This window comes from Camelus ferus, chromosome 12 (genome assembly GCF_009834535.1).
Source record: "Camelus ferus isolate YT-003-E chromosome 12, BCGSAC_Cfer_1.0, whole genome shotgun sequence".
NCBI lineage: Eukaryota > Metazoa > Chordata > Mammalia > Artiodactyla > Camelidae > Camelus > Camelus ferus.
The window spans coordinates 23468153-23540241 of NC_045707.1; the positions used below are offsets into that span (position 1 = coordinate 23468153).

Consider the following 72089-nt stretch of genomic DNA (forward strand, 5'->3'; position numbering starts at 1 on the left):
CAATAGAACCCCTACGCTTACCAGAGTACCTGGCATATTGCAGATGATCAATATGTATTTCTTTATGAGTGAACTTAAGTAGAGTGGCTAAAGGCCTTTTAAGAACAGGATATTTAATATTTAATTGCTGACTATGTTGTTGCAAACAACCCTTTCAGCAAAATGTGATAGACTTGTACAACCAGGTTTAGGGGTGGTGTGAGGGGATAGAGGGGTGGGCAGCACAGGGAAATGTAGCTGCCCCACTCCCCACCCTGCTGGTGCTGTGTAGGAGCAGCAGGAGAGGCTGAGGTCCAGGGGCTCAGGCTGTGGCCGGCAGTGAGTGACAGCTGCTCCTGGTATACAGAAGCCGCTGCAGCTTGAATTCATACAGGAGCTGATGAAAGGAAAATGATCCTGGAGGGAGGTCACCTGGGTGGGTGGGTGGCAGGGACTGATAGCTGGGTTTATATGCAAACCTATAAAGTCCTGTACATATCGTTATAGCTCTTCCTCTGAGATGTTAAAAACCAACCTGAACAGCCACTTCCTTTTCTCTCTTCTGCTGTCATCCCAAGGGGTCTTCCATTCTTTATTGTAGCTGAGCAGCCCCCTTAAAAGGAAGGGTTAGGGAAATCACCCCAGTTCAGTCTACCGTGGGGAAGGCTTGGTGTGTTTATGAAAGCTCGGCTATTTCCTGAGAGCTAGTAAACGTTGTACGCTACTCTCAAATTCCCAGAGGACATTGAAAATCACAGAAAAACGTTTCTGAAAGAGGTAGATGTCAACGAAGTTTTGCAGAACAATTCCTGAACACAAGAGAAAACATACTTAAAATGTCGAGACTGCTAAAGTTAAAGTTTAGTCAGCACGTCCCTAAAAACACTCACCATTTTGCTTGAGGAGAACCGCAGGAGACTTAGGTGGAAGCGGTAATTTGTCCAGCTAATAAACACTTAAGAGCAAGAGTGGTAATCAAAGTTTCTCCCCGAGCAGAGCTCAGGCTAATGGCGTCTGTTTGGACATTCTTCACTCCTGCACCTGCAACCACCTGGGCTGAGCAAAGAAACCGATCTAGCACTTAGCTTTGCCAAGTGTTTGATAGTTCAGCTGAGGAGCTGTGGAATCTCACTGTAAGAGGAGGATAAATTTAAGCCAGTGTCTAACTCTCAACCTTCCGGTTTTCTTTTCCTCATGGTGACCAGATGCTCCCTGCAGGCCAGGGCTTTGGTTCATTATTGTGTCCAATTAACCACAGTTCAGGGGCCACGCCCTCCAGTACAGAAACACTTAAACATTTAGGAAGAGGCCATCGATATACTGCAATAAAAGTATTCTATGCATAAGATTCGGACTTCTAATTATTTATTTATTTTAAAGCTAACGTTTTAAAAAATATATCATAAGCTATCCAGTGAGTGTTAAAGTGCCCGATGATCTCTTAAATCCTATAGGGTTTTATTTTTATAGTCGTACCATTTGTTCAAATCAGGAGCTAAATAAGCTCCACGCATTGTGATTGGTTGATGTGTCTTTCAGCTTCTTCATCCTCAGCGTCCCCCATATCCCTCTCTCTCTGTCTCTGTGTCTCTGCAACTTATTTGTGGAAGAAATGAAATCGTTTGTTCTGTAGATTTCCGCATAGTCTGGATCTTGCTGAGTGCACCCCTGTGACATCTCTCAGTCTATTCCTCTGCTCTTTATAGCCCCATAAATCAGTCATTGGATGGAGGTTTGATCACATTCATGGTTTTCTTTTGGCGAGACTCATTCATGGATGGCGCTTCGCTTCCACCAGGAGGTGTATGATATCCCAGTATCTCTTTTTGTGACGTTAGCAACCACTGGGGATCCCTGACTAGATGCATTATTCGTGAGGTGGACCCTGACTTTTATTTTGAAGTAATTATTAACTCAGAGGAAGTTGCAAAAATAGTACAGAGAGTCACATGTACCCTTCATCCAGCTTCCCTTAGCTGTGTAAGTAACATCTTACATAACCCTAGTTCAGTCTCAAAACTAGGAAACTGACAGCAGCACAACAGTCACACGCTTTTAAGTGCTATGATAAGAACATTTTCCCTTTAAAAGTCTAGTGAAAGGATCAAAATCAAAACTCTTCATGATTTGGTTAATTATATGTGAGTTTCACAATTTTGTTCCAGCTCAAAATACAGGTTTTTCTCTGAAAGTTAATTTATGAGCCTGGGTTAAAAATACATCAAAGCTAGTTTGATTTTGGGCTGAAGACAGGATAGGCACTGTCTGATCCTGTTCCAGGAGATTTATTTGTAATGCAGCGGTACAAATTTGGATTTCGTGTGTTCAGGAAAAAAATGCCAAAGGCCCACTTTCTTTTCGTTAGATGCAAAAGAAACAGTTTTCAGAGGTGAGGTCACCTTCCTTTTTCTTGAAGTTCAGGGAATGCACTTAACGTAACGACTTCATGGAAAAACAGCATAGCACATTGTTAACAGGAATGGCAAATGTTTTTAGTGCTTCCTAATTTACAAAGTGTTTTAGTTAAATAAAGCTACACCTTAATTAGCTTAAGTGTCAGTGGAGGTCATATATCGCTTGGAATCTGGAGCCTTTCTTTTGTGATGGCAAAAGAAAACATGGCAATTTCGACATGTTCACAGTGCTGCTCACAGTAGTTTAAACATCACTATTTGTTGGGGCATTTCTGAAGACTCTCTCATATAATTTGGAAATTTAAAATTATTCTTTAGATTTATAACTTGCAAAAGGTAGGAGGAATTTTAGTGACTATTTCGGCTACCTGTTCACGATATGAAGGACTGAGGCCCAGAGAGTTGAAGTAATTCCCTCAGGGTCACCAGCTAGCCCTTGGCTGGGCCAGCGGGGCCCTGCCTCTGACAGGCTGGGACGCCGGGCAGGTGACGCAGCGTGCGAGGAGGCACAGAGCCCACAGGGAGTGTGCTTCCTTCCGGGTCCTGCCAGGTCACTCTAAGTTCCATGGGGATGGGGGCCAAGTCCTCCCGTTCACTCTTGTATCCCCAGGACTCCCCACTGCGTCCGGCCCGGTGAAGGTGCACATGGCACTCAGGAGTCTAGGATATGTGTCCAGCCCAGGATTTGTGTGTAGAAAGTGACGGGGGATGAGACTGAAAAGCCTGGCAGAAACAGATCACACACTTTGTTCACCATGTTTTTTTTTTTTAAATGAAGTACAGTCAATTACAATGTGTCAATCTCTGGTGCACAGTACAATGTCCCACATACATACATATATTCATTTTCATATTTTTTCCATTAAAGGTTATTACAAGATATTGAACACAATTCCCTGTGCTACACAAAAGAAACTTTAAAAAAATGTATTTTTATATATAGTAGCTAACATTTGTAAATCTCAAACTCCCAGGTTTATCCCCTCCCACCCCCTTTCCCTATAACTGTAAGATTGTTTACTAAGTCTGCGAGTCCCTTTCTGTTTTGTAGATGAGTTCATAGTGTCCTTCACCATGTTAAATAAAGAGTTTGGGCTTTGTGTTGGTGAATGACAGCCCTGAAGAACTGTAGTATAACATAATCAAACGACCATTTTAGAAAGCTCATTCGGCAGCAGTGAAGGATGCCCAGCTGGAGGCCGATGAGGCTGGAGCAGACACACTGCAGAGAGAGCCATCGTGGGAGGAACAGAGCAACGCCAAGGACCTGAACTAAGGCCGTGACAGGGAGCGTGGAATTTACAGTTGCATTTGAAAGATGCTCAGTGGGTAGAGTTGGTCAAACAGGGGCTCGCTGCAGAGGGGAGGCTGCAAGGAGTGAGAGCTGACGCCCATGGCGCTGGTAAAGGTGCGGTGGTTGATGGTGTTATATTTGCTACTATAAGGAAGGCAGGCTTGCTGGGGGAGGATGGGGAGGTGAACTCTGGTGATGATGGCCGTAGGTCTCGAGCTCAGGAGAGACGTGCCAGACCCTCACGGAAGAGACAGTATAGTGGAAATTCACAAATCTAACTTAATGCTTTAAAAAAGTATTTTGTCTACACAATATGTGTGTTAAGGCCAGTGTGTTTCTGGCCTTAACGAGAAACTCATTTTGCGGTTCCTTTGCTGTAGTGGTTAAAATAAAAGTGCTCCTATGATGTGTCTCTCTCCTGATGCTTTGTCTACACTGGTTTGGAGGAGTGGTTGAAGCTGCACAGAGAGGACAGAGGGTGACACCTCCTGCCGCACACACTGAACAAGGTGCGGTGCGGCTCAGCGGGCGGGCAGCGAGCGACAGACTGCCCGGCGCCAGTCAAGTCTCTCCTTCCCGTTTTCATCTCCGAGCTTTCCCACCCCCTCCCCAAGTCTGTCTTCCAGTCTCATATACTACTTCCCACGAGAGCAGTTCTGGAAAATATCATTTTCTCTGTCTCATTACGTTTCCACCCTTTTAAAGCTGGATGCTGATTTGATTAAATTCAGCTATTTTTACTTCTCCCTGACCAAATTATAAGCCCTTTGTGGGGAGGAAGTTCACTTACTCATCTTTTCTGGAACCCAGCTCCCAGTTTAGCTCCTAGTTCGGCTCTTAATAAATGGAGTTGAAATAAAAACTATTTTCTAGTTTTAAGTTTGTAATTTTTAAAATAAAATAAAGAAGTTTCTGTACGAATTATTATAAGGACTTTTATAAAAGAAACAAGTGCCCTACTCTTTCTCATTTGTTTCATTCAGAAAATTTTCTTGCATTATAGAGTGCTTAGAATACAGACATATTTTTTATAAAAGCTATTTTTTGAACTATACCATCTATTTTTCCAGAGATCTCTGGATTTGTTAGCATATTTGATTTTATACTCATGGCTTTTAAAATGAAGGATGATTGCATCTGAGGTAGACTGAATTTATACAAAAGTGCCTTGATCTCCCATGGGTGTTGGCAAGGGTGAGTATAAGAAAACGCCTTTACTGCTGGGAAGGCTGTGGAGAAAAGGGAGCCCTCCTACACTGCTGGTGGGAATGCAGTTTGGTGCAGCCAGTATGGAAAGCAGTAGAGAGATTCCTTAAAAAAACTGAAAATTGAATTACCATATGATCCAGTAATGCCACTCCTGGGCATATATCTGAAGAAAACATTAATTCAAAAAGATACATGCACCCCAGTGTTCATAATAACACTATTCATGATAGCCAAGACATGGAAGCAATCTAAATGTCCATCAATGTATGACTGGATAAAGAAGTTGTGGTGTATATATATACAGTGGAATACTACTCAGCCATAGAAAAGAATGAGATAATGCCATTTGTAGCAACATGGATAGACCTAGAGATTATCATAGAAGTGAAGTAAGTCAGAGAAAGACAAATATCATATGATGTTGCTTATATGTGGAATCTAAAAAAAAAAAAAAAAAAAAAGAAAAGACAAGTTTTATTTATAAACCTGAAACAGATTCATGAACATAGAAAACAAACTGTGCTTACCAGAGGGGAAGGGGTAGGGAGGGATAGATTAGGAGTTTGAGATTCACAGATACACATTACTATATATAAAACAGATAAACAGCAATGACCTATGGTATAGCCCAGGGAACTATATTCACTTTCTTGTAATGAGCTGTAATGAAAAGGAATCTGAAAAAAATATCTTTGTGTGTATATGTATAACTGAATTGCTCTGCTGTACACATGAAACTAACACTGTAAATCGACTACACTTCAATAAAACATAAGAATTAAACAACGGAAAAAAAAAGATACGGCAGTGGGCAAACACAGCACCTTATCTGAGTGATTTTGTTTTCTTCCCAGGAGCCAGAAATTGATTGGGATGATAAAGTTCCTTTTTTTTTTTTAACCCTTTGAATAAATAGACACCTTCTTCTAGCTTGTATTCTCTTTCAGTGTTCAGTTCTCTCACTTACACAGCTTTTATTTTTTTATGAAAAGTAAATTTTTAAAGAAGTAATCCATAAATTATTCTAGGCTTTTAAGAATTCAGACAATACAGAAGTAAGTGCCAGAGCAACTGAAGTCCTTTTAAATGCACCCTCTTCCCGAACCACCTCTTCCTCAGCAGTGACCGCTCTGAAGCAGCTTGATATAGAGTTTTCACACGCTTTTCTGCGTGTTTACACACCTATATATGCACCAAAACAAGTTGAATTTCTTATTTTTTTAACGTAAGTCAGACTGTTACATGTATTATTTTGCAGTCTGCTGTTCTTTTCGAATTTAGATCTTTACATTTATTTTATGTCACTACATATCGATCTACCTAATTCTATTTGACATTTTCTCATTGCTAGGGAACGTGGGTGGTAGACACCACAGTTATGCATGCTTTGCTGGTAGCTCCTTGATTTTGCCCCAGTCGAGGGCAGGTATCCCTTGGCCTAAGGGAAGGTACACCCTCTTTCCAGCTAGTCATGGTCCCCTTTGCAGATATTTACTTCCTGCCCCTTGCTCACAAGCTGCAGTGAGCATGTGACACAGTCTGGACTATGAGATGTAAGAAGTTGGCGGAAAGACTTCTGGGAAATCTCTTTTTTCCTTGATTAAAGAGCAAAAACATCACCAGGAGGTTTAGCTCCACCCTGGCCACTCTTCTCACATCCTCAGCTTTCTGCCTTTGAAGACAACTGCGATTTCCGGAGCTTGAAATCGTCTTGCGACCACAAGGCCACAGGCATTAAGAATGGAAAGCCAACCTGCCAAATTTACTAGTTCATTTTTCTGTCTAACAACCAACCTTGAAATCTCAGTGGATTACCACCATAAACATTTATTTCCTTGCTCACAGGTGTGTGAGCTCTCTCTGGCTCTGCTAGGCTCACGTGAGATTGGCTGGGCTTGGCTAGATTTTGGTCTGTTCTAGTATTTCCTTGTTTTTCTTACATCAGCGGCTCTCTAAGGTAGTTATCTGTCTCACAATGGATCACAGAAGTGCAAGAGAGTGAGTAGAAACACTAGGTACTTCTTATGACCTTGGCTTAGAAGTAGCACACACACGGTTACTTCCACCCACATTCAGTTGGCATGTGGCAAGGCCAAGGCCAACATCAGCCTATCCTAGCACACTGCAGGGTTACTATACTGCAGAGGAAGGGAGTGAAGAGCCAAGAACAATAATCCAGTCAACACACAAAGTGGAGGGGCTGGAGGATGAATGGGCGCTGGGCCCTCGGTGACCACGTGGAGCAAACACTGGCATGAGTTGTACTCGGAATTTGTCATGTGGTAAAAACGAACCTCTATTTATTTAAGGCACAATTTTTGCTTGAGGTTGAAGACACTCCAAAATGATAAAATGCAGTTGTGTTCGAAATAAACTATTTCTTCACTGATGGGCATTTAAGTTGTTTCCAGTTTCCCATTATTACAAATAATGCTGCAGTGAGCATTTTATATACAACATGACCAAAATGTGTGTGTATTCCTATCAGATAGGTTCTTAGATATGGACTTGCTAAGCAGAAGAGTATTTACATTTAAAATTTTGATAGATAATATCAAATTGCCCTCCGCAAGACTTTGTCAGTTCATTCTTTATACCCTTTCCACTCTTGCTATTACCACATTTTAAAAAATGCTTCCAATTGGAGTTCTGTCTCACTTGCATTGATTAGTGAAGGTGTCTTTTCACATATTTATTGGCCATTTGTGTTGCTTACTGTGTGATCTGCGCATTCTTACCCTTGCTCGTTTTTCTATTGTGTTTTCATTTTCTCTTGGTAATTGGTAGAGGAGCATTTCAGTTTGTGCTTTTAATTTTGTCTGTTTTACACATGTCATAGATATTTTCTCTGTCATTTATTTGTCTTTTCTTCTTTAAAATTTTTTAAATTAAATATTGCCGAGATATAAAACAGCATAGATGAAATATGTTTAAACCCCAAAGAATGACAATCGAATGAACTCCCAGGAATTCATGATCCAGTTAAAGAATTTGTGCTTCCTCACCGTCTGCGAAGTCCCCTGTGTGTCCCTCTGGTTCCATCCCCTTCTCTCCACATCCAGAGTAATCACAACCCTGAATTCTGAGTTTCTCATTCCCTTGTTTTTCTTTATGGTTTTATTCACATATATCTGTGTCCACAAATAATATTCTATTTAGTTTACATGTCTCTAAATTTTACATGAGTGGAATCAATATTTTAATTACTCTTTGATGACTTCTTACCTTCAACGTGTTTCTAAGGTTCATCCACTTTTCTGCACGAAGCTGTAGTTCATGGCGGCACGGAATTCCATTACATGAAACAGCATAATTGATTTATCTGTTCCTCTGCTACTGCGCATCTGAGTTAGTTCTGGTTTTCCCCCCAGCACACAGTTGTGCTCTGAACATTCTTGTATGTGTTACTTGGTGCCCATCCGCAAGACTTTCTCTAGTTTCTCTAGGAATGAAGCTGAGAAGTCCAAGGTCATGTACACCTTTCAGATGAACCAGGCAATGCCAAAGTGACTTTTACCAGTTTACACTCCTACCAGCAGATATAGCTGTTTCTGTTGCTCCAGATCCTTGCCAACACTTGATAATATAATTGTTAAATTTTTCCAAACCTGGCAGGAGTGAAGCCATGTCTGTTGGCGCTAATTTGCATTTTCCTAATTACAAAAGAGATTGGCATCTTCTCCTTTGCTTATTGAGCATTCGTGTCTTCCTCTTCCATGAAGCCTCTGTTCATATCTTTGCCCATCTTTCTACTGGAGTGTTTGTCTTTTTCTTATTTATTTGTAATCATTCTCTATATAGTCTAGACATGAGCATATTGTCATTTTGTCAGCTCCTTACTCCGTGCCTTGCCTTTTCACTTTCTTAATGATATCTTTTGGTGAAAAAAAGTCCTTAATTTTAATGTAGTCAGATGTCTCCATCTTTATGGTTAGTTGTGTGTGTGTGTGTGTGTACTTTAAGAAACCCTTCCTACCCTAAAGTCACAAAGGCAATCTTTGAGACTTTCACCTAAACATTTTATGACTTAGCCTTTTACATTTACCTTTTTAATCCACATAGAACTGAGTTTTGTGTGAGTGGTGAGATTCCATACCCCCTTTCTAATATGGATAACGAATCGTGGCAGCATAACCAATCGAAGTCCAGCTTCCTCCCACTGCCCTGCAATGACCTCTGCCAGAAGTCACAGGCCAGACACATGGCACTGTTTCTGGGGTTCTGCTCTGTTCTAGTGGTGTGTTTATCTATTCCAGTGCAAATACCACTGATGTATTAATTCATACAGCTTTCTACGTGACTTACGTCTTCCGCCTTAACCTTTATGGGCTGTTTTCTCTTTCATGTGTATTTTAGAATCAGCTTGTCAAGACTCATAAGACTCTCCAGAGTTTTTGATGGACTTGAGTCTATAAATTGAGGAAGAACTGACATCTTTATGATGCTTCTTTGTATAAATTAACATGGTCTCAGTTTATCTCATTAAGCATTTTTAATGTCTATTAATAATAAAGTTTATAATTTTTTCTCATAAAGATCTTTTGGTATACGTATTCCTAGGTTCTCCACATTTTTTAAATGCCATAAGTGATACGTTTTTTAAAAAGTACACTTTTTAACTCTTTGCTGTTGGTTTAGAAGGACAATTGGTTTTATAATCAGGTCCCATGTTAAGCTCTACTATTTATTTATTTTTTTAAACTTTTTTTATTGAGTTATAGTCATTTTACAATGTTGTATCAAACTCCAGTAAGCTCTACTATTTATTAAAAAAATCTATTGATTTTTTTCAGAGAGGTTTTGATGTAGATAATATATCACATACATATAGAGTTTTGTTTCTTCCTTTCCAGTACTTAAATTCATTTATTTCTTTTTCTTGCCTTATTTCACTGGCTTAGATCTCCCACTGTATCTCACTTTACCCCCTTTGCTTTTTAACGTCTGTTTTGTATTTTCAATTTCCTTGTCTCTCTGTTCTACAATCTGGCTAATTTCTTCAGCATTCTAGACCATTTCAGGAATTGTCTTTTCAGGAAGTCTAATCACATAATAAACTTGTTCATTGAATTTTAAATTTCGATTATGATATTTTTCATCTCTAAGGATTCTATTAAAATTTTCTAAAGTCTTAATCCTTTTTCATTTATTTATTTTTGAATGCAGAACACTTCTTTATTATAGCAAGATGTAAGACAAATATAACTTTAAGTGGTCATAACCACACCAGGCATTACCGTGACTGGTGGTGTTAGCTTGCTCAAATTTGAGGGAATAATTATATATAATTCTTGAAATTCGCTGACCATCTTCATAAAAACATTATGAAGTTTGAACTGGGAAGACTGAGTATGGTATTGAAATGCACGCACATGTTTTTGTTAAGATTTATAAATTTTCTTGTTCCTGACTTTATTTGCAATCTTGACATTTTCATACATCTTAAGTGGGTTAACCAAACTTTAGGACCTTTTATTACTAAGAGAACTAGCACAATTCTGATTGCCAGTGGCAACATCCTTAAAAGTTAATGAATAATGATTGATAGGTCAACAACAGGTTCTTGACCCAATTCCTTCTTCCTTTAGAGCAAAGTAAACTTTTACCTGAGTGTAAATATTCTTCAAGCAACTTCTTTAAAAGCATTCTAAAAAACCAAACAACCTAGTCAAAAAATGGGCAGAAGACCCAAGTAGACACTTCTCCAAAGACATATAGATGGCCAACAGGCACCTGAAAAGATGCTCAGCATCACCAATTACTAGAGAAATGCAAATCAAAACTATAATGAGGTATCACCTTACACGGGTCAGAATGGTCGTCATCAAAAAGTCTACAAATAGTGTGCCAACTGTAGATTCATTAGTTGTAACAAATCTGCCACTCTGGTGAGGGCTGCTGGTGATGGGGGGCTATGTACATGTGGGTGCAGAGGGTGTATGAGAAATCTCTGTACCTTCCTCTAAATTTTGCTGTGAACCTAAGACTGCTGTAAAAAATAAAGTCTATTTTTTGTTTTCATATTCTTTTTCATTAAAGGTCATTATAAAGTCTATTTTTAAAAAAGTCAACAAATAAATGCTGGAGAGGGTGTGAAGGAAAGGGAACCCTCCTACTTTGTTGGTGGGAATGCAGATTGGAGCAGCCACTATAAACAATCGGATGGAGTTTCCTTAAACAACTAAAAATGGAGTTATATGATCTAGCAATCCCACTCTTAGGCATATATCTGGAAAAGATGAAAGCTCTAATTTGAAAAGATACATACATCCCTATGTTCACTGAAGGATTATTTACAATAGCCAAGACATGGGAGCAAACCAAATGTCCATCAAGAGATGACTGGATAAAGAAGATGTGGTATATATACACAATGGAATATTACTCAGCCATAAAAAATAATGAAATAATGCCGTTTGTAGCAACATGGATGGACCTAGAGATGATCATACTAAGTTAAGTAAGTTAGAGAAAGACAAATATCATATAATATCACTTATATGGAATCTAAAAGAAATGATACAAATGAATTTATTTACAAAACAGAAATAGACTCACAGACATAGAAAACAGACATGTTTACCAAAGGGGAAAGGGGTGGGAGGATAAATTTGGCATTTGGGACCAACAGATACACACTGCAACAAGGACCCACCTGTACAGCACAGGGTACTCAACACCCTGCAACAACCTACAATGGAAAAGAATCTGAAAAAGCATGGATACAAAAATACACACACACACACACACACACACACGAATCACCCCACTATACACCTGAAACATTTAAAATAAGCCATAACTCAATTAAAAAAAAAAAGGAGCACTCTCAACAGCCATTTCCATGTTAATAGTCGGATGAGGATTGTAGCCTTCAATCTGAAAAGCCTTCAGCCTTGAAGTCATCAATTTTCTCAGCTTTTTCAAAGGATCTTGAGCTTCGAGAAAGGGCTTAGGTTCTTGCTGAAGCTGCATTTCAGCAGCTCAGTGTGATTCAGGTAAATGTATGCATCTCCTGAAGTGCGTACAAAGTCGCCTGTGATGTGTGTGATCATGTAGGTGTAAGGTGTAGCGGCGATGTTGAAGGGCACACCCAGGCCCCTGTGTCCAGACCAGTGGTACAGCCGGCAGGACAGCTCACCTCCTAGAACTGGCAAAGGGCATGGCCCGGGGGGAGGGCCAGGAGAGGAAGATCTTTGGGATTCCAAGCACACAGGATGATTCTTCTGTCGTCAAGGTTGGTTTTGATCATGTCAGCCACCGTTTACAGTTGGTCTACTCCCTGACCCGAATTAATCTGAATCCATATCTTCGTATTCGGATCCCAAATGCCTCCTACACTGGGCCTAAATCCCCTTCCCTGGTGGAGAATCCCAGGCTGTCGGAGAAGTCTCGGGACCCATTGGCATCCCAGGAAGACAGCTCCTCAATGTTTGTGAATTTCGTGATAAACCACAGCAACTCCTCCCAAACACTTTTCCAGAAACCACGTTTGGTTGTCACCAGGGGAAACTCATCTCTCAGGCTGTAGCGCGCCTGCGTGCGGAACACCAGCAGGGTGCGGGTGCGGGTGTGGGTGGAGGGGCGGATGCGCTCATCCTCCCGGACGCCGCAGCCGAGGGTGCGCTCCCTGTGCTCTGGTCCTGCAGCTCCCCGGGGGGCGCGGCGCCGGGCGGGGCGCGGCTGCGGGGACCCCACGGCCGCGGGCGAGGCGGCCCAGCCCTTTCCGGGAGCCCTGTTTCCCGCCACCGCTCCGGACACTCCGCCTTTTCCTGTGACCCCTGAAGTCTTTCTTCTCAGGCACAGTTTCAACCCCCGTTTTCTTTCTTAAACACAGTAAACACACTTGCAGATTTAGTCCAGTATCTGCAGTTGATAGGTTAGTTTCTGTCGTCTGCCGTTCCTGCTGGCTCTCATTCACGGTGAGTTAAATCCTTCCGTGGTTCGGGCTTTTTGACTCTGAGTTCGTATTTTTTTGTACTTTATGCACGAGAATTTTTGAGGCCCATGTGAAAGGTGGGTTCTTTGAGGATTTTCATTTGTTTCTGCTGGATGTCTGGGGCACCACCAGTGTGGGACCCTCCTATCCTCAAGTACCTGTTTTAGGTTTCTCAGTCTACTGAGGTGTTATGAATTTGGGCTACAAACTTTTGAAAGAATCAGCTTGTGTTGAGAATTCTCAAGGGAGATTTTTTTCCTGTCCATCTGGAGTCACGTGGGAGGACCGAGCTCAGCTCTCAGATCAAGTGATGGGGAATGATGCAGACACGTGGTTACTCCGCATCTGAGTTTGGTGAGCAGGGATACAGGAGTTTAGATCTCACTAGACATTTCAGAAACTTTCTTCCCTTTTTTTCAGATGTAAGTTGGGGAACTTTTCTGCCTTGAGAACTGATCAAGGCTATTATAAATGGTAGGTTAGATCCAAGGCAATTTGTTTAATGCTGTCATTATATAAGTTGCTGATCTTTCTTCTGTCGTTTAAGTTCATGCTACTTTTGAATGTCATTATTGAAATTGCTTCAGGTTGTATATATGAATGCATGTATTAGATACGTATGTGTGTGTATTACTTGCGGATGGTATCCATTCTGCCCTCCTATATTTCTTTCTTAATTGCAATTACAACCTAATAAGACAGATCACCTGGAACCAGTTTCCATCAACCTTTCTCTGGTTCCTTCATTCGAAAAATACTTGAGTGCCTCCCTTGAGCCCGGTGCTGTGCTATGTGCTCATTCAAATTTGTTTAGGTCAGTGAATACTGTGCACTCTATATTTGCTAGATACTACCTGGATGAATAATGCGCACTCCCGGGACCCAAGAAAATCAGTTTAGTTAGAGAGAAAAATTTAAATTTTAGGACAAATCATTTGGCAGTTTTGCATCGATCGACACAAAATATGGGCACAGCTTCTTTAACTAGCTGCTTGTGAAAACTGCATTTTGTATAATTATGGGTTCTCCTTAATCCAAGTGAATGAGGACAAAGTTACTTTTTTGCACTTTTTTCTATTTTACCTCTTTCTGAAACACACTGGGGTCTAACGTCTCCTTTCCCTTTAGCATTTAGCAAGTAAGACATAAGTATGATTTCCAACATGCATAAATGACCCGTGTCATAAACGAAGGAATTTTATCTTGTGTCCTCATAGTGGGGAGTGTTGTGGATGGTGATATTTTCCAAGATCCTATAAGGATTTGACAGGACACAAAGCAACAAGGCCCAGGTATTGGCTGGACAGCCCAGGTTTATTTTAAATATAGGAAAATACCACCAATAAAAAATAAGTGGGGAGAACTGTTTGAATTATAGAAAGTTTTTTTTTTTTTTTAAAGGATTGCAGTGTTCTTATTTTCAGAGATACTGAGTAATGTGAATGAGGCAACCTGATACTGCCTGCTACCACTTCTAAGGAAATCCGCTGGAGCGACTGAGATAGAACTATGAGTAGTTCATCACTTATTTGTTTTAAAAAAGGGTGCTTCCGAGTAATAACAACAACAACAGTAACAATAATAACACCACCACCGAGTGTTTATTGTGTGCTAGGAACTTTCCTAAGTGTGTTGCCAACTCTAATCTTTATGACAGTCTACTATGAAGTGTGTATTATTATGGTCTCCATTTTTCAGATAAGAAAACTGAGGCACAGTACTTTGTCCAGATCACGACAGTGGTGAGAGAAGATTCAAACCCAGGAGGACTGACTCTAGAGTCCATGGTCCTAAGCTTTAACTGCTTCCAGTTTGCCTTTTAATTACAACAGTGTGAACATTCGCACTTGCCATCTTGTTTTCCATCATATTTTTATATTATTACTTCACTTAGCAAATCTTTTTTTATATAGATTGTAAAAATGCCACCCAAGACATTGCCCAATGCATTAAAAGTTAAGATTAGTGGAGTCCAAATTTACAGATTGCAAGGTCGGCTGTTTTTATGGATGGTGGTTTACGTTCTGAAATACTTACACTGTATGCATGTATAAAAAGTACTATTACAGAAGCAGAGAGAGAGAGCCTCACATGCACCAAAACTCCACAGCGATTAAGGGGGTAATGCACAGTGATGTCTGATCTTCTTAGGGAACAGACTGTTCTCTTCTAGTCTTTGAATGTTCACGCTGATATTTAGAGCAGGGTGTCCGCATTAACCGGTTCCATTAGATGGTGGTCTGCAGTTATGCTTCTGTTGTGCCTCTGTCCTCCCTGGGGAAGAGAAAGATGATGGATTCGGCATAAAGCTGGACCTCACTGTATAAGTAAGTCGCCTGACTGCTGTGCACATTAGGGTAACTTTCATGATACATAGAGGTAACACAATGGAAATCACAGTTTAGAAACCCAATTTATCTTGCTGTGAATAGAATTGCCTCCAATCCTGACGACAATTAGTTTTGTTCCATAACGCTGTAATAGAAATGTGACATTGAAAAACTACTTGCAATCTACTAAAGCACTCATCGATCACAAGTTCATGCCACAGAGGGAAAAATGTTAATTCCACTTACTTGAAAAAACATAAAGCGTTTTTTTTTTTTACAAAGAGCGGCCACAAGGTCAGGGTGCGACTGCTGAGGTGATGAAGTGAAGGCTTCCCCGAAACTTTGAGTTGCTTATACATTCTATTAAAGCTGCAAAATTCTGCTGATTCTTGTTTCTCAAAACCACCGGGGTTGCGGCTCAGTCCCATTATGGATGAGGCGGGGAGTGATGCCAGCTGTTAATGTTTCCTGGAACTGCACTGCCGCTGACGCTCTTGGCTGGCCTTGGGTTTCCTCCTTGGCTCCAGCATCCTCTTCCTCTTCTCCCAACAATGCCTGTCAAATCGGTTCAGTACTGACACTGTTGTGTGGAAAAGCCCCATCCATATTGCACCTCACATTCACGGTGCAAATAAAAAGCCCCCTGCTCTGCAGTACTCTAGAAATTTAAAAAAAACCCTGAAATATGGGTAACTTATTTTTCCCATCATCAAGCGCATTAAAAAAAAATCTAGCTTGATAAGATGGGACTCAGATATCTTGCAACTCAACTGTACGTATTTATGAATTTGAGTTTCCTCATGGGTACATGGGGGATGATAGCTACCATGTGTGGTTATTGTGGAGTTAAACGTTAGCTGTGCAGGGTGCTGGCTGTCATTACTAGGCGACGTGAGAGTTGGTTCCCACCTCCAAGGAGCTTGTTCTGGAAGGAGAGAGAAAGCGTGTGCAGAAAAATCTATGCTTCAAGGCAGAAGGGGTGATGGCCGTGAAGGAGCCTCGGGGTGCCTTGCTGCAGGTGCTATGGAGATGGACTATGGGCTGTGATTCGGCGACAACCTCCTGACCGGTCTCCCTGACCCCTGTCTTACCCCCTGCCAGTCTGCTCTTCAGAAAACAGCCAACACGTCCTTTCTTAAATGCAAATATGATCACGCTTAAAATCATTGTTATTATTAGGAGCTGGCTCACACGACAGTAGAGGCTAAGAAGTCCCGGGATCTGCATTCGTCAGGCTGCGGATCCAGGAGGACCAGGGCTGTAGTTTCCAGCTGAATCCAAAGGCTGAGAACCAGCATAGGCGATGGTGTGAGTTCCAGTGCGAGGCCAGGAAAAGACCAGCCTCCCCGCTCAAAATGTCAGGCAAGTGGAATTCTCTTGTTCTCAGCCTTTTGATGCTCATGTTGTCCCACTTCTGGCCAGTAACAGTTCCCTTCAGGTGGGTTTCAGTGACTTTTTTGACAAGTCCCTGTGAACTTTGATGGTTTCCTTCCTCTCTAGAGCAACAGAGGGCTCCAAGCTCATCTTGTACTGTCTCCTGCCCTCGGCCTGGAAATCAGCTCTTTCTCCAAGGAGGCCCAGCTCCTTTTGGTGGCTGGTCACATTTGAGTCCCACATCTGATCACAGGGTGCTCATGACTGGACTGTTACGGCTTCCGGGACTTCTGGGTAGACGAGAGCTATGAAATGTGCATTGAAAAACCCTATGAGTCCATTCTGAAATTTCCAATTCAAATTTGACTTTGTTGAGTTTTTATTTAAAAAATTCCACATTTGGCCCTTTTCTGAAAAGTCTCCATTCTTAATAACAACATACTCTTCTACAGCGTCATCATACTACATATATGAATAGTTAAACATAACTGTACCAATATTACTATGAGCAATTAGACGACTGAATAAAGGTTAAGGTGGTTTTTTTTTTTTGTCCTTAGAAAACATCTCATTAAATAAGTGTGGCCAAATACTGTGTTTTAAAGCCGTTTGAATAATTTCTTTTCTCCATGTGGTAAATTATCTTTTCTAGTGACTTATGTAGCACCATTAATGAGTCTTCATTAAACTTGAATTCTAATAGACTTAGTTCCTAGGGGGAGGGGCACTGAAGATTAGAGTTGCATTCTAAATCAATTAGTCAGAGCAACAAAAACACGGAAAGATCTGTTGTATAAACATGTGGTCACATAACAGATTCTCTCTTCCTGAGGCTGTCAGGGAGTGCAGAGCAGCAGATGGAGAATTTTCCTGCCAGTGTGAGTCATTTAGCTTCCTAGTTAACATCAAGCTTCTGCAGGTTTCTTAATACACAGCGAACCATAGGTAAGACCAGATTTCCTATCACCTGCTGGTTCCTAGGTCATGTTGGTGGGAGCATGTCATGAACAAAGGGCCAGGAATGTGGTGGGGTTAGAAGCAAAGAAGGCAGTTGCTTTTCAGGGGCATTGAAAGCAGGGATGAAGCCAGTGCCTGATGATTTTACTGCTTCGGTGGTTTACCTTCGAGTACAGCTGGGGCAGGAAGAGTGAGAGAAGGCAGATTAATTTTAGGGAAAAGAGATGGTAAGAAAGGAAGGAGGGGCAGGAAGATAAAAATTACAGTAGCTCTTCTTGTACCAGACAGACACTGTGCTAAGCAATTTAATTAATTTAAATAGTTCTCAGAACTCAAATCACTTCCACAGTATTTCTTTAGAATGGACTGGAGGGTGTGTATTACTAACACCATTTTAGTAAAACATTTTACCCTCTTATTGGGTTTTGTATAATATAGTGATCTGCTGAATTAAACATTTTCGTAGACTAAATGCACACTTTGGGTTGAGGCTGAGACAAAGTCTCTCCCTCAGTGTTTTTGTAGAGACATAATTAGGAAGATCAGTATTATAATCATTTTCATTTTATTTTCCCAAGCCCCTAGCCTAGCCCCAGGCTCATAATACGTGCTCAATAAATGCTTGTTGAATGATTGAATTGCTCAATTACTTTTCAGATCCTCCCAACCCCAAGATGGAAGGGGAAACTAAAAATATACTCATGAAAATTTAATGCAGGCATACAATTAGATAAGGAAATATATTGATTGGAAATGCTGTAAATGTTGAAATAAGCATGTACTCTCTACTAAAGTAAAAGGAAATATCTAAAAAATCTGGGATAATATAATAAGCTTTCAGTGCTATAAAAGGAAAATCTTGGAAATCATCCAAATTCTCATTTTGTAGCTAAGAAACCTTTGATCAGATAGGATTGTGACTTTTGCAGGGCCACACCCCTGTTAGGGACACAGTCAGCTGGACCTAGTTTCTGACTCCTCCTCCATTCCGGCACATACTCCACCCTGACATCACACCCAGTGCCCAGCCAAGGACAGAGAGGAGGGACTGACTTCCATGTTCACTGAACTCCATATAATTAGTTTTAGAATCCTGGGAGAAATCAGGCCATTTCCTGTGATGAGAATTAACTCCATAAGTCATGCATTTCAGAAAATAAATGAGAAAATTCAGCAGATAAAAATAAGCCTGTTTAAACTGAGAACCAGATACAGAATAGTCTCTCAGTAGACCAGATAGATCCTGCCATAGTAGAGACATTTTTGCAACGATAACGTAAAACTATTGGATGTCTGGGAGAGAGTTAGTCTTCCATCCTGCCAAGAGGCTGAATAGAATGACTGGTTCTATTTCCAGTTTCCCTCATTTTCATTATCTGTGTTTGGGGTGGACGATCACAAACTTAATTATTTCTGTTTGGAGTAAAGGTGGAGGACAAAACTAATGATGTCATCAGAGGAAGCACGCAGAGAGTATATAACATCCTGGAGATCAGTCAGCTGGAAATTTTGCTAGCACATCACTCCTAGGGCGGTGAGCTCGGTGGGCTCTGAGAGCAGCAGTGAGTTGTGCCAGCTGCCCACTGAGGGTGACAGTTTAAAAACAATGGACTGAAAAATGTCATAAATTTGAAAAACAATGAACTGCCTGGTGTCAGGGTTTAGAGATTGATGGGACTGGTGCCTGGAAAGCCAGAAAGGAGTGTAGAAATTCACACCATTTAAACATTCAGAATGTCCCTTGCTGTGATTCATTTAGAGCCATATAGATATACATGCGTATCTACGTATGCGTGTATGTATACGTACACACACATACATTATTTATATTGTTTTCTGTCTGTGTTTAAAATGCTCAGGAGCTGAAACTTGTTTGGAAACGTTCAGTCGAGCGAAATGGTTCCTTTTGCAATATGCAGTTAGTATTCATGGCTCAGGCTTTAACTTTCTTTTCTCTTTCTCCCTATGTCATTAAAGGTGAAGGGCAAGCGGGAGGGAGAGGGTTTTGCTTATTCTGGTGTGCTCCCAGCAGTGCTGCCGCGCACAGCCGCGAAGGCTCTGCCTTGCACAGCACAGACTGCGATGCGAATGGTGCCCCCACCCCTCAAAGGGGTGCATGGGGCTGCTGGTCTAATGTAGTCAGAGGGGGGTTTGGGTTTGGAAGTGGATCAGTTCACTATTGCTGCTCAATACCCCAAACTTTGTGGTTTAAACCCAAAGCCATTTATTGTAGTTCATGAATTTGTTGGTTCCACTGGTCTTGACTCTGGTCTGCCATGCATCTAGGTGACCAGCTGGTGAGTAGTAGCTGGTGGGTCCCGGGTGACCTTGACAGACACGGCTCCCCTCTGCTTCATTGTTTCTCACAATCCTCCAGCAGGTCATCTCAGGTTTGTTCTCATGTTAGTGGCAGCTAATGTACAAGTGTTTTTCAAGCTTTGGCTCAGTCCAATTTGTTGCTTTCCCATTTGCCAAAGCAAATAACTTGGCCAAGTCCAGAGTCAATGTGAGAAGGCAGTTACCAAAGAATGTGGATACAGGGAGGTGTGAAAAGTTGGGACTCTTAAAACTCTCAAGGCAATCAGTCTAACTGAGTCAGCAAACAAAAGGCTATCATGAATGCTGACGGTCATTGTTGTTCAAGTCCGCCTTGTTTTACTTTGGAGTTTGCATTTAGTCATTTATTTATCCATCCAACATTTATTAGGGAACTGTCACGTTTAGACATTGTTCTAGAGGCTGGAACAAACTTTGTGCTTAAAATGGTTACCTGGTGGGACAGGATTTTCTTTGTCCCTGCCACCTTCTGTTTCTTTTCTAATCTTAGGTATGAAGGGGGTCTTTTGTAAATCGGAATAAAGAGGTAGAGATTTTGTTAACGTAGCAATAAATCAAAAGTTTGCTCTTTTGTCAAGAGATGTCGATGTTAACTGAGGAAGATTTGAAGGTCCTGAAGCATCTTTACACAGGAATATCGCCCCTCTTGGGTGGAGCTGGGACTTGGAAAAGAGGGAAGTGAGGTAGAAGAGAACTGAAGAGATGAGGTGGTGCAGGGAGAGTGGGAAGGGAGGGAAATACAGAGGGAGAACTTTAGATACTTATCTGAGGTGGACTGAATTAACTGAAGGATGACATTATGGGAAAGCAAAGGCGTTTTGCGTCTTCCTCTGGTACGTTTGCATAATTGGCAAATGCTTTTCCGTGGTGTGTTGTCTTAATGTGACCTCCCAGACCCTACGGGGCAACTGAGGCACTTTGTTATGTGGGGCTATTGAAGAGCCACCCCGTTAGCTTGCTCTGTTCTTCCCCTCACATCCCCTCACACCTGCCCAGGCTCCTCTTCATCCTTACCGTGTGTCAGTCACCGTCAGCTTCCTTTGGCTTTAGGAGACTCCCCCTTCAGCTGGACCTCAGTTATTAGTCATTTTAATTTTGCCTTCTGTAGAGTTCTAGAATTCTCATCGTCTTCGATCTTTATTCTTTAACAACATTCCCACAACCTAGCTCCCAGCAGATGACCTTGATTCTGATTTCATTCATTCATAGGACATTAAGGCAGCCCCAGTGATCGGGCGAAGCAGGGTGGCTGCAAACAGTACTACGCAAATGATAGTAACAATTGAGTGCTTATTGCTGTAAGCACTCAGTTAGCGTGCCTGTAGTGATGTTTTATACACACTCAAGCTCACAATGGCGACCTGATTATCCTCACTATAGATGAGAAAATGGAAGCGCAGAGAGGTGACATAACTTGCTGAAATAACAGAACTGGTGGCAGAGCTGGAATTTGAATCCAAGTGGTCAGGCACAGGGGCACGAGGTAAATAAGGGCCATTCCTGACCGCAGGGAGTGACCGCACATTCACTTTCTCTTTTCATCTGTTATCACAGTCTCTCACTGTTTCAAACATTGCCTTCCTTCCTTCATTCTTAAGAAAAGTTCCTTGACTTTTCTAAGTTTACCATTTACATGATGTTTTAATTCCTGTCTCTACTGCTTGCCCTCCCTCCTGCCCTCACCTCCAGCGAGACCTCGCTCTTCGTCGTCTTGGCTTTTCCTTCTGTCTTCTGTCACTTCGTCTCTGCTGGCTGTCCTCTAACGAACTGTCCTCTAACTTGTTGTTTTCTTGAATCACAAGACGAAAAAAATCGTACCTTTAATAACCTACCTTTAATGGGTTGTGCCTTTCATGTGCCTTTGATGGGATCTGCTCTCCTGGGGTCTCTGAAGTGCACATCAGAACAGACCATCTTTCCCCGGTCGTGCTCAGCCTTCCCGTCTCTGGGAGGACTTCCCTGCTGCCCTGATTGTGTCTTCCTGTCTCCACAACTGGATTTTACTCCTGTTCTTACCTATTGTGGGCGTTGCCCGGTGTTCTGCCCTGTGAACTCGCCTCTAATCTTTTTACTTTCTCTCGCAGTGATAAAGCAGCCATGTAATTTATTGCACCAGAATGGGACACTGTTGTCTGGGACAGATGCCAAGCTGGGTGGGATGCCAGGATGGTAGGAATAAAGCAGGAATGCACCCGTTCCCCAGGCTCTCTCAGTCCCACATTTTCAACCCCTTACTGGTGGTCTCTGTGTATGTTCGGGGCTTTAAGCTCCGCATATCCCAAATCACAGTCTTCATACTTTCCCTTTTTTTCCTAACCAGCTATTCCTGATTTCCTTACTTTTGCCATCATGCAATGACTGAGACCTGAAAACTTGGATCATTTCAAAGTCCTCTATGGACATCTCATTCCCCAGCCTTTCCTTTTAAGCTTTTTGGGTAGCTTCTCCCTTGTCCCAGCTGTTCTTGCTGCCTCGGGCAGCAGTAATATTAAACAGTTGCTGCTGATTGTTTTTGAACAACGCCTCAAGGGGAAACAAGTTTTTGCTGAGTGAACTCTGAGTCAGGTCAGATAAAGGTGAGCCGTGGAAGTGGGGGATTTCAGGGAGCTGCCAGATAGGTTAAATAGTGGGAGGGGGCTTTTGAGGAACCCTTGATCCATTCCGCCCCTTCCAGTGGTTGCTAGAGTGCTGGTTTTCATGGCTATTGTGAACACGAGGCTGCAGGTTTTCAAGATTACAGCAGAGCTTGGGAGACGGGGATGGGAATGTGGCAAGTTAAACAAAACTTCCTGTTTCTAATGGAGATTCAGCTACTTTTTTGAATAAACTCTCCTTGGATTGTAACAGGCTTTCGGCTAATTTCTAGAGTTCTGAAAAAAGATGTGTTTTGGCGATTTTTGTTAGTATTCTTACTGCTTTTATGGGCGGAGTGGATTTTGGGGGTTCCTTACTCAGAAGTCAGAATCCCTTCATGGAATGCTTAGAGCTTCAGTTTCCACTTAATGAAATCCTATTAATAAATTCTGAATTTTTAAACCTTTCCCTGACCATAGGGAAAGAGATTTTTTTTCTTTTTAAAATTTCTACAGTATATTGCATATATCACTTATTCTATTGTCATGAAAATTTGGTGTTCATACAAATAACTTCCAGAGATCAGGGTTCAGGACGGCTGGAGAAAGACTAAAGGATCTGCATTTTAAACAAGTCCTAGGGAACTGGAGTGCTCATAAGCTCATGGGCCAAATTTGATTAAGAAACATTGATCTAAATGGTATTCATACTACTTATCATATACCAATATATATTACATATATATTTATTATTTTATTTTACTTTTTGCATGTCTATATTTCTCTAGTAAAATAAAAACTCTTTGTCTACAGGAACAGTGTCTTGTACCCTCTGAATCCTCAAAGGATTCAATATTATAGGCGACCTTTGAAAAGTTTGCTGATGAATCGATAAGTAAGAGCACTGTTTTCATGAGCAAGAAGTTGTTAATTCCAAACTAGGACCGACCACATAAAACTTCGGGAATTTGGAAACTCACCTGGTAAATTGAAAATTGCCAGCAATTGCTTTCTTAATTAAGGAAGCAGTTAATTTTTAGAGATCTGAACTTGGAAAAAGTACTTCAATCGCTTTCCCAAATTATTTTCTTGAAAAATGCTAAGTACTCAAACTCTAGCAAAATACATACATGAGAAAACTTTGATCTTAGGTGCTTTGAGAGAAAGGAGGGGAAACACTGAACTGCAAAAAGATGTATGTCCTGCTAGTTATTCATTTCTTTTTCTCTCAAGATGAGGTTTTAGGTGAAGTGTCAGCAGTTCTGTCATCATTCATCTTTTTAGTCTCAAAGCTGATAATTTACAGACTTTCTCTGCCATATGGCCGTGTGCCTCTTGTGCATAAAGTAGGCACAGGTTGCCGGGACTGGTGAGGCTGGCTCGGACGCAGATGGCAAAGTTATCCCTGGTCTCAGATTGTCTCTGTGATCCTGTGGTGATTTCTTGGTTGGTAAGTTAACATTCTCTTGTCCAGAGAATCTATGAGATTTAAAGGAGTCTCGTGAGAGACCAAGGTGCTGTAGGATGTTAGACCATAAGGGCAGCACTCCAGTTCCCTGCTGGAGTGCAACAGATTCAGTTGTGAGCACCGCAAGTCTCCAGTAGCATTCAGTCAGCTGTCTTGCCTTACATGAAAGGAGCTCGTTAGAAACTGGTTAGGTGACCACAGGTTCTCTCTCTCTGTGCATTGCGTAGAGAGATATTTGTTTTGGCTTATTTAAGAAGATAGCAGTGAAAACATACCAAAGTGTTTCTGAGTTGTATGTATACCAGACGTGTTTATTAGAAACAGTGGATTTCCATATCAGCATTCAGGACACAGAGGGGGACATCATAGGGAGTGTATATGTGTGTGTGTGTGTGTGTGTGTGTGTATTTATTCAAAGTTTTATTTAGGTGTAATTGATACATAAAAAACTGCACACTTTGGAAATGTGTAGTATGATGTCTTGACATATAATTATACCAAGTAAACCATCACTGCAGTCAAGGTAATGAGCATAGTCACCTCCCCTAAAATTTCCCCATGCTCCTTTGTAATCTTTCTCAACCATTCCTTCCCTTCCTGTCCTCTCTCCTCTGGAAGGCACCGATCTGCTTTCTGTCACTATAGATTAGTTTGCATTTTCTAGAATTTTACACAAATGGAATAATACAGGGTACACTGTTTTTTTTTGTCTGAATCCTTTCATTCAGTGTAATTATTTTGAGATTCATTCATGTTATAAAGTTTATCAGTAATTCATTCTTTTTACTGCTGAGTACTCCACTGTGTAGATGTACTATAGTTTGTTTATCCATTCACCTTGCCGATGGACATTTGGATTGTGTTCCAGTCTTCAGCTATTACAAATAAAGCTTCTAAGAACATGCATGTACAAGTATTTATGCTCTTTTATTTCTCTTGGGTAAATATGCTGGGGTAAATGGCAGGATCATGTGTACATATATGTTTAACTTTTTAAGAAAACAGTTGACAATTCCTTAAATGGTTGTGCCATTTTACATTCCCAGCAGTGTAAGGGAGTTCCGGTTCCTCCATCTTCTTGTGAACACTTCATACTGTCTGCCTTTAAAATTTTAGCCGCTCAGTAGGTAATATAGGTAATAGGTACTACATCGAGTTATCTTTTCATGTGTTCATTTGCCATCTGTATATCTTTGGTGAAGTGCCTCCTCAAATATTTAGCTCATCAAAGAAATGGATTGTTTTCTTACAGCTGAGTTTTGAGAGTTCTTTATGTATTCCAGATACACGTCTTTTTATCCATCAGCTGCTTTGCAAATACTTCTCCCCAGCCTGTGCCTTTTATTCTCTCTACAGGATCTTTTGAAAAACAGAAATTTTAACTTTTTGTGAAATCAGTTTATTTTGCTTTTGATTTTAAAAAATATTTTTGTTAGGCAAAGAATTCTAGGTTGACAGTGTTCTTCTTTTAGTATGACTTCTTGTTCATATTATTTCCAAAGAGAAATCTGCTGTCATCTTTGTTCCCCTCTATGCTGTATGTCTTTTTTCTCTAACTTTAAGATTTCTTTCTTTATCACCATTTTTGAGCAGTTTGATTATAATGTGCCTTCATAAGGTTTCCCTTATACTTGCTCTTTTAAAAATTGATATAAGTGATATGTAACATTTAATTAGTTTCATGTGTACACCATAATGATCTGATATATGTATATACTGTGAAATGATCACCACAGGAAGTTTAGTTAATATCCATCACTACACATATTTCTTATATTTGGGATTCCTTGAGCTTCTTGGAATTGTGAGTATTTCGTTTTCATCAGATTTGAAAAAAATTGGTTCAGTATTTCCTTAAATTTTTTTTTCTGTAACCTGTGCCCATTTGTGGGATCCCACCCGATGCCTTCCTGCAGCTCACTGATGCTTAGTTAGTTCATTTGAAAACACTCACTTTTCTCTGTATGTTTTATTTTGGATAGTTTGTATTCAGTTGTTTTTAAGTTTACTGAATCGTTTCTTCTGAAATGTGTAACTTGCCATTAACTCCATGCCAGTGTATTTTTCATCTCAGACACTGTCATATGCATCTATAGAAATTCCATTTGGATCTTTTTATATTGCCGTATCTCTAGTTAACATTTTAAACATATGAAATACAGTTATAAAAGCTGTTTTAATGTCTTGTCTGCCAATTCTAACATCTGTGTCAGTTCTGATTTGCTTTCCCCCCTCATTTTTGGTTGTATCTTTCTGGTTCTTTGCATGTCTGGTAATTTTCTGTTTGGATATAAGACACTGAATTTTACCTTGTTACATGCTGGACATTTTTGGATTCCTATTAATATTTTTGAGCTTTGTTCACGGGCCCAGTTGTGTTACTTGAAAACATTTGACCTTTTTGGGTCTTGCTTTTAAGGTTGACTTTGAGAGCAGAGCAGCATTTAGTCTAGGGCTGATTATTCCCCATTGTTGATGCAAGTCACTTCTCCGTGTTCTCCGCCTGGTGCCCCAAGAATCACGAGTCTCTGCACGCTGGGTGGTGGGAACAGCTGGGCATCACGGCCTTTGACCCTTCAGGCGGTCTTGCCGGGGCCTCCCAGGTAGTTTCTTCACACACGCGCACTCGTCAGTACTCGGCCACACACTTGGGGGAGACCCTCTTCAGATACCTGCAGTTGTCTCGGTGCGTCTCTCCCCGCTCCAGCATCCTGTCTTGTGGACTCCAGCTGTCTTGGTCTTCCCATACTCCCAGATCTATCTCGTTGTCTCAGGTTGTCGGCTGGGCTCTGCCAGGGTTCCCCTCCCTGCGTCGTGTCATGGGACTCTCTGAGGGCAGTAGGCTAGAGTGGTTGCAGCATTCACCTCGTCCGTTTTGTCTTTCAGGGACCCCTGTTCTTTGCTTCCTATGTCCTCTGTCTCGAAAACTATTATTTCATGTGCTTGTCAATGTTTTGGTTAAGTGGGAAGGTATATCTTTTAACCAATCTTGGCCAGCAGTGTGAGTCTCTGGGAGTGTTTTAAACACCAGCTTGCTCCATTAGAACTGTGACCAAGCCTGAAGACCAAGTTACATGTGGTTCCTAAATAGACCTTTTCTTCTCTCAAAAAATACTCGATTAATTTGTTACTTTTATCATTTGACATCCCTGGTTATTCTGATAGATACTGCCCTCACGAACTCAATGCTCTTTTATCTGGGTGCAAATAGAGTGGATTCTAGCTTTAATTGAAAAGATGTTATTGTGATCATTCTGAGAAGGAGAAAACCGCTCTCTTTGTGGAAGAACATCAATGCTTCAGTTCTATTTAATATGTGGGAGTGAAAGTCTGTTCAGTGTACTGGCCTGACTTGAAAGATTTCACCTGTCATTAGATGGTGGGCAATTATCCACGTGTTTAACCAAGCTCCAGATTTGTCTGACTTTGTCTCTCTTCCCTGTGATATTTCTCTCTGTTTCTGAGATGATAGCTGTTGCATGAAAAAAATTTGTTTTGTTGCCAAATACTTGTGCATCTCAGTGTAAATCAGGTACATTTACTGCAGAGCTTCTTGGAGCCTTGCTGTGCTGATACGCATGTGGTTGTCCACGCGGGTGTACAGGCTGAGGCCTTTTCCAAACTTGTTTGACTATCAGACCGTATGTTCTTGGAGCATCTCTTGTGGTAGGTGCTCTACACAGTACATGTTAGGAAATGCTGTGTTAGAGAGACATGAAAACCTGGAGTTTTAGATTGCTCTCTGGAACATGCCACCAAAAGCCTTTCAAGTCAAGATCCAGGAAATTTCCTTTTCCTCCTTATTTCCTTTTCCATTTTCCTTCTCTAATCCTTCAAGTCCTTGCAAAACAGAAATTCTGAATCAAGCACTCGATAGGTACCGTTAATGAGGTATATTTAGGGGGAGTGGGGTGGGAAGGGACAGACTGGGAGTTCAGAATTTGTAGATACTGACGGGCATATGTAGAATAGATAAACAAGATTATACTGTACAGCACAGGGAAATGTATACAAGATCTTGTGGTAGCTCACAGAGAAAAAAATGTGACAATGAGTATATGTTTATGTATGCATGTTTATATATATATGTTCGTGTATAACTGAAAAATTGTGCTCTACACTGGAATTTGACACAACATTATAAAAAGACTATAACTCAATAAAAACTGTTTTTTAAAAAAAAGAGGTATAGTTAAAGGGAGGAAAGAGAAGTTACTTGTTTGGTCTGGGCCTCAGTTTACTTATGTGTGAAGCAAGAAGGTTGGATTATGATTGTTAATATCTCTTCCTCCTCTTTAATTCTGTGCGTTTTTGATTCAGGAAGGATGATCCCTGACCCCGACGTACTGACTGTCCAGCTGGGGGTGCAAGGCTGATGCCAGTGACACAACTAGCGAGCCGTTCAGAATGGCACATCTCTCTAAGCCAAGGTGTGTGGTGCAGGTTGGAGGCGCTCGACAAGTGCAGAGAGGGGAAACCGGTGAGGCCGGAACATGTCTAACTCACTGTTGTTTTTTCCTGCTACGTTAGGCACTCAACAGAGCCTCCACAACAATGATTTAACAAGAGTGTATTTGGCTGTAGAGATGTAAGATGCATTTACTATGTGTAAAGACTTTATCCCACGTCTGCTTAAGCTCACCTAATAACAGTGCTGCAATGTATGGTTAATGGGAACAGCTCTGTCGATAGAAGCATATGATACTTGTTAAACAATCATTAGGCCACTCATGCTTTCTGTGGAACCTGAAGGCTTGAACTAAGAGGTGTTCTAAGCTGAAGGTGTGAACAGGACCCTAGAATGTTAGCGCTGGAAGAGCCCTGGGGGGGCACCAAGGTAAGGGGTCAGCAAGCTTTTTCTGTAGGGGGCCAGACAGTAAGTATTGTATTGTATTGTATTCATTTATTTATTTACATTTTTTATTGAGTTACAGTCATTTTACAATGTTGTGTCAAATTCCAGTGTAGAGCACAATTTTTCAGTTATACATGAACGTACACATATTCATTATCACATTGTTTTTTTTTGTCGCTGTGAGCTACCACAAGATCTTGTATATATTTCCCTGTGCTATACAGTATAATCTTGTTTATCTGTTCTGCATTTTGAACTCCCAGTCTGTCCCTTCCCACCCCCTGCCTCCTTGGCAACCACAAGTTTGTATTCTATGTCTATGAGTCTGTTTATGTTTTGTATTTATGTTCCTTTTATTTTAGACTCCACACATGAGCGATCTCATAAGGTATTTTTCTTTCTCTTTCTGGCTTACTTCACTGGATAGTAAGTATTTTAGAGTTTGCAGGCTGTTAGATCACTGCTGCAACCGTTCAGCTGGGCCACTGTAGTGCAAAAATAGCCATAGACAATCTGTAAATAATTGGGCATGGCTGAGTTTCAATAAAACTTTACAGACAGAAACAGGAAGCCTGTGGGCTAGGGTTGCTGAAACTTGATCTGGATGAAGACTAGAGTAGTTTAGGGTTTGATCAAGATCACAAGAGATGTGGACTGAATTGTGTCCCACAAGTCATATGCTGAAGCCCTTACCGCTGTGTGATGATATTTGGAGATAAGGACTGCAGGGAAGTAATTAAGGTCAGATGAGGTCATGGGATGGGTCCCTGATGCAATCAATTCGTGTCCTTATAAGAAGAGGCATCAGAGAGCATGCTTTCTTTCTCTTTCTCTCGCCACCATGTGAGGAGCCCGCAAAGAAGCAGTTGTGAAATAACAGAAAATACAGTTGTCTCCGCCCCTTGTTCCTGGCGCAGAGCTTCTAAAGTGCCTTGCAATTTCCCTGGGTGACGGGTGGTGGGAGCATCTTTTGTTCTAAGGAGGCTGCTCTTGGTGAGTGGGCTCCGGGATGGGGGCTGGCCACCAGAAAGACCAAGCCATGATTTGAAGCTTGTAACTTTCAGCCCCATCCCTCATTCTCCAGAGAGAGGAGAGGGACTGGAAATTGAGTTAATATTGATCATGCCTTTGTGATGAAGCCTCCATAAAAATCCCCAAAGTACAGGGTTCAGAGAGAGGTTGGTGAACATATTGACATGCAGGGAGGGTGGCACACCCCAACCTTTCCGGGACAGACCCTTCCAGATCTCAGCTATGTATCTCTTCATCTGACTGTTCAGTTGTACCCCTTAAAATATTACTCGTAATAAATTGACAGTAGTAAGTAAACTGTTTTTTGGGTTCTGTGAACCACTCTAGCAAATTCTCAAACCTGAGGAGGGGTTCACGGGAGCCTCTGGATTACAGTCACTTCTGGCAGAGGTTGTGGATAACCTGGGGACCTGCTACTTGATTGACATCTGAGGTGGGAGGCGGTCTCGTGGGACTGAGTCTTCATCCCATGGGGTCTGTGTTAACTCTCATCAGTGTCAGAATTGGATGGAGTTGAATTGAACTGTCGGACACTCAGCTGGTATCAGAGAATTGGTTGGAGGAAGGGAAGAACCCCACACATCCGGTGTATGCAGCGTTTTGAATGTGAGAGGAAAGGAAAAGACAGTGAATTTCCTTGACAGTGGTCACCTGCAGGCCAGGAAGAGAGCTCTCCCCAGAGCCTCACCGGGCTGGCAACCTGGTCTTGGACCTCCAGCCTCCAGAACTCTGGGGAAATAAATCTCGGCGGTTTCAACCCCCCGGTCTGCAGTGTTTTGTATGTCCCGTGCAATATTTGGGATGTACGTATACTAAAAAATGATATCTTATTTATCTGAGATCCAGATTTGTTTGTCTTGCATTTGTATCTGCGAACTCTGGCCACCCTACTCAAGAGGCCACGCTTTCCATTTCATCCAGAACTTGCTTTGAATGATGAAAGCTGGCGATAGCATTCCGAGAAATGTAAGACACCAAAGAACTCTGCTGTGTCCTTTTTCACTTGTGTTACTGCCCTGTGTTGGCCAGCTACTTACGCTGAGAATGGTGACGTAAAAGGGAAGAGAAAAATCAGGCAACCTAAAGTCCCCGTCTTTTTCAGTCCTTTCTTACTGGTCAGTTGGCCTCATGTAGAGTTGCTAGAATGTGCACGTATCAAGAAGTGAAATAAAAACACTGGGATTAATTTTGTGCAGTGTTCCCACTGTTTCATAAGAGCTAAATAACTGTACAGCTACGAGAAAATAAAATAGGGAAACCCAAGAAGGTTTTCCTAAGGAAGTGATTTCTTATGGGGAGATCTGAAAAATGAGTAAGCATTAACCAGGTGAAGGAAAGGTATGGGGTGTAAAAACATGGGCAGAGACCTTGAGATGAGAGGAAGCGTGATGATTTGAGGAACTTATAGGGGCCTGGATGGCTGGAGCACAGATATGCAAAGAGCCTGGAACAAGTAATATGGCCTGGCCACTCAGAACCTCGCAGGCTGGACTAGCGGTTGTCCTGGCATATTGAGAAGCCCTGCAGAGCTTTAAGGGCCTTTCAGGTTATTCAGGCTGCAGTGCATTTCAGGAGAACAAAAATGACTGTGAGAAGGCCAGTTAAGAGACGCTTGCTGTATGATGGTGGTTTAAATCCAAGCTCTCAGTGGTGGCCGAGCTGGAGAGGAGTAGATGGAGGTGAGGGAGTCTTAGGAGGACTTGGTAAGGGTTGAATATGGGAGTGAGGGAGTGCGTGGTGTTGGCTAATCCCCACACGCCTGGCCTGTGGAACTGGAGAGGTTGGGCCTGTGGGTCCTTGGGCGGGAGACTCTAGAAGAGAGCTGGGTTTCAGAGGACAGGTGGGAGTGGGTTGTGACTGAGTTTGAGGCGCCCATGGAGGTATTGGCTAGGCAGCTGGGTATGCGGGCCTTGGGTAGGCTTTTCCCTGACCACAATGAACATTTGTGATACCTTCCAAAGGGAAAGTGAAAGTATTTTGGATGAAAAATGAATGCAGAAAGACTGACTTGCCTGTCTGTGCTTCATGATCGCGGGCAGACTCCCTGGAGCTGCGTCCGATGGAAATCCCAGCACTGGGAGCGGCTTGAAGGGAAAGGATGCAGACCAGGATCCTCCCTCCTGAGTTTCATAGATGAGATGGGAGCTTCTTCAGACAGTGATGCCACAGCCTCTGGTCTCTTCCCATCCACATTTACAATGAAATCTGAGCTGCCTTCTTAGAAGATCTTGCATGATTCGGCCTCAGTCCCCCTCTCTAATGTCATCTGACCCCCCTCTCCCTAGATTCTAGCCGAGTTGGCTCCCTGCTTTTTCATCTCTCAAACCAAACTTCCTCTGCCCCAGGCCTATTTGAACTGGCACTTCTCTTCTTCACCTCCCTTATTCTCTTAACAGCAGCTCCTTCCCTGCATGAGATTCCAGCTTAACTTCCTCCTCCACGGGGGACCCTGTCCCTGTTCACCCACCCTAAGTGCTTGCCCCCATCACCTTCTATTCCACTACCCTGTTTTATTTTCTTCATCGATCTCACACTCGCTGAAATTGGGTTTATGTATTTACTCACCTATTTCTCCCTATCGAGTGAAGTTTCACGAGAAGGGCAGCTGGGTCTGTCCTGTTCAGAGCCGCCACACCAGCCCCTGTCACAGAGCCTGTTAAGTGGCGGTGCTGAGCACGCTTCTGTGTAGCGGATGAATTCTGTCAGGCGCTGGGAAGACACAGATACTGAGCAGGAATCCAAATCTTGAGGGCTGCAAGTGTCAGACTTTGGAGGAATGTTGGTGCGTTGGAGAAGGGTAGGGTGTGGGGCGCAAGTTCTGTGCGGAGATCCTAAGGTCAAATAGCTCTGAAAAGTCCGCTGGAGACCCTCCTAGCCCTCCTCAGCCTCGCCGACCTACTGTGTTAACCCAAATCCCCTTGGATGCAATGAAACCGTGTGCACGGTGCCCCCAGCCCCCTGAGCAGCGTGGCTCGGAGGCTGCTGTCTGGTGCGCCCGGGCGCTGCTGCCGCCGGCAGGTAAGCTGTACATAGAAACACTATACACACCCTCTTTGAGAAAGAAAATAAAAAATCAAAGGCATGAGTCCCCTTTAAGAAGGAAGTCCTCTTTAATTAAAGGAAAACTAGGGAACAATTCACCTGGTCCTAAAATTGCTTAGATCCTATTAAGTTGGGTTTATGATCTAATAAAGCAGACTGAAGGGCTGTGGGTAGACGAACAATCAACCGAGATGAAGGTTTTTGAGAAAGATGAAAATTGATGAAGTCCTCTGTTCTCTCCCAGAAGGGGACAGATTTCTTCACTGGAGTTTTCTTCTGTGCAATTTAAAGAGATAGGGACTGTCTTGCTGTTAAATTGTCTTGTTACAAGACTAACTCCTGTGCTTGTAAAGCCTGTCTTGATCATTGCAGAAAACCGCAACACACGGTCAGGTGAGGGAAAAATGATAGGTCAGAACTACTACCCGCTTACTCATTGCAAATGCAACTGAGCCTAGAATGAACTTTTCTAGCAACAATGTTGAGAATGAAGCCTCCAAATGAAGAGTTAGTCATAATCTGAATCCTGAATGGCATCAGTCGGTGACAGCCCTCTGCACTGGTCCCTGGTATTCCGCTGCTGCCATCTCCAGGGTCACACCTCGGTGGTACTGGGACGGTCACTGCCAATGTCTGCCTCTCTGATCCGTTAACTCATCTCCATATGTGCTTAAATCCCTGATCAACCCTCTTCTGATGGAGATATTCTTTAAAAAATACCACTTTTTCTGAACAGAAAGTTCCTTTTATATACTTAAAAAAATACAGAAAAATATAAAAATCCCTGTATCATGTCACTAGGGGGAGAAAGGTTAATATTTTGGGATTTTTTTTTACCTGAGCTAAGTTGTTTTATTTTTAGAAAATTTGTCTCACAATATATTATTTCCTGTTTTTTCACTTAATGTTATATCATGAACATTTCCTCACCACATAAACTTTTTTTTGTGTGTGAAGATGATTTTAATGGTCCCCCAAATATTCCATTGTGTAGATTACTAGTGGAACTTTTAGACAGGTGGATTGTTCCCAACCTCCTCCCTCTCTCTCTCTTTCCCTCCTTCCCTTCCTTGAGTTTTGTCAACCTCACTTAAGCTGTTATTTTTTTTTTTTCCCAAGATGGCAGATTGAGTTATAAATTGAAGCCATAACCTAACAATCTTAAGTAGCATTCCACATTTAATTAAAGGCAATTTATTCATTAGTAGTCACAGAAAAATGAAAAAAATGTGGAGCTGGGGAAGGACACTTGAGTAAGTACTGCCAAATTCCAAACTTTCGCTTCCCGTGACGGTAGGGTGTAGTTTTAAGACCAACACTGCACAGAGGAAGGTTTTACTGTCATACAGACTAGTTACCATCCAGGCTACAAACTGCGTCTTGCTCTCTCACCTCAAAGGAGATGCGTTTACAGAAGCATCTTCGGCTACACCTTCAAATCTGAGTTGCTCTGGACATTTGTCTCCTTTGCTGCCAGGCAGAGACGCCTGGCATGGGTTTCTGCTCCACCCCTCTGGCTGTGTGATTCTGTTCCTTTTAACACGTTATATTCTGCACCAAGTTCAGTTCATCCAGGAGATTCTTTGCTGCCTTGTATTCTTTATCATGCTGCCATTTGGGGCAAGAATCCTTCAAGACTACGAGCGATCTTTTTCTAATGGACATCAGACCGATAGTGGGGCGAGTCATGCTACCTTTTCCCAACCCGTCAAACCCTCATGTGCTTGATCGGAGCTCGCTTCGCTCTTCCAGCCAAGCGGGTTGCTACCTGCTGGATTTATCAGCTGATTCTCCCGGAAGTGACCCACGTTCCTTTAGTTGCGGAGATGAGCACCAGAACGTTGCGGTGGCAGAGAAGGTCACTGCAGTGACAATGCAGATGTCTTTGAGTAGAAAACACGCTAAACCCAGTGCAAAGCACGTGAGGTCCTGGATTCCAGGTTTAGGATGAAGCTGGGAGAAATTCTCAGAGTTCCCTCATGAAGAGCTTTTCTCCCATGTTCAGGAAGAGGTGATGAAGGATCAGATGTGATAGACCCTTGGTCTTCTTTACTCCTTTCTCAGAGAGAGCTGTGTTCTTCGGAGGAGCTGCAGTAGCAAAGGCAGAAAGCGCCACGTGGGACAAAATAGTGAGCCGGCAGCGAGCAGCCTCGGGACACTGGTGGTCCGGACAGGAGAACTAGTCAGCTGTGGTGCTGAGGGGATGGCTGCTAATTTTTTTTTAATCCGATGATTTTTATGAACATTTTTGTTGGGTTAGAGCTCTAGAAGTATTTGGGAAGACATAAAAGCTCAATTATTTTTGGTATGAAAACTCAGCTTCTTTTTCTCTTTCTTTTTGAACCCTGTTGGTGGAGGTCAGACAATCAGTCCTCGGGAAGAGGCTTAGAGGGTGGCCAGGGTTCGCAGAGCCTGTGAGGCTGGCCCTGGGGGTCCAGGCTGCTTCTCCGCGGCAGCTGAGGCCTCTGCTTGCAGCTGATGTTTCCCTTTAGAAAACATTGTGCCTTCTGCAAGATTTCAGGTCTCCTTTCTCAATGCTGCTATGAGTTCAGAAAGAGGCGGTGTCAGCAGGGTGGAAGCAGGTGCTTGGGGCCGCAGCGGGAGCGAGCAGGACAGGACTGTGTGTGCAGGAACAGGTGGTAGGCATCCTCACGGGCCTGGGTTGCATACTGGCGGAAGTCCTGGCTGACCATGTCATTATTCATGACAACAGTTTTAGGTGGTTAATTATTTATGACGTCTTTTCCCCTTAGTGGATGTAATGGAACAAGGATCTTCATACCAGAGCTGTACAAATGCCGTCCTTCTGCCTTACGGGATGGAAGGCACTTTGGCCACTTAAAGATAATTGCTATCGTTAAATATTGATAGAGTAGGTTTTTTTTTTTTTTTTTTTTAAGTTTCTAGAAGTAAAAATGAAGAGAACAAATCTGAGAAACATAATCAATGTGCCCTGGACTTTTTGTCCAATGAGACCCAGACCTCAAGGAGGAAGAAAATTATTTGGAAGGCGGATGCCTTCCTTTTTGTCTTTTAATAACAGCCTCCCAGGTGCTAATTATTGCCTGAGATGTGAAATCAAGGAGGCATTTTACAAGGCACAATGTAAGAAAGAAGTAGCACTTAAAAATATCACTCCAGAGTGTAACTGCGTCTTCTCTAACCGAGGGCATGCTGCCCAGAAAAGAGTGTGGAGGGAAAGTGTGTTGGCTTTGGCAGCGGAAACAAGGCTAGTCAGAAGAAGGCAGAGGTCTCTGACATCACCATGCAGGGTCGAGCCTGAGGCCTGCACAGCCAACACAGTGGCAGGCCCTGGTCAGACTGAAAGCAAAGGAAGTTGTGAGCAGGGGTGGACCTTGACTATAGCAGTAGAAGGAACAGAGAAGTCAAACTCCAGAGCTCTTTCCTGCAGGGCCTTGGCCTCCCTGGAGAAAGACACACCCTCTACCCTCTTCTGGCTGTCCCAGGTTAATCTGGATGGTTTTTATTTTTATAAAAATAAAATGAATTTACTCATTCACTTCTTCCCAAAAAGGGTTTGAAGAAGTTAATGGAACACCAAGGGTGAAAATAACTTACACATGGGTAGTGTGGGGTCTCACGCAGGAGACTGTGCACTGGGATGAGGGGTTTGCCTTGTTGCCATAGTGATGGCATGCTATGGTGGCAGGGGGGAGCTGTTTAACAGAAGATTGTTGTGTGTGTGTGTGTGTGTGTGTGTGTAGGTGTAGGGGTGGCTCACTGTGATCTCCTATTGCTGGGTCAGTCTGCAACCACTGTTCAAGGCTCCACAGATATGGAGGGGATGTGTGTTTCATTTAGGACCAACAGGATGGGGAAGTTTAAAGGCCTCCTTTGACATTTAAATGCCCTTGGAGCTCCCCAGTCTGGTTAGGAATGTTTGAGCCGATGAATGTCAGAGCTCTTTGGCACTGGCAGCTGGAACCACACACACACACACACACACACACACACACACACACACACACACACACACACACACACACACGTCTTCCCTTCCTCTGACTGTGTTGAGTCAGTGTGGCCCTTGGAGTCCCCGGCTGGCACTCTGGGGGCATCTCTCCATTGCTTTTGTCACTGGCAGTGTTGGGATTTTTTGGGACATCTTTTTCCAGCTTTCAGATTTTACTCAGGTATATCTTAATGAGATAGGACCCAGCAGAGAGAAAGGAAATCTTGTATTGGGATTGAAAATAATAATAGCATTTGAAATAAATTGAGTATCTTAGAATTGGATGCTGGCGCAGGAGACCTTAGGACTGTGAGGGGTGATACGATGAGTTCACATGCCTCACACAGGTGTGCGGAGCAAATGGGGTTTCTTTGTTTCCTAAACGTGATGTGCTCTTCCTGAGCAGACCGCACGCAGCTGGGTGGGGTAGGTAGTGGGAGGTGTGGAAATTAACTTTAAACTTGTCAATTTATGCTATCCCTGTGCTTTAGGTTTAAATAGTCTCTCTTGGATGGCTAAGTCCCCTTTGGGTACATGTTCAGTCTTTTAGAGGCCCACCCCTCTGCCCCCCACCGACTCTAAGGTGGTACCTAGATAGACGTGTGACCTCGTGCTAGCAGGGGAGAGGTGGGGGTTTCGGACCCACGCAGTGTCCTTTCGCTGCTCACCATCGTGGCTGATCTGCTCTGTTCCCGGGGCTACTGTTGGAGAGGAGCCTGCCTGGTCATCTGGAGCTCCAGCCCCCAGTACTGGGTTCACGCTTCTGCTTCTGATCGTGAAGTCCTTGACTGCTTTCGACCATTCTGTCCTAACTGCAGCTCTTTGCAGGTCCCCTCTGGTCTCTGAATCCCTGTTCCAGAGCAGATGGGAAGTCCTAGATCTCTTGCAGGCCTTGCCCAGGCCCTGGGAAGTCAGAAGCACCGCCAGGGTGCCTCCCTCCCTTGGAGCCACACTTTGGTCCCACGCTGCTTACGATGAAGCCCCTCCCCTAGCCTCACAGGCCCCCCAGGCAACGCCCAGGAAAGCACACCAAATCACAAATTCCACCAAAAGCTCCTGTGCTTCCCCATATCTGTCTGTCTGGGTGTTTCTGTCACGCCCTTTACTCCCAGAGTTCCACCTTAGAGGGCACCGTGAAGTCACGGACATTTGATCTCTCCTCCCGTGTTCCACTGGGATTTGGAAGCAGAAGGCTTTCCATTTTCTCTTCCTGTCTGGAAGGGCCTTCCTCGACATCATATTCTCCATCCTGGGACGGCACTGACTTTCCCCTCCCATCGCACCATAATAACGGAGTGGCCGCCAGGGCACGTGAACCACACATCAGTAACAGTTTCGCAAACATTTTCCCAGCTACGTGCCTCTCAGGAGAGGGCGGGGAGCCCCTTTCATCCTCCCCATCGTTGTGGGGGTTTTCTGCTGTGACAGCTGTTGGGAATGGGAGAGGAGTGGTCACTGGTCAAATGCTATTTATGGTTTTACTATTTAAATGTTAAAATCATGAATGTGGGAACTGGAAACCTTTTTGCCTTTGCAAATTGAGCATCCACAGTTCTTGTGTTAGAATCTGCTGTTAACTTTCCTTATTTTCAGAACTTGGGATGCTGTGAAGTTCCCGGAGAAAAATCACAGTTTGGCTGGAAACGTTCATACTTGCTTTCAACACATTCACAGAACATCCACAGGAAATAATTGCAAGTTCACACAATATGCTCTGTGGGTGTGATTCAGATCAGCACTCCAGAGCACAGAATGAAGGCTCCCAGCCAGTTATGCAAAGAAACATTATAATAATGTTAAAAGGACCCAGTATGACTGAGGAGAGTGGAAAAGAATTAGATACTGAGGCACAGGTTTTATCTTTTTGGGGATCAAAAGCTGCTGGGCCCCCAGGGAATGTGCGCTTTTGTTGAGAAGTGCTCTTAGGGTTTTAAGGGTTTGATCATGTTAGTGTTGTTTGCTGAATCCTGGCCATAATAAAATTTAATTTTGGAGGGAGTAATAGCAGGGGGTAAGAACACTGAAGGAGCACAGAATGGGGCTTACTCTTTACAAGAAAAAAAGTGCTGAAGACTTGACACTCGACTCTTGCCAAATGGGGCAGAAAGTATCTTTGTGCAGCCAGTCTGTGTCCTGAGCATCCTCTGAGTACTGAACCTTGATCTAAACACTGTGAGGGCTGAGCAGGAGAATGCAAGATGGGACTCTAACCTGAAGGTTCATAGAAGCTATTCTTGGAGGTGTTACTGGACGATGCTTGGCTTCCCTTTCTTGAGTGCAGTAAAGCCAGTCTGCTGACACTGGGCAGTGGTGAAGGAAAGTGCAGCGTTTACTGCAGGGCGCCAAGCAAGGAGTCCAGGTAGCTAGTGCTCAAAAGTCCCGAACCCCCGATGGCTTTCAGTGAAAGATGTTTAAAGACAGGTACTAACTATTATATATAAAATAGACAAACAACAAGTTTATGCTGTATAGCACAGTGAACCATATTCAATATCTTGTAGTAACTTATGGGGAAAAAAGAATGTGAAAATGAATATATGTATGTTCCTGTATGACTGGAGCACTGTGCTATACACCAGAAACTGACACAGCATTGTAAACTGACTGTACTTAAAAAAAAACCAAAAAAGACAGGGTGAGGGAGGGGGTCTGTGGGGTGTGTGATCAGCTCCTGGACGTTCTTCCAATTGGTGGGTGGTGAGGTCATCGGGAGCCAACGTCATCAGTCTTCTTGGTTCCAAATGGTCTGGGGTCCGTGTGCTTGTGGTCAACGTGCAGTTAACGTCTTCCGCCTGGTGGGGTTTCAGTGTCTGCAAAACAGCTCAAAGGACATGGCTCAGAATATTATCTGTAGCCCTTGAGGAGGCACTAAAGTTCCTTGACTTTGTTTAATGGCTAAGCTATTATTATTCTGTCTTGCTTGGCTGTCTTCCTTTCTTCCTGCACCTTCTCATGTCTCTGACTAAATGTACTCTTTGAAACTCACGTAAGGCCTAGGGGGCTAAAGTTTTTCTACACACAAGAGGCAGGTGGAGGACATGGGGCAGAGGGCCCGCTCCGGGAAGGCCCCATAGGGTCCTGCTCAGCCACAGAGGTAGAGCATGCTTACATGGAAGGACGACTTCACAAAACTAAATCAGGGGGTGCCCAGCCCCCAAAACAGACATCTGAAAATCTGAATCTGGAAGACCAAAACTGTGCACATGAACCACCTGTATGTATGTATGACTGATGATCACATATGGGATGAAGGTGTACATACATGGTTCAGTTCAGCAGTAATTATAGCTTGTGTCTGTGTTGTACTCGACAGTTTTCAGAACATTTTCACATAATTTTATTTTCACATTTTCCATGACTTCATTTATTGACCCATTTTTCTAGGAGGCAGCTGTCAAGCGATTATGAGCGCTATTTTAGATGATTGTTACAGCGTAGAATCACCACTGCTGTTCTCCACCACTGGAACCATGCCGAACACGTGGTGGACTCTCAATTTTTTTTTTTTTAAGAGATTTAGAACAGCAACCTTTTATCATCTCACACAGCTTCTGGGTGAGATGCCTCCTGCCAGAGCGGCCAGCTCCTTCCAGCGTGAGCGGCGCCAGAGAGAGCTGTGATTAATTGTGGAATAAATTAATCATAGGATTAAAGGACCTTCAGAGGCATCCTGGGTCCTCCTTCAACTCAGGCAGCCTCCTTCGCTGGCAGTGTTTACACATTTTCGGTGACAGCGAGCCCAGTGGCCTCACCTGAGCGGCCCGTCCCATTGCCAGTGGTGAAGTCCGCCACCTCACTGGACGCGGTGCCAGGTGATCGTCCGCCGCAGCTGCTCCCTCTTGTCAGGTCCTTCTGATGGTAAGAAAGTTCGTTCTCACGTTGAGTGGAAATCCGCCTCTAACCAGCTTCCTTGGATTGTGTTCATTTTCTTCTCCCAAGCGTTAGACGGGGTGCCCATCAGGACACTTCTGAGAAAAATGAAGGGTTTTGAAAGTGAAAGGAGATACAACTAATTAAAATGCACAGCTTTTTTGAAGGTTTTTCTAATTAATGGGCAAACTGGGCAAATTTTTTTTTTGCATTGTACATCAACTTCATTAAAACTTTTTCAAGTTCAATGACTGTAACCATGTGTATAAATTTAAAAATTGGTGAACCTTTTACCATTATGCTTATATTTTTGCTGGTGGAATAGCGCAGGTTATTTGGACATAATTATAAATTCTGTTGTGCCATAGCCAGTGCCAAGGCATTTCTTCTTCATATGTTGTACCTGTTTCTCTTTTTCCCCTGTTGTTTGTTTGCCGCTGGGAAGTACATCAGGCTCCTCAGAACAGCCATCGACACGGCAGGATTAGAACACATGGACTTTGATCAAGGTTTTCTTTCCAGCTGTTCTTTCCATGGGCTCCTTAATTTAGTTAAGAATATTGCTTTGACCATGACACTGCACTAAAAAAATTAAGTTTACCCTAGAGAAATTTTAGTTTTCACTGTTGAACATGAGATAGGTAGAAGTATTGACAATATTAGAGCTATTTTTGGAATTAACTAATTTTCTCTTTGAAGCTTCAGTGCTGGCACTGATATAAAACGGACACTTTTTATTTCTGCTCATGGAGTCAATCCATAAAGCTTTCTCTTTACTTTTGCTATATGCACAGAAACATTTGGAATATAAAGTAAGTGAAATTAATTTACAAGGACAGTCGTTTGATCTAAATAAAAAGTCGTGCCTCACAGGGTGGCATATGAATACATCTTTCTGCAGCTGAAAGTGTTAAATCTTTATCTTTGGGCGCAGTCTTTTGAAAATAACTTTTGAAGGAAATGCTAATGCTTTTCAGAGATTTGTGCCTTTAGGTTTGCATGTGGTCAGTGATACCACTATACCCCCATGGGGGCTGGTAGCAGTTAACATTCCTGAAAGATATAAATTTAGCCCTTACTATTTTATTAATAAGCACTTAAAAATCATTGCTGCCAGAAGGCTTATTACAAAATAAAAAAGCATTCCCAGATAGTAAAACTCGATGCGATCAATGACAAAGTCACTCTAGTGAGAGCGTTCACACCCCTTTCTGTGTTGCACTCTACGGTGGAACTCTCCAGAGTCTGCTTTAATTTCCCACATTTCCACTCACTGGTGAACTGGGGGCCTGGCCTCTATGTGCCTCCAGACACCTCAGGGGCCAGTCCACCAAGTCGCCAGTAGAGGGAGGCAGTGCTGAATCCATCTTGCACACCTGCCATGGGAAGGAGTTTCTCCCTAGTGTGTGTGTGTGTGAGTATCTTTTGTCCTGTGGGTGAGTGAGCACCCTGCATGATGTTCTTGAAAGAGGGGTACTGGTTACATTGCCTCTGGAAAGGGTTGGGAAAAGAGCGATGGGTTGTTAATCATATTACAGTCGGAAACCTCCTGTTAAAGTTAGATCTCTGCTCACCGCTTATGGGTCTTACACAAAGCTAAGAGAATTGCGCAGAAGCTGCGAGTACCGAGTGGAAGTGTGCCAAACCCATCTGAGTTACCCTGGCGCAGTGTCAATGAAAATACTTCCAATGGGACGAGGGCTAACCTGGCCCTGAATCAACAGACATAAGCCAGCACCGCCCCAGGGACAATAAGTTATGCTCACTCTGGTTAGGGAGAAGGAACCACTTTTCTTCACCGTGGCTTAGCCCGTCGCACGTTTGAAGCTTCCCTCTTTGCCGCAAATTGACTCCTTCTCTAAGCTGAGCCCCCACAGTTCCCCGCTCTGTTCGCCCTATGAAGGGGACGCCCTCTGGGTGAAGGGTGGGACTGCTCAGCGTTCTGACTTCTACTTCATGTCTGATGAGCTGACCAACCACTTGTTTCCACCTATATGGCTCAGCTCCTCTGGCCCTGCCCTTGGGCAACATGGGCTTTGTGGGGTTTATATCAAAAGAGAGTCCAGGGACAAGATAGGCAGCATTTCACACTCCCAGTTCTGCCCAGGGAACAGACTGTGTTTCTTCGTGTCCCCCCCCCCCCCACCCCAACTCATTTTACCTGTCCTGTCCTGTCTTCTCTGCCAGCCTCCCCTTGCTGCCAGCTCCTTCGGGAGCTCTGCTTCTGGGTCAGCCCTAAGTTATGTGAAAGTCACGGAGAGGATGATGAGTTGGCCCTTCCTGCCCCATCACAGTGGTCTAGCTCACCTGCATTCTCCCTTTAGTCTCGGCACGGACATGCTCACTACACCTGCAGTTTTTACAGAACTTGTGCGTACATCACCCATCACTGTGCACGAGCACCTTTTTCATAGTAGAGGAGGAGGAACACATTATTCTGGAGACAGAATTGAACTTAGTCCTCAGACGTAAGACTCTCAGTCTGCTGCTAATTTCCACAAAACATGCTGCGTGCCCTTGTAGAACTGCTGATTGCCCTTTAATTTAGATGCCTGTTGTATACAGCATCCCGCATGAGGAACACACTCTCTTGTCTCCTAGAGAGCCTCCCTACATCTCCTTTGCCTACCTCCTGTGTGCTCATTACGTGTCCATGTTGCTCCAGGCAGAGGGGTGAACACACTGGAAGGAGACACCAAGGAGGTGAGCACAAGACTGGACAACTTTACAAATGACCCATTAGGGCAGAAGACTGGGGATGGTGGTGTAAGTGATTCCTGTCTCAGTCTTCACCCATAAAAACGGTGCGGAATTTAGATTTGCTAATGGTATCACAGTATGCTGTTGCTAGTCAGAATCTTTGCAAACCCATGTTTCCAACCCTTTCATTTTTCAGAAGAGAAACCAGAAGTGATGAGATGTGTCAGTCTGGGAAAAGGATGTGGGTCTTGACTCTGTTCATCACAGTGTCTTCTTATTCACGGGTACTTGGCGTAGTAAGAGTTGGGGGACAGAAGAGAAAAGAGCAGGAATGTTGGAAAGAGCATTTGTCTGGGAGTCAGGGAATTTCTGTTCCAGTCCCAGTTCTGCCATCAAATACCTGCATGATTTTAGGAAGTCAGTTTCCCTCTTTAAGGTCAATATCCTTACTTATGAATGGATAATGTCTAGTGTCTCTTCCAGCTCTAAAGTCTCCCTGCGTGGTTGCTTTCCTTCTAGCATTTACTGAGACTTACTGTGAGCTAGGTCCTCTGCTAAACACATAATTATATTTAACGTGTAGACGATTCTGAGGTACATTCTGTTATTATCCCATTTTACAGATGAGGAATCTGGAAAACAGAGGTTAAATTGCCCAAGTTTCCAGAGCCAGTAAGTGGGAGAGTTTGGAAGATAAATGTATGTGTGTGTCTATATATGTGTGTGTATCTGTGTGTGTGTGTGTGTGTGTGTGTACCAGTAAACGAGTTGCTGAATCTACAATATTCACCGGGGCACCAAGGAGAGTGTTGAGTAATAAAGGCCGAGAAACATTGAATTGAGTCCTAGGAGCAAATAGAAGACACAGGTTTTGGATAAATGTGCTGACCACTGATGCCAGTGGAAGTCTTCGGTCAGACTGTTGAAAACGAAAGCCTTTTCTTCTTGAGCAACCAGGCGCAGGCTGCATGGTTCTTAATTCATTGATCTCAAAGCACTTACCAATCATCCCAGCTTCATCCAATGCCTTTGTTCGCTGTCATTTGCAATCACATTTCCCTGATTGCCTCCTCAAGTAAAATATTTTTCTCCACTCTCATAAAAGAGAGGCTAAAAATAACAGGCAATATTATAATAGGCAATTTGTCATCAGAAAATTGATTTAAGATCTATTATGACAGGCAAGCAAAAGCGAAATTTTAATGAAGGCTTTTGAACAACACTTTTTCCTCTTTGATTCCTCAACAGACTGATAGTTTGTCATTTTTAAAATGGCTTATATTTTGCAGTGTTGTTATGCTGGGTATGTCGTTATATATTTTCTCCTGTGAGGGGAGGTCTCAAATAGCACATACTCTAGGTTTCCACCCACCAAGGGAAAATGCATATAGCATCACTTTTTTTATTTTTTCACTTTGTTTTGATGGAGGTACTGGGAATTGATCCTGGACCTCGTGCATGCTAAGTACATGCTCTGCCACCGAGTTATACCCACCCCCCAGCATTACTTCTTGAAGTGTGTGGTTTTTGTAAAGCTCAAACTTCTTTTTCTTTATTACTGAATAATTTACATATAGTGAAATGCACAGATCTTAAGTTCAACAACTTCTGATAAATATATACACCTGGGTCATCATCATCTCAACTGAGAAATGAAACGTTTTTTTATTATCCTCGAAAGTTTCCACGTTCCACTTTTTCGTCAAACCCTCCCACCCAAGACAACCACTGTAGACATGGGTTTTTTTTTTCTTTTGCTTATTGCTCAACTTCATGTAAATGGATTAACTAGTCAACATATTGTTTTGAGATTGCATGTATTCATAGCTTTTTCCTTTTTACTGCCGGATAATATTCGTATCCCATTGCATGAATGTACCACAATTCGTTTATTTACTTACTTGTTGGCAGATGTTTGGGTTGTTTCCAGTTTTTGAGTGTTACAAATAAAGGTGGGGCAAATATTCATGTGAAAGTGTTTGTATGGCCATATGTGTTCATCACTCTTGGGTATAAGCCTGGGAGTGACATTGCTGGGTCAGAGAGTGTTTATGTATTTAATGGTCCTCAAACTTTCGCATCTCGGTCCTACCTAAAAAAATAGTCTGAGAGATTTGTTAATATAATAGGTATCATCGGGGTAAACCCAACGAAGGAGAGTGGCCCAAGCTGTAGTAGGAAGCATTAGGTCAGCAACATACACGGCCATGTCATCACCTGCACGAGAGCCGGATAAATTATCTCCCTGAGGCAATCCTGGAGCTTAAACACACATTGCTTGATAATAGCAGGACCTTCATTTACTCCTTCATTGACCAAGTCTTTTTTAAGTTCTTGTTGTATGTCAAGGGCTTTTCTAAAAGCTGGGGAAACAGGAGTCAGTAAGATTTGATTCTTGCCTTCATGGCACTCACAGTCTTGTTGGAGAGACACGTGCACACACGTGTGACACCTTGCAGGGTGCTGAGTCTTATTACAGAGTCGTGCACAGGTACCTGAGAAGCGGCGCAGAACCCCCTGGTAGGTTTGGGCGAGGTCTCCCAGAGATGGCGATGCTGGATTGACCTGAGGACAGGTTGGAGTTCACTAGATGGGCCTTAGGGTAAAAACCCTTTATCCTTCTTCTCCTGACCTCAGAAGCACTGAGGCGTAGGGTGGAGGAGGTGCAAAGGTGGGAAGATGGGAGAGAGCGGGCACAGGTTTTCTCATTAAACCCCTGTGACCGACACTGGCCCAGGTGAGAGTGAAGTAGGTTCCCTGTGGTGGGCGGACGTGGCAGGAGATTTCTTTCAGGGATTTCAATGCTGCGGAATCTGTACGGTGCCAACTCTGGTGAGGACAATTTCAGGGGCCACCACTCTCCCCTTAGGGCCACTCTCTGGGTTTGGGGATCTCTGGCTGGGCTCATCGACCATGATGCTGGAAGGGATGTTGGCCTGAGGTTTTCTAATGCTCCAGTGTTTTTTCGTTGCTTTGATTTGTTAGTTAATTCATCATCCCAGTTTTATTGAGATGTAATTGATACTGTTTCCAGTTTTATAGTTGAAGAAACTGACTTGCCCAGTGTCACGCTATTGAGCTGGCAGTGGTGTGCATGTCTCTGCGGCCAGCAGTCTGCACCAAAAGCAACAGTGACAAAGGCACATGACTAGGTCTGCGGCACCTCTGGAGACTGAGAGAAGGCAGGAGCGGGGCCACATCTGATCGCCAGTACTTAGGAGAAGCTTGAGGAGGGGAATCTGACGGGGACCCACACGGGCATCAGCGTCAGCACCACACAGGACCGTGCTCCATGTGGGCACGTGGGCTGTAAAGCCAGACTCTTGCTCTGAGCCAGAGGGTGAGGAGAGGTAACCCTTTGGCATCCTCAACACTCTTTTGTCTGGCTCACAGACTTCATCTCCAAATAGCGAACCCATCTCTGGAGACCTGACCCTGCCAGGCTCCACACTGTTCCAGCTTCCCCCACCCAGCTGGTCCCAGGCAGTCTTTGCTGCGTTTCCTGGGGTGGTGACCTTAAGCCTTCCTAGTGGCTAGACTGTTTTCCTGAGCTTACATTCTGTGGGGGTGACAACATTGGGAAGACAGGTGGAGACCACGTGAAGGTAGATACGGAGGAAAGAAGAGGCCATGCGTTTACAAACCTAGACCTGCAAGGTGCATTTGAGAACCTGGTTTGCTTTCTGTTTGCTCAGCATCTATAATGCTCTCTTCCCTCGTCCTTCATTCTCTGCCGCCCCAGTGAGGTACAACAACAGAGTTATATAGAAAACTGAACTATACCAGTGGATTAAACAAGATAGAAGCTGGTTGGTCTTTCTGGTACAGCCTGGTTGGATGGATCAGGGATGTGTCAGTCTGCAGTGTCAGAGACCCAGACTCCGTCCGTCTTTCTGCTTGACCGTGGGTGACCACAGCCACGTGGTCCAGCATGCAGCCTGGGGCTCTAGCTTGCAGGGGAAAGGGGTAAAGAAGAGGCAGAGCGTGCACCCAGGAGGATGACTGAAGGAAAACGACCGCGTGACACAGCCGTCTGCCTCCCTGGTGGCCCTGCTGTAGTCCACGCCCACACCTGACTGCAAGGGAGGCTGGGAAACAGTACGTATTCCAGGTAGCCAAGCATCTAGTTGAAAATTGGGAGTCCTTCTAGCCATCTCTGCACACGCATGTTATCTTACTCTGTCCTTACAGTGACTCAGTCCGGTGGGCGTTGTTGACCCCTTTTGACAAAGAGACGTGAACAGCAGCAAGCTACACGGGTGGAGGTGCAGCACCAGACCCCAGGCTGCCTGGTGGCTAACACTGTGTCTCAGTGTGTTACACCGCCCCCAGTGCTCAGCAAGTGCTTCACGTGTAGCAAGTTCTCCTTAATGACAGTTATTTCTATTTCTGCAACCATACATGATATAAAATAGGGCTCTGCTCTTTCTTTGGGTTTTTTTAGGCCTCCTTTGAGTCCCCAGGGTCCAGCTTTCTGTAGTGTGTACCCTTTCTTGTCCTGCAGGATGATTTCAGCCCTGTGAATAGATCATTTCTCTCCCACGGAAAAGAGTCTGCTTAAATATTTGAATTGGTTGGATCCGCATTGCTTTCCAGAGTGAATCAAGCCAATGGTGTATGAAGGGCAGTGGGCAGTGGATACACCCAATTCTTAATAGTTGGGTGGGTTTTCTCATTTTGGTCTTGTTAGTCAAGTCAGTGCACTACAATTTAATCAGGAGAGAGGGGAGCAGTCAGTTAAATGGCTTCTTTCCCAGCCGCCAGCATTTCTCTTCTGCACTGGACCATTGCTGGATGAGAGAGTTTCTGTTTCTCTGCCTGAGGTAGCCAGTGTGCAGTGGCTTAATTGATTTGTATGAGTTCCATTTCTACGGGGCCAAAGGTTATGAGATCGTATTAGGAAAGGGGTTCATATAGGTGGTTGAATTATTTAATTAACTGACTGATTAACTCGTGTGAATCTGGCCCTAGAGCTGGCTCACAACCTTTGAGTGCTATGTGAACTGCATTAGCTCCTTATTTTGCTTTTAAAAATCGCCTTGTCCTGTGCCTGAGGATGTACCATGGACACCAAATTAAATATCCATTCTCTGCAATTAAAAAGCATTATCTTAAACTTGTTAATCTTCCTATAGCTGAGGTGGGAAGCCCCATAAAAATAAAAAAAGCAGGACCCCTAGGCAGGGCCGCTGCTCTCCTCCCAGCACCCTCCGGTTCCCTGGCCCAGAGGCTCTATCTCACTTTTAGCCTCTAAAGCGGCTAACTTATACCTAGAATTCTATTGGTTCCCTGAGCTCACTTCTGATTGGTTATTTCCTTCACTCTTGATTGGTTATTACTCTCACTCCTGATTGGTTATTACTCTCACTTCTGATTGGTCCATTTATAGTACTTCATTTGCATGGAGCTCACTCCTGATTGGGCTATTTCTACAAAGCTTGTTCTTGGTTGGTCAACTTCTGTTGTACTTTATTTGCATATGATGTTGCAAAGTGTAAAAGTGGCAGCCTATAAAAGGCCCGTGTAAACCTACAGCAGGGTCCAGAGCTTGAAGTGTTAACTCTTTTGGGCCTGCTCCCGTAGTAAACCTGAGTTCTCCAAGTCTCCCAGTGCTGCTTGGTTTCTTGCCCGGATTCAGGTTGCTGTCGCAACTGAGCTGAAACACCTTGTTCCGCTACATAGCCAGGTAGCTATCATCTGACTAAAAGAAAGCTCTTGGAGTCTACATATATTTAAAGTCATTTTATTATGATCGTAACATTTTTCTCACCATAAGAGTTTCCTCTCCTCTTTATTTCCTCTTTAGTTCTTACCAAAGAAAATACAAATCCAGAGTGTTTTGTGCAAAAAAGGTACATGAACATGCAAACTGGAATATTTATTAAATTGAGTAATTTATCTCTACACCCCTAAACCCTTTGCCAAGAAGTGTATTATTTCCAAACCTCAAAGAGTAAAACTGCTTCTGAAAGCCTTGGTTATTGCTTTCCCCAGAGACAGTGGGAGATGTTAAAACAAGAGCGTGGTCTCTGTGAGAGGGGGTGTAGGTGGTGCTTGGGACCTGGCTGTTGGCACTACCCTGTCTGCCTTTGAATCTCACTTTTCCACTTGCCAGCTATGTCACCTTAGGCAATTTACTTAATTTCTCTGTTTCAAATCACTATCTGTGAATTAGGGCTGACAGTAATACCTAATGTGTAGGCTTTTGAGGATTAAAAATAAACATGTATTATATTTGGACAGTGCCTGGCACGCAGTGAGTGTTATGCTATGCTGTAGCGTAAGTGCATACTGTAATCATCTGGTCTTTTTCTCTGAAGCATGGTTTTTGCTTGACAAGAACATTAGTAGGAGACACACAGCATCCCCAGGATGGCTTGACAGACACACAGCCCCACTCCAAATGGCCTGATGCAGTCACTGGTCGGGCCATTTATCTCTCAGGACGGCTCGGAGCTCACATGAGTTGAGGCCAGAGTGGAGTGATCATGAGTCGGGGCTTTGGAGTCAGACAGGTGAGGGGTTAAATGTTGGCTCTGACCCTTGTAAGTGGGGTGACCTTGGGCATCGCTGCAGAGCCATGGCTTCTGCACCTGTGGAGGATCGCTGGGTAGGGATTATAAGAGGCCAAGTGTGGAAAGCACTGTGCACGGTCCTGGTTGGTCCATGGTACGTGTTCAAGAAACGTCAGTTAGTTTTAAATCATTGTGACTAAATCCTGGAGGGAGACAGTTAAAAAGATAAGACCAGGAAGGGCAGAGCAGCATTTTCTACATTTATGCCGCTATTTTCCCAGGGTGGAAGGGTAAGAAAAATCCTTTGCTGAAAAAATGTCTCAAAAAGCTGCTAATGTTAATGGCACGTTGACTAGTTGAATCCAGTTACTCAGGCTAGGTGGGAAACCCTTTAACAAATTAGACCAAATTGCAGCTGAAGTGTGAGAGTGGGAACATCCCGTTCACAGCGCGCATGGAAGTTCCCCCGTGGGGCTGTGTCTGTGCACATGCGATTAAGGAGCCTGCAGCCTTTTAAGTCACCATTTTGATGGAATTTTTAAACTTTTCAAACAGTTGTTTTTCTGCCATGTTACAAGCGAAGGTACAAATTAAGCTATATACACATTTAAATGCAAAAATCACTATTGTTGATAATTTGCCTCCAGTTTTGTACAATACCATTGTAACTGGTGAGGTAGGAACATCATTGTGTGAGCAGTGTTGAGTACAGCTGCCCTGTGGCTGTAACGATCGCTGTTTGCTATTATAGTCGCCTTATATTTTGGATAACATGTCTGATCAATAAATATTTACTGCATTTTATAAGCAAAGGAGCATGATAAATTCAGAAAGAAACTTAAAGCAAAATCTTAAAAACTTGTCTTATATAAGCGGCTATTTGTTTTAACCCAGTTCAAATAATGCCCAGAAAGTAAAAGAAATTCTCTCTGATGGGACATGATGTGGAGAGTGCTGGGGAAAGTAATTGAGCTTGCAGCAGCCCAGGAACAAAGCCCTGGCCCTCCCCTCTCCCTCTGCTTCCCTGAGTACCATCCTGTCCTGGCCCAGAAGGCGCACCAGCTTTGTGCAGAAACCACCTGTTCGCTCTCCGTGGCTCCGTGTGGACTGCTGGTCATTTGAGACAGAAGTTAGTGCCAAGATTTTGTTCAATCCATCTAGGCTGTTCAATAAATGTCCACTAATGAGCAGATTTTTATTATTAAAGAGTTCCCGGCTTTCAATGTTGACTTCATTGTAAATCTTTTTATTTTTGAAAATATTTAGATAAAAACTATGAAAAACAGGTTAACAAGGTTTATGGTGAAAAAATTAAAAATATTATAAACATAAAAATGTAAATAAGGCTGAGAATCACAAATTGCTTTGTAAATACTGCTAATATCATGGTGTATAGCTTATTATAAGGCCTTTAAGAAACATATCATCTGGGAACTAAATACACTTGGAATGGAACCATGTTATTTTAAATGAAAGGGGCTGAGGGGGTGGTGGGTATGGCTCAGTGATGGAGCACGTGCTTAGCATGTACAGAGCCCTGGGTTCAATCCCCAGGACCTCCACTAAAAAAAAAAAATGCAAAGTGCTGAAATGGAACACTCAAGATTCACTCCAGTTACTCTCCAGTTCAGCCTCTTCTGTTCTCCAGTACCCTTTTCTTCACCCCGCTTTGTACATGGTGCTTTCCCTACCTCACTGTCTCCCACTCAAACATTTTAAGTTTAAATCAGATGTGTTATCATGGCACAATAGGAATAATAATAATAGTTCCCATTTATTGTTAGCCATCCATACACTGAGCGCCATGTTGGTCTCCTAACCTTCCATCCTCACAACTGCTTTATGAGGCACTCACCCTCCTTTCACAGATTAAAAAAAAAAAAAGATGAAATGTCAGGGAATTGATTATCTTGCCCAGCGTTGCATGTTAAGTGGCAGACTGGGAGAATCAAGCTCGCATCTGACACTCAAGGCCTTCTTCCGTCTGGACCATGCTTCTTTTAAGCAACACTGCACCCTGGCTCCACAGGTCTCTTCACTGTTCTCCACACTCTCCGTCAGGAGCCTGGGCACCACCGCTACAGTCCAGGAGAGCCAGTTAAGTCCCGTCTCACTTATCCATCCTTTCATTCACTTAATCTTCATCGCATGCCTCAGTATGCCGGGCACCGTGCGAGGTGCTGCTGTGGATCCTTTCCCCGCCTTTGCTGACTGCTTCCTGATTATTAGGCCTTTTGCTTGGTATATTGTCTCTGCAGTTACATTATAAACCAATGGTTTACGACTAGCGGTGGGAAGCTTTAGGGAACATTTGAAAATGTGTGACATCTTTGTTATTACAATGACTGTATATAATGACTGTGATGTATACTTTTTTAAAACATTTTTTAATTGAGTTACAGTCATTTTACAATGTTGTGTCAAATTCCAGTGTAGAGCACAATTTTTCAGTTATACATGAACGTACATACATTCATTGTCACATTTTTTTTTTGGCGCTGTGAGCTACCACAAGATCTTGTATGTACTTCCCTGTGCTCTACAGTATAATCTTGTTTATCTATTCTACATTTTGAAATCCCAGTCTGTCCCTCCCCACCCCCTGACCCCTTGGCAACCACAAGTTTGTATTCTATGTCTATGAGTCTGTTTGTTTTGTATTTATGTGTTTTTTTTTGTTTTTTAGATTCCACATATGAGCAATCTCATATGGTATTTTTCTTTCTCTTTCTGGCTTACTTCACTTAGAATGACATTCTGCAGGAGCATCCATGTTGCTACAAATGGTGTTATGTTGTCGGTTTTTATGGCTGAATAGTACTCCATTGTATAAATATACCACGTCTTCTTTAGACTGTGATGTATACTATAATGAGATGCCATGGTATTTAGTGCTCGGACGCCTGAGGTATTCGGTGTTGCACAGTGTATGGGAATGTCCTGCATGTTGAAGAATTGTCCCACCCAAAGTGACAGTAGTGCCCTCCTCCAGAAGCACTGGAGCACATGGATCTAAGGACAAAGATCTTTCTTTTAATAAACCCTCTGTATCCTTATCAAGCCTGGTATCCTACTTATTGAAAGCACTGATTTTCTGTCATGACGATGTTCTCTTGATTAACCAGAAAGTTTAAGCGAGATTTTCAGAGAGAGAGAGATTCGTTCATAGAGACATGGAGTGTGATGATTTCTAAGATTGATTTAGATGGAAGAAAATTCTGTTTTCTGAAGCAAATTGGAAGCTTCTTCCCCACTCACGTGTGAAAACTTGAGATTATAGGAAAACAGAAACTTCCTTCCTTGACTCATGAAACATTCTCCCTAAAGAAGGTGGTAGAAGTTCACTGCTGATACTGAGGCTGTGTTTACTTGTTTTGTAGTCACCAGGCCATGAGCCAAGGCCACAACCCCTTCAAGATCCATTGGTTTTCAGCAGACCAACAAGATGCTTGGATAAGTGGTATCTGAGAGAAACAGTCTCCTCACCTGTAGTAGACATTTATCATTTTTGTTTGGTTGCCCAGTATCTATGTTTCCTTCTTATTCTTGGGGAATCCTTGATCAGGTGCAGTCTTGGTGGGAGGCAGGATTTCCGTGTCACCACCTCTTAGCTGCCAGGACATGAGCACGGATTTAGGCCCGGACGATCAGGTACTGTGGCATGGACCTTGCTCTCATGAGAGTGGCTCAGAGGTGAAGGGTTGGCTGGAATCTCTTCACGGCAGCAGGAAGCGATGCCTGCTGTTGACGGTGGCAGTGCTCTGCCACAGGGGTGGCAGTGGCCGGCTGGCTTTTCTTACTTGGGGATGAGGTCTCTTCTGCTTCCTGGGTGTCTTAGTCTGTTCAGGTTGCTGCAGCAAAATACCAGTGACTAGGTGGTCTGTAAACGATCGAAACAGCTCTCACAGTTCTGGAAGCTGGAAGTCTGAGGTCAGGGCGCCAGGTTGGATGAGGGCCCGCTTCTGGGTTGCAGACTCCTTGTACCCTCACATGGTGGAAGAGCTAGGGACCTACGGGATCACTTTTACAAGAGCAGTCATCCAGTTCAGGAGGGCTCCACCCTCATGACTAGTCACCTCCCAAAGCTCCCGCCTCCTGTCACCATCACGCTGGGCATTAGGGCTTCAGCATATGAAGTTTGGGGGGACACAAGCATTCAAACCGTAACAATGGGTTATTGTGGCAGAGACGCCCAGACTCCTCAATATATTGTCTCTGCTTTTTCCTTTACAAAGAAGACTCCCTACATCCCAGTTTTAACTTGGCACTGAGCTGCCTAGCTAGGGACAAGATTTCTCTGGCTTCCCTTGCAGCCAGGGGTGACCACGTGACTAATTTTGAGTGGCAGTATGTGGGAGTGATGTGCACAACTTTCAGGTCACACCCAAAAGGAAGCTGTTTACTCTTTATTCCCTCGTTCTCCGTTCGTTGGCTGGAGCCTGGATGTGATGTTGGTGATGCAACCTTGCAGATGAAGACAACATCTTAGAGAATGGAAAGCCGAGGGGGAAGAAGCCTGGGTGGAATAGAACAGCCTACACTCCTCGTTCCCCTCTATCTGCATAGGGAAGAAGCAAATGTTCTGTCTTGGTTAAGTCACTGTTGTCCGGCCTCTGTTAAGGAGGCAAGATCCTTATCCTGTTTAGCAGAGTGACTACCCAGGTTTTGAGCCTAGTCTTCCAACCTCCTGTTGTTCCACAGGCCCTCTGAAATGACTTTCCAACAGATTCCCTTTTGTTTAGAGTTGTCAGAATCTACTTCTGTTTCTTGCAACTGTTAATGGGAGTATTTTAGATAAATACACCTAAAAATGTGGAATTGGCTGAGCCCAGGGAGTTGAGTGGAGAACAAGGAGGTCTCACCATTCAAGTCTGGACAGTTACCTGTTCTTACTCCTCGGAGTGGAACAGCTGGTTGACCTAAGTCCTGCTATAATTTGGTTCTTAGATCTTTTGCCTACAAGGGCAACAGCATTAGGAAACTTGGTAGAAAAACTTGAAGATGTTGGGGAGTATTCTGACTCCTCCTCGCAAGCTTTAGTGAGGTCTTACTAAAAGGGATATGCTTAGCCTGGAAATGAAAAGAGAGTGGAAAAAAGCCTACGACTTTGCAGAGAGGCCTTTGACATAGTAGTCTATAATCCAAAGTGATGTAAGGTCTAGTAGAGCTCAGAAATCTCTTTCCCAAGCTCAAGTTAGTGCAAACTAAAGCAAGGAAGTAAGAGACTTAGCTGCAAACAAGTTCAGAGCTGGAGAGCAGCGTGATTCCGCTGGACTCCTGGCAGGCACCTCCTGCTGTGTTCGCTCTGCTGGAGAGCAGGGACAGCGACAGCTCTCAGGGGGATGCTGTGGGGATGGGACCCCCGGAGAGGAAGTCTCTTAGAGGTGCCTCCCCCGCACAGTCTGCTTGAAATTGGCCCAATGTGAAGGCCACTAAATCAAGGGCTATAGCAGATCATTAGAAGAAAAAAAAATTCTTAGACTTAAAGTCTATGACATGACAAGATATCTGCCTTGGTTACTAGTCACATTGATTAGTTCGGAGATAAGCACAGGATTCACACCATTGAGAGTTTAGGAGATGTTTCTAGAAACTTCTGGAAAGGAAGCTTTCCTGAGGATCTGTGGGTGGTACTAGTAAGCTGCCCTTTGTCCCTAGGCTTTAATTAATAAGCATGTAACCCTGGGAGCTCCCTGTGGCTACGAGGGAGCCAGGCCTAGGATAAACCCGTCCCTGTGGCAAGCGGAGAAGAGAGATGAAAAGAAACTGGTTTTTTTCCTAATATGGTTGAGTGGTACAGCAAGTCTAAGCTAAAGTCTCTTTATCTCTGGATTTTTTAGTTAAGTGAGCTAATAAATCTACTTCTCTATTTAATCCAGGCCAAACTGAATTTTCTCTTAGTTGCAGCAGAGAGTAAAAGTGGTGTATCTTTTTCTTAGTCATCTAACTTCGCAGCTTGGCCTTTTAGCATTTGAGTTATTACCAAAACTGGCTTATGGTAAGTCTTGCCAACGAGCAATTCTTGTTAAGTGCTGACGATCCAGTCTTCTCCCCGAAATCTGATACCATCTTTGTTGGGATCGGAGTGGTTTTTGCGACATCTGTGAAACCCCAGGCACCTGCTCTTCCGCCTTTACGGTGAGCCCCGTCAACTCTGTCGGAAACATTCCAATTTTACATGCTACCTTTGGGCAGAGCACTTCCCAAAGCTTTGCCTTCAAACTTTCTACACTCAGTGAGAACTTATGTTATCATTGCTTCCAGGGGGCCCTTAGTGATGTCACCGTAACAATGACCATATTTAATGTTTCTCTTCCTTTTCCTTGGGAAAGATTTGGAGCTAAAACATTGTTCTTGTGAAGCATCACCAAAGCTGGTGTGCACCTTCCTCAGAAGATGAATTTTACATTATTGCACCACATGGGATATGTATTCTTGCAAAATTGCTATGAAAAATCTTGTTCCAAAAATAGAGCCACATTGTTCTTTAAAGTAGTTAGTACAGGTCAGTGAGGAACCTGCTCATTTAGTAGTCCTGGAACGGGGTGACTGAGTGATGACTGGATTTCATCATAGCCAATCATTTTTGTCCAAAAAGATTACGAGGGGCATTGGTTCATTTCCTCTTACAAGCAGCCACCTGTCTGAGGGCCACACCCTCTATATGTATTTACCAGGGCGAGAGGTCCACATCTGTGCTGTTTATATGAAAAAAGGAGTCAACTTCATAAACAAGGCTCAGAAAAGAGCTGTGACCCCTGAATGCTGCACAGTTTTGTTGTTGTTATTGTTTGTTCGTTTCGAGTAGAGAACTAAGGACAGGATAACTCAGGACTCTCTAGGTCTTTTGGTCTGTTCTGAAATTTCCACTTTGTTGCTTATTTTTAAAGAACCTAAAATGAGGTCTGACCTAAAGAAGGGAATCACCCCAGTTGTGACAAGTGCTTGTTAGACTAGTGAAAACCCTCTGGCAGTGGAGGTGATGCCCTTTCCTGACCCTAAGAAATAAAGGATGCACCACAAATGCAGTTTACTTTCTTTTGGGGCTCAACAGAGTTAGTGTTTATCCAGCGATTTCAAAATGACCTGATGAGAATACACTTTGGAATAAGTCATCCGGTATGCAGAAAGGAAATGCGTTTTGCTTTGACACCTCTTCTTCTGCTCAGAAATGATGAACTGTGCCCTGGGCTATCAAACATCAGCACATAAAAATTATTCACAAAGGGTCTATGGTTCAAGTGGTAAATCCAGGCATTTGCAAAATGTTGACCCAAGTGAGTCAGCATGGAAAGCTTGATCTTTCAGTTTGATGAAAATGTAATTTTGTGGGTGTCAAGTTGAAGTTCAAAAGTGACGTATCGTGTCACACAGATAAATAGTTTCGCCGAAAGCAATGCCATAATTCATAAGCCCTTGTCTGGCCAATGGTAACTCTGGCTGATTAAGCGAAATGCTTGCTAATAAATGCAAGCTTTATCCTAGATTATACAGTTAGTCTTTTCTGAATAATAAAGATTGTCCTATTTAAGAACCGAAATTAGTGCTAGAAGTCAATATCCAACATAAAAACACCTTTGTTTCATTTGCGTTTCTTTTGCCCTCACAAAGATTAATTTTAGAACAATAGCAAACAATAAACTGTGAGCATCCAATAAGCACTTCCATCCTTGGCTCCCCGTAGACCAACTGAGTAACAATGCTGGGGGAAACAATGTAAGTTAGTAAGTCAATAAATAAGTAAATAAAAATAGTTATTGTTCTGGAAGTTATTGTTTAGTGCCGAGGAGGAAACAGACCTGTATGTGAAGAACCTTCTTTACCTTCTGACTCAGATCTGCCCCCCGTCAGAGCCCCAGTGTCCCCGACACTCCCCTGGCTGTCCGGCTCTGGAAAGCCCGTGCTCTTTCCGACCGTGGAGTCCTGCAGACTTCGCTTGGCTGTTGTGCCCAGGGTGGCCTTTCTCCCACTCTTCTTACGGAAACTTCCGTTCCTCTCTCAACGTTGACTCGATTCAGTCTCTGCCTTTTGAAAACATCTGCCCCTTGCCAGGTAGAACGCTTTTCTCTTGTAACTTGATTGCACTGTTACCGCCCTCATCATGTATTTATTTATTTTTTTAAATGAAGTATAGGTGATTTATAGTATTATATTAGTTTCGGGTCTACAGCATAGTGATTCAGTATTTTTACAGTTTATACTCCATTAAAAGCTATTACAAGATGATGGCTGTAATTTCCTGTGGTGTACAACTATCCTTGTTGCTTATCTATTTTATACATAGTAGTTTTTGCCTCTTAATCCCCGTACCCCTAATGTGCCCCTCCTCCTTCCCTCTCTCCACTGGTAACCTCTAGTTTGTTCTCTAGATCTGAGTCTGCTTGTGTTTAGCTATATACATTTGTTTGTATTTCGCTTTTAGATTCCATGTATAAGTGATACCATACAGTGTTTCTCTCTGTTGGACTTATCTCACTAAGCATAACATTCTCTAAGTCCATCCATGTTGCTGCACATGGCAGAATTTCATTATTTTTTAGGGTTGAGTAATATTTCACTATATATATATATACTGCATTTCGTTATCCATTCATCTGTTGATGGACACTTGAGTAGCTTCCATATCATGGCTATTGTAAATTGTGCTGCAGTAAACATGGGGGTGCAAGCATTTTTCCAAATTAGTGATTTCGCTTTTTCCAGAGATATATCCAGGAGTGGTCTGTCTCCTCTGTTCTGCTCTCTGAGGACAAGATTCAGGTATTTCATTTTCTGTATTTTCAGTGCCTAGCATGGTGACTGGCTCATACTAAGTAGTGAATGAACTGAGGCTTAAATAGAGTGGGGAGCAGAGGTCATTATAGGAAAGCAAGGTTTTGAGAAGCTCCCTCCCTCTAAACCCTATTCAGGATTTAACTTGTTCCAAGATCTCCCCCAGAATAACAGCCTGCTCGCTCCCTAATTCAACAGCCATCATTTCTTTATTTGTCATTCTTCCAGCTGTTAACATTCTTTGTATCAAATGATTTTTTTGCTCCTGTGCACATACTGCTTTGCATTTTTAACCTCATCTTACTAATAATTTTGCCTGTTTAGGCAAATTCTTAGGCCTCCCTAATAAAATTTTTGCCTTCTTAAATGGAAGTCCCTATTTTGTATATATCTTTTCTGCCTCTCCTCTCTCATGTTGCATTGTGTACAGTGCCCTGCTCAGGGGAGGGACTGAGTACACTCTTGTTGAAGAAATGAAATTAAAGTGGTTATCTGGTATATTGAAATTTTGTTTTTGATTTTCTTCTCTCATCTCATTATTCAGCAAGAAATCAAAATGGTAATCAGTACACCGTTAATTTTAAAAAGTTGATTTATATTCAAAAAATCAGTGTGGTCATTATCTTGAATTTATAAGGAGAGCGGCTCTTTGAATTGCTGTGAAAAGTAAAGGTCAAACCATAAATAATTAAGTGTGTTAATATTGGCTATTCCTGTCAGTCATGAAACAGAGTGAATGTGTATATTTTCTATGGAAAGAGCTTTTAATTGCAAATCACTCTTTTCAGACATCCTTGACAAATTGATAGCAAGGACTTTTTTTTGAAACCTGGATTTACTGATCTTTTCTTTAAGGATTTCATTTGGCTTATTTCTTAAAGTGATATGGATGAGTTTCTTACATCCTAAATGATGTGACCTTTGAAGGTGTGCAACAGCTGGTGAGAAAAGGAGATGTAATGTCATCATCAGGCAAACTGTTTCTTGGAATTCAGGCAATTTGATCTCACTGCATTTCTCTGGCACACTAAAAACGCATCTCTTGTGCATTAATGCCTGCAGCTCTGGTGTGCATCTGAGGCTTTCTTACAGATGACCATAGAGGTGCTCCTGGAGCAGCAGACCTCCTGACAGCACCGACTTTGTGCTCGGCGTGGCTCGTCTGCTAGCTCGGGGGTCACAGCAGAGGAAGTCCCACCTCCTTGGCTTAATCCACTGCTTATGTAACTCTTGTCCTCTGACCTTGCTTTCAGCCCTTGGGGGCTCATAAAAACATACATTTTGGTTATAGTCCAAATAGATTATACAGAAGCATTTCCTCTTTAAGAGACTATTTCTGTTATACTGTCTTTACTAATTCGCTCCATCACCTGTGCACAAGTCTCTGCCGGAGCCCGGAGCTCTCGGCGGGGCTGTAGTGGTGAGGGCTGGAGCAACACGTCTGTAACAGAGGGGGCTCCTTGCCGGCTTCACTGTCCCTCGACAGAATATGATTTAAGGCTTTGTTGTGAATGTGGACGTATGAAGGAGGACTTTCCATCTCGAGTTTTATCCTGTCCAGAGCCTCCGTTTTGCTTTCAGTTCAATAAATGTTGTGTTTTGGTTGATCAGCATGTTGGCCTCGCCTCATTCTTATTTCCAAGGAGTATTGTGGGGAGATTTAAATGTTTTCTTTGCAAAATTCCTCCTCAAGCAGTCTTCCTCTATTTGAAAAGCCCCACACGTGGATTATGTCCAACAAAGTATCTGACTAGGGCGTAGGTGGCACAGGAAGTGGAACTGCAACAGCTCAATTCAGTTTTTTTTTTTTTCCGGGGTGGGAGCTGGGGGAGATCTTTTAAAGTTGTTTTAATTCTATCTGTATCACTTCTCCTGACATGTTCCTCTTACTTGTGTGTTTGGGTAAGTTGCTGTTTCCCACAAAATATGGAACCACTCGGTTTCATTCCAGTATTATGTTTCATATTATTTACTTCATCATGTTGATTAGAGCATGAATTCAGGGCTGTCTGGGCTGATTCAATGACCAAGTCCTTTTAGTCAGACGGGAAGCAGCGTGCTGCTGTGAAATCATTGCCTGTCCTCATCTGTCGGTCTCTCCCAGGCTCATTTCTAAATCAAGCCTGCCCCGAGTCTTCACTGACCTGCGCCCGCTCTGGCAAGAAGGCAGTCGCGAAGCCGACTGCGCCTAGTGGGAATGCAATGATACTAAAAATTACTCAGACTCTCTTTCCCACCATCTCTCTCCCCTTCAGAAGAAAATCAAAGTAATGAAATGAAACGGAAATATATGCATAGGCACCAAAAAGCCAAGAAAAGCCAACACGTAAAAGACGGCAAAGGAACTTACTCAGCTTCATCCCCAACACCAGAAAGTGCCCACTTGGATTTGACACCTTAGAGACAAAGTTCAAAGAGCATGGTTTTTGTCCTTTGGGGGTTCTTAACATGTCAACAGATGTGTAAAAGATTTGTTAAAAATCAAATACTGAATATTAAACAAATAGACAAATAAATATTCATATTTTACGAATAGTAGTTAATGATGGACTAATGCCATTAACATCTATAGCATAAACGTGCTTTAGAATTATTTTTCTACAGTTTGCTTTTAGAATTCTGTTTGTTAGCTTTCGCCAGAGCATAATTAGAAATTCATCTTGCCGACTGTTTCATGGGTTTGCACCTGGCTTTATTTGTATGTAACATATGCCTGTGTACCACCTATCATGTGCCAGGCTGTTCTCAGCCCATTATGAGTAGTAACTCATTTACTCTTCATAACAACTCTAGAGTGAGTGCCATTATTCTTTTCTTTCCATACATGGGGAAGTTGGGACTCAACGCAATTAATCAGCTTGCCCAGGTCACTCACCTGGTGAGGGGCAGAGCCAAAATAGAACCCAGACTCCCTGGGGCTCAGGAGGCCAACACTTAACCACTATGCATATACTATGCATATACCTCTTGATGTTCAGAGACATTTCCAAAAGATGAGTTCCGAAGCTGATGGGATCAATGTCAATGCTATATATGTATTACTGACATTGACATCAGCAACTTATGTATGTGGCCTCCCGAAAAGGCCGTACTGATTTTGCTGTCTTCCTGTCATTGAAAAGTCCATTTTATTCCTATCTGGATGTAGCTCATATTTGAATTCAATTTATTATATAAACTACTTGAGATATTGACAACTTGAGTTGTTGATATGAAGTGCAAGCCACATTAAATTCTTGTTAATTCAAGCACAACTTTGACACAAATGATAATTATGAAAATAAAAGATTGTTATTGGCAATAATTATTGGCCTGGATGCTCACAAGTCCTATGACCAGAGGCAGGACCTTCTGTCTCTCCATGTGTAAAATGTGGTTATTGGAGAGACAATCTTAAACTGTCCTTTCCAGAACTGGTACTATACTGGTTTATAATTCTGTGTACAAATATTAATTTGCAAATCAGTTTTCCATACTGTCAACCATAATGCACAGTCGTTAGCTGCTATGGATGTTTAGAATATCAATCCAGCCCTCTCTGTATATATTTATAATTTATAAGCACACACACACACGTCTCACTCTTTAATGGCTTCCAGTCATTTTCAGGGTAAAAGCACCTTGGCTTGGCACACAAGGTCCACCAGCATCTACCCTTTGCCCATCTCTCCAGTGTCTTCTCTTGCCACGCCCCCTCCTCTTATGCCTTACAAACCCATTATTCCATCAAAATGTGCGTTTTGACACAAGTCTCTGCCTTTGAACACTATTCTCTCTCCCTGGAAAAATTTCCTCCTTTTCCCCTGACCCAGTAAACTTACCTCTTTGGGGAAGCCTTCTTTGAGTTTCCCCTTCCACTTCCCCTCTGTAGAATGAATCAGAGCCCATCCTCTGTGCCCCCATAGGACCCCCTGTACCCCATTCATGACATCTGCCACATTCTGTGGCAGTCACTGGCTTTCTTGCTTGTCTTCCCCATTGGGCTGTGATTGGAAGACAGACTGAATATTTCAGGTGTGTCCATCTAGTGGCTCCAAGTGTTCGGCAAAGTGACAAACTTCAATGAATTTTAGCTGAGTAGAAGGCCAAATGGAATACAAAGCTTATTTCTGTTTCTGCAGGATGTAGTTAAAAATGATAAATTATTTTTAGCTTTAGTTCAGGAATGGATTCAATGTTGAGAGAGAGAGAGAGGTGGTGGTGGTGGGGTTGAGTCCTGATACACTTACAGAATGAATATAATGTAAAAAAAAAAAACAGAACAAAACCCTGAAGAGTCTAAGAAACAATTGATAACTTTTTTGTTGACTGAAAATTACTAATTTTTTTCAGTCCAGACATTGTGGAGAACACTGACCAAAAGGAGTCACATGGTTCTTGTCCTCCGAGTTGACTAACACTGAGGTCAGAAGCCCCATAAAAAAAGATGTCAGGACCCCTAGGCAGGGCCACTACTCTCCTGCCAGCACCATTTGGTTCCCTGGCCAAGTGGCGTTATCTCGCTTTTTAACTCTGAAACAGCTTCTAGGAAAGCTGCACTTACCCTGAAGATTCTATTGGTTCCCTCAGCTAACTCCTGATTGGCCCATTTGTAGCCCCTCATTTGCATGGAGCTCTCTCCTGATTGGTCCATTTCTGTCACTCCTGATTGGTCCACTTCTATCACTCCTGATTGGTCCATTTCTACAAAGCTCATTCCTAATTAGTCAATTTTGTTACACCTTATTTACATATGGTGTTGCAAAGTATAGACTGGCAGCCTGTAAAAGCCTGTGTAAACCTACAGAGGGGGTGCAGAGCTTGGAGTGTTAACTCCTCTGGGCCTGGCAGTGTAATAAACCTGAGTTCTCCAACTCTCTGAGTTCTGCTTGGTCTCTCGCCCGGATCCAGGTTGCTGCTGTAACACACTTTGCTGCAACAACATAGGAAAAATGATAATTTTAGGTTAAAGTACATACATATCGGCAATTTCATCTACTTCAGCCTATTTAAGGCAGAGTAAGAGGATAAATGAAAAAGTTCATCAGTGAGAGTTCAGGCAAGAATGAAATCTTATTCAATTGGAGGAACCAGAAAAGGTCTTTAAGAGTGAGGTGAGTCTGAGGACATCAGAGGGAGAGAGAGCATACAAGGGGCCAGTTCTACAGAAGTGAGAACCACCAGAGCATGTTCCAGAGAGAACAGTAATCCATTATACAGGGGAGAGAGGGGTTACTGATGAGGGTTTTGAATGCCAACCCAAAGGCAGGCAATATGCGGCCCTTGGTTTCTGAGTCAAGGAGAGGTTTGATGGGAACTTCACTGTGGGAAGACTCTGCCGTCACTTTGGGACGGGACCAGTATGCCCTCTCCTACTCCTCTGCCCTTGCCTTCCGCATGCCTTTCAGCCGCGCCCATGAAAATAGCACGTGGTTGCTGAGCCTCTGCCACGGGGACAGTGTGCTAGGTTGTGGGATAGAAAGAAGAGAGAAATCTAATTTCTGTGCGTGAGAGGCTCAAATGGGTGTCCACCCAGTCTGCTGTCCAAATTGGTGCTTTTCTCTGGTTTGCCCTCGATCCAGTTAGGTGGGTGTTTACACGGGGTCTTGCAGAGCAGTGCTTCGGAGAGCTACTTACCGGGTGTCCCCTCATGCTGTGCAGCCAGCCGGCAGTGCTCCCACGCCTTGAGAAAGGAGGCCGTTTCTGGTTCTGAATCCGCCACTGCTGGGCTAGTGTTGACACGGACTCCCGGGTAAATGTGACGTGGAAAGAGTTCTAAACCAGGGTGAGAGGTTCTGTGCTCAGCCTGACTCCACCACTGACGGAAACTGTGGCTTCGCGAAGTCTCAATTTCCTAATTCTTAATACTTAATACCAGTGACTGCCCACCTTGCAGAGCTCTAGTGGGGTAAATGAGATAAGCGGAGGGATTCGTGTTTAGATTGTGGCAACGACTTATGCACTTTTATTGGCTCTTTTATATTTACCACTGGAGAAGATTCTTCTGGAACTTACCTGCTGTGTTTATTACATAAGGAATATTGCTTAATTTTAAGACTTAAAAAAAAATCTAGTAAACCAACCCGGAAAGCTTCAATTTGCCTCCAGTGTCAGGTGGACTCAAAAAAAAAAAAAAAAAAATTAAAGATTTAAATCAAAGCTGGGCCAACACTTAGTCCTGTAACAGGCGCTAGGACGTGACCGCTAAGGCTGCTGTAGCTGTTTCTCCTGCAGTGAATTTGCTAAAAGCAATTTCCTGTTTTTAACCCAAGCAGACAGCTCTGGTCCCCCAGGGGTTCATTAGCTTGGTGGTCCATGGGCAGTCTCGTTCCTGTTCTTTGTCTGCAGCGCGGAGTTACAACAACAGATGGGGAAGGTTCAGCCTCACCTTTGTGGTTAATGCTTACAATCTTATTAAAGGCTAAGGAAATACACGCTCAGCTAACTCTTTGTATCACTGAAAACTGATTTTCCAGCATCACATCAAATATTTACCTTGCCCTAAGCTACCAGTAATTACAAGCTGATATTGTTCAGCCTCAAACAAACACAGAGTAATGAATTTCTGCTAATTATTAGGCACCGATGAAAAATGTGATTTGCCCACTCCCAGAGCTATCCCGGGCACCTCATCTTTCTGCACGAGGGAAAGCTTCAATTGATATGAATATATTCAGTGCTGCTGAAAGGCACTTCAGTGGTGTCAACCAAAAGTAATTACCAGCGTGTCTGGGAAAGTGATTAAAATGGCTTAAAATTAAGATTTTGGTTTGCTATAGTTATTTCTATGCAAATATGCCACATTTTTCAACTGACATGGGGTGTCTTAATTAAAAACAGGCTAAAGTTGTCGAATAACAAAAGATTTTTAAATTCTGCCAAACCTCACACTATAAAAAATAATGATTCCAGCCTTAGCTGCAAATGAAAGTAATCTTTCTCTGTAGGTCTTATTGGGTTTTTTAGAAAATTATGCTGCAGACTGTTACTGAATCAGGCATTTCCTGATGGAATACTCAAATATTTGAGATACTTCTCTTTACTTTGTGGTCCCTTTGTTCAAAGAAGGGAGAAGAGTGTGTCTCCTGTCTGCCCGCCCCCTGAGGAAGAGTCCGGTGATGCCTTCTTATATTTCTCCTGCAGTTGGCACCAGTCCGTTACCTCCAGAGGTGACTGATTTTTTTTCTAACTTGAAGGGAGAGAGGAGAGAATAGAAACGTAGGTTGGCCCAGACCCCAGACCCCACCTTGAGACCCTCCTCTTTCTTTGCATCTCCTGTTTCTGTTTCTCTTAACTCTTTAATCAGGTAGGAGGGCTTCAAAAGGTATATATATCAGGGGACCTTTAATCCTCTCTAATTCTATCAGGCCCAACCCGAGAAATCAATTATAGACCAAGGATTTTTAAGGTGGTCACAGATCCAGCAGGGTAGCTCCTGTTTTCTTCTTTCATTTCCCCAGTCCCTTTTTTTCTTTTGAGAATTTTTTTTAAATTGAGATATAGTCAGTTGACAATGGTTTCTGGTGCACAGCACAATGCTTCAGTCATACGTGAACATACATAGATTCGTTTTCATATTCTTTTTCACCGTAAGCTACTACAGTCCCCTCTCGTTTTTGAAAATTATGTGCTCTGTTTTCTAGGTGGTTATCCCAGCTGTATTAACAGGTACACTGACTGTCTAAAGTTGTACAGGTAGCATTTGCATTACATCAAAATGCTTTTAGTGATTTAATCCGAGGCAGAAGTAATATGAAAATTCTGGGAGTTCAAAAAAAAATGTAGGAGTTGTTGTAAGCTCAGTAAGGAAGTATTTTAGGGCCAGGATTAATTTTTCAAGTTGCACTGGAGAGAATGCCTAATGGTATCAGTTCCGCATTCAGCCTTCTCTCTCCTCTCTCTGCACACCCTCTGGGCACGCTTGTTAATTCCCAGGGCTTCAACCGTCCCTTGTACCTTCCAAAGCCACTTCATCAGTCCAGACCTCTTGTGAGATTCGGATCCTGGTGTCCGCTGGATATTGCCACATCAGTGTCACTATGTCTGCCCGGGGCTGGGCCCTGAACATGTTCTCTGCCTTGTTGTGATAGGTCCTCTGGGTATGGAGTTCCCTCTTCTTGGGACATACTTCCCCGCAGTCCGTCTGGTGAAAATCCACTCATTCCTTAACACAAAGTTCAAGTGCCACCTCAAGTTTGCCTGAATGACACCTGTGGTTATTTCCTTTGTTCCAGATTTTTTTTCTTTAAATTTTCAAATAAATGAAATAACATTCAGTTGCAATGCTGTTAAATTCGTACTCAGCCTATTCTGCTTTGCAGAGTTAGAAATTTTCATCCCCAAATAATGTCCTATAAAGTATAATGCAACTTGACTGTGGAAATTAAAGACTTGGAACACTCCGATGGTGAGTAGTGCCAAATTCTAGACGCCTCTTCAGAGAGGAACTCAGTGTCTTTCTCTCTCCCTCTCTTTCTCTTAATACACACTGGTCCAATAGTGGAAATTTTCTTCTTATAAAATAAATATGGTATTTGATACCATAGATGGTGAATGCTGGGTTTTCTATGTCTTTGCCAGTCCTAAAGCCTCATGGTTATAAAGCAGAAAATGAACAAAGGGAATCATTTAGTAGACCCTAGACTTTTGAGATTTAAGAACTCTCTTCCATGGTATTTTTTTTTTGGTGCATGAACTCACAATTAAGCACAGATTATAAATTCCTTGGGACAGCATCTTCCCCTTCCAGCTTCTGTATTACACTGTGTGCTCTAGAGCTTCCGAATATGTGCTAATTCAGCTGCTGCGCGGCGGGGGGAATGAGTCATCTCTTTACAAGGTTAGTGCCCAAAATACCATCCCAAGTGTAATGAATCCACCTTCGTTCCTACAGTTCTCCATCATACACTTGGATTTCTTAAGCTATAGAAAGAAAGGTAACGAAACCATAAAGGGCAAAAAGCAAGCCTGACACTTGGAGGTCTTTCCAGTGTCTTCAGAGACTAAAGTTGGAGCATCAAAAGTTTCTGCTAAATGACACGCTTGCTCCATCACTCACAGCCCCCAGTTCCCGGGTCTGGCCCCTCAGAGGTCCTGGGCCGCTCAGTTAAGTCTCTCCGGACCCTTTCCTGGAGCCTGCTGTCACTCCAGGTAATGGATATGAGGGAAGGCAGGATCTGCCAAGATCTAATGACAATATAGGGCTGGGGGATTAAGACGTACGAACTGTTATGTGTAAAGTGAGCTGCAGGGATCTGTTGTACCACAGGGGGAATATAGCCAATATTTTATAATAACTATAGATGGAGTATAACCTTTAAAAATTGTGAATCGCTGTGTTATACACCTGTAACTCATATAATGTACATCAGCTACACTTCAATTAAAAAAAGATTGAATGACACTGGAATTGGCTTCTGGGAAGGTGAGGTGGGGAGAAGGCGCAGGGTTCACCCTGGGGAGTCCTTTAAAGCAGGCCCCCTTCCTGTGTCCCGCTTTGTGTCTCAGTTTCTTTGCTGCTTGTGAGACCCCTGTGCCCGCCCTCTCATGCTGTGAAGCATGTAGAGCTCCCCACCGTCCTCGAAGATGCCCGTGCTCCAGAATCACCTCCTCTCCTTCCTGGAGCAGCCGTGCCCATTAGTGCCAGAGACCTGGGGGCCGTCTTGCCAGGCCACTTAACAGTTCCCGTCTTGGGTAAGATTTCCTCTAGGTTTTTGATCTGTCAGGTTAAGAACGTGGATTGTTGCTGAATTTTATAAAATCGTGGATCAGTGTTGAATTTGAGAAAATAATTTTTCTGCACTTTTTAAGATGGTTATGTGGAAATTCTCATTTAATTCATTAATGTGGTAAATTACATTTATGGGTTTTCTAATATTGAACCATCCATGGAGCAACCCTAAGTTGGTAATGGTATATTGGGGTATATATTGAAAATGCTGCTCCATTGTCTTGTATCCAGTGTTATCCAGTTTCTTTTTGTTCCTTTTTATGTTGATGACTCTTTCTCTAAGATTTAGAATTTTCTCTTTGTTTTTGACATTCTTAACTTACACTACGAATGAGGCTTTTCTTATCTTTCCTCATTGGCACCTTACAGCATTTCAGTCCAAGGACTTTCTTTTATTTTTCATGTCAGGAAATTTATTTTCATTATTTTTTTCAAATATTTCTAATTTCCTTAAAATGTTTATTACTGAAATTTCAAACACAAACACAAGACAGATAATTAAAAATAAAATTAAAAAAATAAACAAATCTTTATTTTTACATTTTTCGTTGTCTCGGATTCCTGTTGTCTGGGTATTAGCTCTTCAGCCACGGGCCTCCCCCCTTGCGAGCTTCTATTTCCTATTGTCTGTTTCTTTGTCCTTTCTTTCCTCCCTTGGGAGGTTTCCGTAACCTGTCCCTTCTGATCTCTGATTTGTCCCCTGGATGTTTCCGTTCTGCCATTTATTTTTTTCACTTACTACATTCATGGTGTTACTGTTGTGTATTTAATCCTTCACGTTTCTTTGTGGTTTTATGTTTTCTCCTCACCCATAAAACAACTGCCCAGGTCTGAGTCTTGCTCTTTGTCCCTCCTCCCCAAGAAGAAGCAACCCCGGGGCGCTCTCCTCTGCGTGGCAGCTCTCCGCCCTGGTCCGGGTTGGAGGAGCAAGCGTCTGGGTCAGTCAGTCCTCACCTGTCCTCCTCCACTCTTCTCACAAGCACGGGTTTCCGTCCCGCCCTCATCTCCCTCTGGGGCACGGACCCACCTGCACCAGGTGCGGGGCAGGCTCCGCTCGTCCCAGGGCAACGGCGAGGAGCGGGGGCGAGCGGGGCCCAGACCGCCACGGTCCCGTTGCTGCTGCTTCCTTCCCCAGCTGGGCGTTACCTTCCGCTGCCGCAGCCATCGTCCCACCAAGCCCTCATCCGAGCAGCGCTGCACCGCAGCCTCAGCCGGGGCCCTCAGACTCGGCTCCGCTTGCCCTCGGGAGGCGCTGCTCCTGGAGGCCGGAGCCCAGACGTGCTGGTTTAGCACTCTGGCCCGTTAGCTGTTCCTTTGTTTTGCCTCGATAGCTAACTCCAAACAGGCTTGACCAGAGGTTGAGAAAGGCCTCAGGCCATTTTTTTCAAGCTCCTTTTATGTTAAGAGATGAGGAAATTGAGTCCCGAGACCGGGAGCGGGGCTAGTGCACCGGATAGCTGTCCCCAGGGGCAGCGAGGGAACGGCATTAGCCATGTGTCCTCGATCAGGAAGGTGACCAGCACTGCCAAGGCCCCAGCGGCCACTGGTCCCTACAGCCAGGCTGTGTGAGTCGACAGGACACATTTACATTTCAGGACAGCTAGGCATGGACCCTGCAAGGAGACAGCTGGTGCCAGGAGGGGTGGCGGAAGAAGCTAAACAGGCCCTTACAAGCACGAGTGAAAGTCTGAAAGCTGCAGGCTGTGGCTTTACAAACGTGGTAAAGACAGCTGTTTGGCTGGCTGCCATAAATGACTTCAGCACTGTCAGTGACATCCACAAAGAGAATTTCAAGAACAGGTTTCTGGCGACAGCTGCCTCCCAGGTTGCTGCTTTGCCCAAAGGAGGCGGGGTTGAGACTGAGGCAGTAGCTCCAGACGGCGTCGCTCCGAGTGGGTCCACTGTTACTCAGTCTGGGATTTTAATAATGTTTTAAATTAATCCAATTAATGTCTTCATTTTTATAATTGATGTTGGGAAGTGTAGAGTTGACGGGCATATCTGAAGCTACTATGGAAATACCATATAATAAGGGGGATTGACACAGGTTGACGATTAATGATGAATCTAGTTACTGACGTAAGTTACACTTACAACCCTCGTATCGCTGGATGTGGGAAAAGAGACACGCATTACGCAGTTACTCAGCTAAGTAAAAGTAAAGGGAAATAACACGTAGGAAAGACGAGTCACTAATTCCTGAGAACAATAAAGAGCACACCTAATTCAATTAAACCCTATTAATTTAATGAAATATTTAGCTCTCATGTCAGATACATGACTCTGCTTTCCCTTGAATAAAATTAAAGTGTTTAAGTTTGAATGGTAGAGATAAAGGAGAAGAAATTGGGCCAAAATTTTATATAGATGATACTTTTCTAATGCAAATAAAATGGCATGCAGATTTAAAAAAAAAAAAGAGAGAGAGAGATGAGGAAATTGCAAATTAAGACTAAGAAAAGTGGGCTCCATTTCAAAAATTTACTTTTGGTAAATTAACACTTTTAATATAACTAATGCACTGATTATACCTTACACTTAATTTAGAGAAGGTGTAACAGATGTAAATTTGGGTCTTTTCATGGGTGTGAGACAGTCCCCCTGTCCTCACCCATGGTAACCCTGCCCGAGTCTGGTGGACTCTGGTTTGAGGCCACAAAGTTAGGTCATCTGACTCTCCTTTTCAATTGAGTCTCAGATGGTTGTATTTTTTTTTTTAAACTTAGGCCCCTCTTTTAATTTATTATAGGTCCTTTATCTTGAGGAAGACTGAAGATTTTCCTGGGGGTACACAGGAAGGCAGTTTGAAATTGAGTGTGTTTTTCTCCTGTCCAAGTTCTTTAGTCGGGCAAACAGTAGCTCCAGACTGAGGCTGTTCACTGAACTTTCTCTTCTCTCCAGTGAGTGCCTTCTGCCCTGTATACAGCAACCAGGAGATGGTTTCTTCCTGGCCTGTGGGTCAGAGACCTGGGCCAGCGGCTCCAGCCTGACAGGTTACTGTCTGTCTCAGGCTGAGGAGGCCTCATGCCGAGTTGGCCCGACTCAAGGACTTCCCTGAATTTCCAGTGGACACTGAAGCTAGGCCAGGGGTCAAACTCACATGCCCAAAGAGGCAGTTCACAAAAGCTGGTAGGGTCGAAAAGTTCCAATTAGGAAGACTAGTTTTGCCCAGACACCACCACTCTGTAATTTCTGAAACTTGTGCTCTCTACCAACAAGAAAACCGAGGCTCAGAGAGGTCATGCCAGAGCAACGAGTAAGACCTGTGTGCCAGAACCCAGATCCTAAAAATCTGGATGTTTTTCCCTATCAGATTTTTCTGTGAGCAAGAAAAGATTACTCAAAAGAATTATGTGGGAAGGCCCATCTAATTTTCCCAAACAGATGAAAAAACGTACAAACTACTCTGTATTCTGAGAACTGCTGACTGCTAAAATTGTGTCTTGTTTATTTGCTGATAGAAAAACAAAAAGCTCAGGAAAATTTCAGGGAGAAAAAGATTTTTCCTTAGCTTTTCACATTTCTAAACATTCTGAGCATGAAAATTTAGTGAGTAAGCCACATGTATATAAACAGTTATAAATTCCTGCATTTAGACAATGATTGCATACCTGTCTTGCATATATAGGTCTCTATTTACAGACTTCTAGGTCTGTCTTAAAGAAACCTCTTGCCCTACACACTCGTGGTTTCAGGACTTACTCTTCCTTCTCCTTTATCAAAACCCTTCTTGGGCGGGGAGGGTGT

At 43.1% G+C, this 72089-nt stretch overlaps 1 pseudogene; it reads right to left on the reverse strand.

Annotated features, from left to right (window-relative positions):
• Window positions 1-11703: 11703 nt before the first annotated feature.
• LOC102504407 lies at window positions 11704-35508 on the reverse strand (annotated as a pseudogene).
• Between the last annotated feature and the right edge of the window lie 36581 nt (window positions 35509-72089).